Raw genomic sequence first — 72,089 nt, 5'->3', positions numbered from 1 at the left:
AGGACTGATTTCAAGGTTTTACTGCTAACCTACAAAGCATTACATGGGCTTGCTCCTACCTATCTTTCCGATTTGGTCCTGCCGTACATACCTACACGTACGCTACGGTCACAAGACGCAGGCCTCGTAATTGTCCCTAGAATTTCTAAGCAAACAGCTGGAGGCAGGGCTTTCTCCTATAGAGCTCCATTTTTATGGAATGGTCTGCCTACCCATGTGAAAGACGCAGACTCGGTCTTGACCTTTAAGTCTTTACTGAAGACTCATCTCTTCAGTGGGTCATATGATTGAGTGTAGTCTGGCCCAGGAGTGTGAAGGTGAACGGAAAGGCTCTGGAGCAACGAACCGCCCTTGCTGTCTCTGCCTGGCCGGTTCCCCTCTCTCCACTGGGATTCTCTGCCTCTAACCCTATTACAGGGGATGAGTCACTGGCCTACTGGTGCTCTTTCATGCCGTCCCTAGGGGGGGGGTGCGTCACTTGAGTGGGTTGAGTCACTGACGTGATCTTCCTGTCTGTGTTGGCGCCCCCCCCCTTGGGTTGTGCCGTGGCGGAGATCTTTGTGGGCTATACTCGGCCTTGTCTCAGGATGGTATGTTGGTGTTTGAAGATATCCCTCTAATGGTGTGGGGGCTGTGCTTTGGCAAAGTGGGTGGGGTTATATCCTTCCTGTTTGGCCCTGTCCGGGGGTATCGTTGGATGGGGCCACAGTGTCTCCTGACCCCTCCTGTCTCAGACTCCAGTATTTATGCTGCAGTAGTTTATGTGTCGGGGGGCTAGGGTCAGTTTGTTATATCTGGAGTACTTCTCCTGTCTTATCTGGTATCCTGTGTGAATTTAAGTATGCTCTCTCTAATTCTCTCTTTCTCTCTTTCTTTCTCTCTCTCGGAGGACCTGAGCCCTAGGACCATGCCTCAGGACTACCTGGCATGATGACTCCTTGCTGTCCCCAGTCCACCTGGCCGTGCTGCTGCTCCAGTTTCAACTGTTCTGCCTGCGGCTATGGAACCCTGACCTGTTCACCGGACGTGCTACCTGTCCCAGACCTGCTGTTTTCAACTCTCTAGAGACAGCAGGAGCGGTAGAGATACTCTTAATGATCGGCTATGAAAAGCCAAAAGCCAATGACATTTACTCCTGAGGTGCTGACTTGCTGCACCCTCGACAACTACTGTGATTATTATTATTTGACCATGCTGGTCATTTATGAACATTTGAACATCTTGGCCATGTTCTGTTATAATCTCCACCCGGCACAGCCAGAAGAGGACTGGCCACCCCTCATAGCCTGGTTCCTCTCTAGGTTTCTTCCTAGGTTTTGGCCTTTCTAGGGAGTTTTTCCTAGCCACCGTGCTTCTACACCTGCATTGCTTGCCGTTTGGGGTTTTAGGCTGGGTTTCTGTACAGCACTTTGAGATATCAGCTGTTGTAAGAAGGGCTATATAAATAAATTTGATTTGATTTGTTATGTTACGGGCGTATTTCACCCACATGAGATGCTGGCTCCAGGTGGTGGAGTTGGTGGAGACGAGGCAACGAAGAGCCGTCTCCAGGTCCTGAATGGCTCGCTCCAACTGGCCGTTAGATTTGGGGTGAAAACCAGAGGACAGGCTGGCCGACGACTCAATGAGGGTGCAGAACGTCTTCCAGAAGCGGGATGAGAATTGAGGACCATGACCAGAGACCATGTCGAACGAAAGTCCAAGGACCCGGAAGATGTGCTGCACCATGAGCTCAGCCGTCTCCTTGTCTGAGGAGTGGTGTTGCTATCTGACGGAGGAAGAACAGTAACAAAGTCCAGGGATATATGGGACCTGTGGCGGTGAGGAGCAAGGAGTGGTTGTAGAAGGCCAGCCGTAGCTTGCCTCTGAGTCTTATTTTGTGCACACACAGTGCAGACGGCGACGAATGCGGCAACATCAGGAACCATGGAAGGCCACCAAAAGCGTTGTCGGATGAAAGCCAGGGTCCGACCGGAGCCTGGATGGCAGGTCCATCTCGAGGAATGTGCCCATTCTCTGGTCCTGAGAGAATGGGCAGACTCTGGGACAAACATTCGGTTAGCCAGAGCCCCCCCTGCGCCTTACGGACCAGGCTCTCTACCCCAGAGTGCAGCCGGTAGACAGGATGCAGGGTGGATGGTCTCAGGGTCAGACGGAGTAGCAGCGGGGATATACAAATGTGAGAGTGCATCAGGCTTCACATTCTTGGACGCCGGGCGGTAGGGGAGAGTGAAATTGAACCGGGTGAATAACAAGGCCCAACAAGCCTGCCTAAAGTTGAGGCGTTTTGCGATGTGTAGATATTCCAGGTTCTTATGGTCAGTCCACACTAAGAATTGGTGTTCCACCCCCTCCAACCAGTGCCTCCTCTCCTCCAACGCCATCTTGATGATGAAGTGTTCTCGATTTCCCACATCATAGTTCCCCTCAGCAGGGGTAAGACAATGGGAGTGAAAAGCTCAGGGGTGCAGCTTTGGGTCCTGGGCAGAAAGCTGGGACAGGGCGGCCCCCACTCCGACATCCGAGGCGTCGACCTCCACCACAAACTGAGGGGACGGGTCTGGATGGATTAAGATGGGGGCTGTAGTGAATCGATTTACACCAAGACAGTCGTGAAGCGGGTACGACAAAACCTATTCCCCCTCAGGAGACTGAAAAGATTTGCGTCCTCAGATCCGCTGCACCATCGAGGGCATCCTGACGGGTTGCATCACTGCCTGGTATGGCAACTGCCCGGGCTCCGACTGCAAGGCACTACAGAGGGTGGTGCATTCGGCCCAGTACCTCACCGGGGCCAAGCTTCCTGCCATCCAGGACCTCTATACCAGGCGGTGTCAGAGGAAGGCCCTAAAAATCGTCAAAGACTCCAGCCACCCTAGTCATAGACTGTTCTCCCTGCTACCGCACGGCAAGCGGTTTCGGAGCGCCAAGTCTAGGTCCAAGAGGCTTCTAAACAGCTTCTACCCCGCACGGCAAGCGGTTTCAGAGCGCCAAGTCTAGGTCCAAGAGGCTTCTAAACAGCTTCTACCCCAAAGCCATAAGACTCCTGAACATCTAATCAAATGGCTACCCAGACTATTTGCCCCCCCACGCTGCTACTACTCTCTGTTATTATCTATGCATAGCCAATAACAACCCTACCTGCATGTACATAATTATCTCAATTACCTCGACACCGGTGCCCCCGCACATTGACACATTGACTCTGTACTGGTACCCCCTGTATACAGCCCCGCTATTGTTATTTACTGCTGCTCTTTAATTATTTGTTTTTCTTATCTCTTACTTTTTTTAAACTTTTTTAAAGGTATTTTCTTAAAACTGCATCGTTGGTTAAGGGCTTGTAAGTAAGCATTTCACTGTAAGGTTGACACCTGCTGTATTCGGGGGATGTGACAAATACATTTTGATTTAAATTGATGTTTGAGGTCAGAGAACGCCCGGTCAGCTGCTGGAGACCACGTGAATGGAACCTTGGGAGAGGTGAGTGCTGAGAGGGGGGAGGCCAGTGTTGTGATGTGACTGTCATTAATCTGATGACTGTTATTATATTTTATCAACTAACTATGTTTAATTGTTACTCGATTAAATTAATCATGTAACAATTAACTCATTAGGTATTTGGGGCACCACGGGAAACAATGGGATCTCCCGACTTAAACTCTAAAGATATATAGATATCTCTTACATCAATAACAGTCACTTATTAATCATTATTACCTCATATCAGTCTCATTCTGAACGTCGCATACTCCTTGATATCTGCAACCACCCTAACCTTATTGATGAATCATCAATACACAAATTGGCTTAATTATTTATTTACTAACTATCAACATAATAACACAGAAAACATAAACGTTGTAGGTTATTGGTTACTAACGTAATACAACTTATTTTACCAGGTAAGTTGACTGAGAACCCGTTCTCATTTACAGCAACGACCTGGGGAATAGTTACAGGATAGAGGAGGGGGATGAATGAGCCAATTGTAAGCTGGGGATGATTAGGTGACAAATGATCGTATGATGGACAGCTTGGGAATTTAGCCAGGATACCGGGGTAAACACCCCTACTCTTACGATAAGTGCCATGGGATCTTTAATGACCTCAGAGAGTCAGGACACCCATTTAACGTCCCATCCGAAAGACAGCACCCTAGACAGGGAATTCTTTAGACCAGAGGAAAGAGTGCCTCCTACTGGCCCTCCAACACCACTTCCAGCAGCATCTGGTCTCCCATCCAGGGACTGACCAGGACCAACAATGCTTAGCTTCAGAAGCAAGCCAGCAGTGGGATGCAGGGTGGTATGCTGCTGGCTTACAACGAAACCAGGTCCCTAGTGGACTAACGAAAGCATGACCGTTTGATTATAAAAGATGGAGGGATGGAAATAGAGGTAGTGGGAGAGACAAAGATAGTCAACTATCGTTGTTACATTTGAAAGCTACGCTCACGGAAATATGAATACTTAGAACCCTAACCACCGCTCATTCGGATTAGAAATGCAATATATATTTCCACGTAGCTGTCTTTCTCTTGAACTCGATGGGTCCTATGGTGAAGTTGTCGAGGAATGTAAGACTCTGATTTGTCTACCAGAGTTCACAATGTCCTTTGTAGAGATTCTCTGGTAGTGGAGTGGTTGTTAGACAGATACTTCAGATGTACCAATGGTTGTCTGAGAGGGATCTGTTCCTCCCCTCGTGTCTCTGTTCAAATGTCCTAGACTACTTTACATGCCAGTTGCAGACTGGTAAATGCTACGGTCTAGTGAGTTTCTTCTTCTTGTGAGAGAGTTTCAGAGTTTCACCATTTCAAACATATGGACTAACGTCTCACGTTTTCTGGTCTGTAGAGTTTAAACCATTTGTCACATTCAGCTCGCGCTGTACGTTGGCTGGTCTCGTAGTGGTCTCAAGGTTGATTATTCAGGTTCAGGCTCCCGACCACGTTACACGCCAGCAGCAACCCGGTATGTTTTGGTCTCGTTGTGGGGGTTATCTCCTCATCTAGTGTTGGTTTTCAGAAGTTCCAACCATTTCGTAACGTTCAGCTCACGCGTGTCTTTTTAAGCACTCTGGCGAAAGGAGGCATTCCGTCATTCTTACACAAACTCTGAGCTCACTTAGGCATGGCTACTGACTGTGCATATGTGCATATGTGCATATGTGAAAAACAATTATCTCATTAGAATACTAATATCACATTTCTATCTTTTCAAAAATACTCTCATACTTAATAATTTATTTTACACAACATTTAGATGTAAACTTAACAGATAGGAATTCTAACTTACAGTATGTGTGTTATACAGTTTTTAATGACATCACAAAAGCATAAACAATGTGACAGGATTATTCTTTAGATCCCCAGGACCATTTTTAACATTCCTATCTTATGAATATTTTTCCAAAGTCCATTATCTTGGAGAAAAAGGTTTTGGCAGCAAAAGTCTTTCTGTAACAAATATATTTCAGTCTTCCCATAATAGAGAGCCAGAGGGAGTTTCTGTAAACTCCCTCTGTTAAGTCATAAAACCGTCCCAACTCCCCCCTCTCCTCTCCTGTGGGAGAGAGAGGGGGGGGGGTCTGGCTATCTGTCAGGCTTTGCCAGCTGATCTGGCACCTTTGATCCTCACCAAGGAGAGAGAGTCAAGACACCAGGGTGCTCTAAAAGTTTGCAAAACCAGGAAACGTTGCAGCTGCATTCTGGATGTGGGTTGAGGCCAATCACCCTGACTGGATCCATTTGTATATGTCTTGCAGCGAGGACGTATCCTAGGAAGGAGATGGTGGAGAGATGGAATTCACACTTCTCTGCTTTAACAAAAAGCTGGTTCTCCAGGAGACGCTGAAGGACCTGTCAAACGTGGAGGACGTGCTCTCGAGCTGAACGGGAAAAGACAAGGATGTTGTCAAGGTAGACAAACAGAAACCGGTTCAGCATGTCCCGGAGCACATCTTTGACCAGGGCCTGGAACACAAAGGGAGCATTGGTCAGTCCGAATGGCATAACCAAGTACTCGTAGTGCCCGCTAACAGTGTTAACCTCTACTTCATCACAATCCCTGATCCGGGAGGATCCTCATCAGTAAAAAAGCTGACTAACATAGCCTAGCATAGCGCCACAAGTAAATACTAGCATATAAATATCATGAAATCACAAGTCCAATACAGCAAATGAAAGATACACATCTTGTGAATCCAGCCATCATTTCCAATTTTTAAAATGTTTTACAGCGAAAACACAATATGTATTTCTATTAGCTAACCACAATAGCAAAAGACTCAACCGCATATTTTCACCATTTTTTTACCGCATAGGTAGCTATCACAAAACCGACCAAATAGAGATATAATTAGTCACTAACCAAGAAACAACTTCATCAGATGACAGTCTTATAACATGTTATACAATAAATCTATGTTTTGTTCGAAAATGTGCATATTTGAGGTATAAATCATAGTTTTACATTGCAGCTACAATCACAAATAGCACCGAAGCAGCAAGAATAATTACAGAGAGCAACGTGAAATACCTAAATACTCATCATAAAACATTTATGAAAAATACATGGTGTACAGCAAATGAAAGATAAACATCTTGTGAATCCAGCCAATATTTCAGATTTTTTAAGTGTTTTACAGCGAAAACACAATATAGCATTATATTAGCTTACCACAATAGCCAAACACACAACCGCATTCATTCACCGCAAAGGTAGCGATCGCAAAAAAACAGCAAAAGATCTAAAATTAATCACTAACCTTGACCAACTTCATCAGATGACAGTCCTATAACATCAGGTTATACAATACACTTATGTTTTGTTCGAAAATGTGCATATTTTGAGCTGAAAACCGTGGTTATACATTGTGAAAATGTAGCAACTTTTTCCCAGAATCTCCGGATATATTTCTGACAGTCACCTAATCTGACCAAATAACTCATCATAAACTTTACTAAAAAATACATGTTGGACAGCAAATGAAAGATACACTAGTTCTTAATGCAATCGCCGTGTTAGATTTTTTAAAATAACTTTACCATAACAAACAGTTTACGTTATAGCGAGACAGCGCCCGCAAAAAGGAAGGAAAATACGACTAAACATTTTCCACAGAAATACGAAATAACATCATAAATGGTTCTTACTTTTGCTGAGCTTCCATCAGAATCTTGTACAAGGAGTCCTTTGTCCAGAATAAATCGTTGTTTGGTTTTAGAATGTCCTCTTCTCCTGTCGAATTAGCAACCTTAGCTAGCCAAGTGGCGCGAAGATGTCCATCTTCACCTAACGCAGAGAACGGAAAACTCCAAAACTCCCGATAAACGTTGAATAATCTGATAAAACTATATTGAAAAAACATACTTTACGATGATATTATCACATGTATCAAATAAAATCAAAGCCGGAGATATTAGCCGTCTATACCGAACGCTTTTCAGAAGCCAATGCTGATGTCCTTCCCGCGCCTTCGAAGACAATGAAATTTTGGTCACGTCATTCCAAGAGCTCTTGTTCGACCTCAGATCAAGCTAGACACCCCATTCCACCTCCCACTGCCTGTTGACATCTAGTGGAAGGCGTATGAAGTGCATGTATATCCATAGATTTCAAGCAAATTAATAGGAAGGCCCTGGAACAGAGCCTCGATTTCAGATTTTTCACTTCCTGTCTGGAAGTTTGCTGCAAAATGAGTTCTGTTTTACTCACAGATATAATTCAAACGGTTTTAGAAACTTGAGAGTGTTTTCTATCCAAAAGTAATAATAATATGCATATTGTACGATCTAGAATAGAGTACGAGGCAGTTTAATTTGGGCACGATTTTTTACAAAGTGAAAACAGCGCCCCCATATTGACAAGATTAAAGGCTGTCTTCCACTCGTTTCCTTCCCGTATCCGAACCAGATGGTAGGCATTACAAAGGTCCAACTTTGAGAAGATGGTTGCTCCCTGAAGAGGTTTGAAAGCCGAGGAGATGAGTGGTAGAGGGTAACGTTTTTTAATTAATGCCTGGTAGTCGATACACGGGCACAGGGTTTTGTCCTTCTTCTCCACAAAGAAGAACCCTGCTCCGGCTGAAGAGGCAGATGGACGAACACTCCCTGCAGCAAGAAAGTCCTCAATGTACTCCTCCATAGCCTCGGTTTCCGGACCCGACAGGGAGTAAAGCTGCTCCTGAGGTGATGCAGTGCCCGGTGGTCACCACCTGCAGAACCACTCCTTTATTGGGGGTGTCTTGCTAATTGCCTATAATTTCCACCTTTTGTCTATTCCATTTGCACAACAGCATGTGAAATTTATTGTCAATCAGTGTTGCTTCCTAAGTGGACAGTTTGATTTCACAGAAGTGTGATTGACTTGGAGTTACATTGTGTTGTTTAAGTGTTCCCTTTATTTTTTTGAGCAGTGTATATAGAATAATTTTATGTTGGTCATAACTGATTCATAGCAAACACATAACAAGTGTGGAATGGATGTAGGTTTGTGTGATTCTGTGAGTGTTGAATGTATACCGCCACGGTTTTGTGATGTGTGATTGATTTGTGTGTGACTGTATAAATGTAAGATTGTTGAATAGATGTTGGATTCTGTGATGATGACTGGCAAACAAATCAAACAGTCAACAGTGTGACTGTAAATGTAGGGTTGTGTGGTGATGACTGCAGTACCTGGCTACTAACATCAAGGCGGTGACCCGTTCCTGTAGGTTCATGCTCTACAACATTAGCAGAGTACGACCCTGCCTCACACAGGAAGCGGCGCAGGTCCTAATCCAGGCACTTGTCATCTCCCGTCTGGATTACTGCAACTCGCTGTTGGCTGGGCTCCCTGCCTGTGCCATTAAACCCCTACAACTCATCCAGAACGCCGCAGCCCGTCTGGTGTTCAACCTTCCCAAGTTCTCTCACGTCACCCCGCTCCTCCGCTCTCTCCACTGGCTTCCAGTTGAAGCTCGCATCCGCTACAAGACCATGGTGCTTGCCTACGGAGCTGTGAGGGGAACGGCACCTCCGTACCTTCAGGCTCTGATCAGGCCCTACACCCAAACAAGGGCACTGCGTTCATCCACCTCTGGCCTGCTCGCCTCCCTACCTCTGAGGAAGTACAGTTCCCGCTCAGCCCAGTCAAAACTGTTCGCTGCTCTGGCACCCCAATGGTGGAACAAACTCCCTCACGACGCCAGGTCAGCGGAGTCAATCACCACCTTCCGGAGACACCTGAAACCCCACCTCTTTAAGGAATACCTAGGATAGGATAAAGTAATCCCTCTAACCCCCCCCCCCCTTAAAAGAGTTAGATGCACTATTGTAAAGTGGTTGTTCCACTGGATATCATAAGGTGAATGCACCAATTTGTAAGTCGCTCTGGATAAGAGCGTCTGCTAAATGACTTAAATGTAAATGTAAATGGTTGACACGGACCTCCATGATGCGGATGTGCTTCCTCTGATGAAGAGGTCTCTTCAGGCTGCGGATCCTACCACCCATCTCCTTCTTCCTCTGCAACAGCTTGGTCTGCATCTCCTTCATCTCCATAGGGAAGAGGGGATCAATAAAGTTGAATTGAGTTGAACTCTATTGATTCTATGCATTGTCCAGCCCAAGAATTAGGCCTACATGTACTTATGTTTTTAAACATCTTTGAGATTATATGTATTATGCAAAGCGCTATATAAATAAATATCAAATCAAATTGTATTTGTCACATGCGCCGAATACAACAGGTGTAGACCTTACAGTGAGATGCTTACTCACAAGCCCTTAACCAACAATGCAGTTTTAAGAAAATACCTAAAAAAAAAGTTTTATCAGCCATAAAAATAACAAATGATTAAAGAGCAGCAGTAAATAACACTAGCGGGGCTATCGGTAGAGTCAATGTGCAGGGGCACCGGTGTTGAGGTAATTGAGGTAATATGTACATGTAGGTAAAGTTATTCAAGTGACTATGCATAGATGATGGGGGGGGGGGGGGGCAATGGTATAGAGGTCCTGGATGGCAGGAAGCTTGGCCCCGGTGATGTACTGGGCCGTACGCACTACCCTCTGTAGTGCCTTGCGGTCAGAGGCAGAGCAGATGCCATACCAGGCAGTGATGCAACTTGTCAGGATGCTCTCGATGGTGCAGCTGTATAACTTTTTGAGGATCTGGGGACCCTTGCCAAAACTTTTGAGTCTCCTGAGCGGGAATAGGTTTTGTCGTGCCCTCTTCACGACTGTCTTGGTGTGCCAATGGTGCAGTCTTAGGGTCAATGCAGAGGGAAAGACATAGCGCGGGCCTTGTTGAAGACCTCCCGGAGGTCCAGGTACTCTGCGGGAATGGTGGAGAGATTCAAGGCTTCTCCCAAGTCTGCAAGAAGACGTCCCGAGGCAGGTTGTGCCGACTTAAGACACTGTGCATGGCAGAACGCAGTCCAACCCACGATAGAACCAGTAGCCCAGTCGATCAGAGGATTGTGCTTCTGGCTGTGAATATCCCAAAACCGGGGTGGTATGGAGAGGGGTACGAGTAATGGGAGATTGGAAAATCCCCCAAAATGCTCACCAGAGTACTCGTACCTACACGTGAGCCTGGTCTTTTTAATGGACAGGTAGAAATAAAATGTTGTGTAGTCCCGCAATACAGACAGCTCCTAGTGCTCAACCTGTGTAAACGTTCATCCGGAGACAATCTAGCCCTTCCCAGTAGCTTGGGTTCTGGAGGAGGCGAGTCGACCACCCTCTGTGATTCCTGTGGGCACTCGGGTGACCTCGGATTCTCTCGGGAAGGTAGACATCAGGAACTTCCGGGATTCCTTGATATGTGAGGGGTGAGCAGTGAACGAGCGAGTGTGACCGGGAACAGACCTCCTCTCCCTCCTACGTTCCCGTAGCCGCCCATCGATCCATACGGTCAAGGCGATGAGGGAGTCGAGGTCCATGGGAAGCTCCCGGGCTGCGAGCTCATCGAATCCGTGAAGGAACGTGTTGAAAGCGGCTTCTGGGTGTCTGGCACTCTCAGCCGCCAACGTGCGAAAATCCACTGCTTAGTCTGCCACACTACGGGAGTCTTGACATAGTTGGAGCAGCTTACGAGCAGCCTCTCTCCCGGACAAAGGAGAGTCGAACACTTTTCGTACCTCTGCCACTAACTCCTCGAGACTGAGGCAAACGGTGGACTGTTGCTCCCACAGCACCGTATCCCAGGCATGTGCACTCCCGGACATCAGCATTATGCGGTACGCTATCTTCGAGTGGTATGAGGGGAATGAAGAAGGCTGCATCTCGAAGATGAGGGAGCACTGGGAGAGAAACGCCCGGCAGGTTCCAGAATCTCCAGCGTAGCTCTCCGGAGGAGGTAAGCGAGGTTCTTGGGACACCGGGGTAGGCTGGGAAGAAGCGCCGCTTGTTTGGCGGGGTGGCTGAGAGTCTGGGGGATTACTGTTGTGGCTTGCTGCCTAGTAGGGAATCCACGGGAATTGCTCAAGCAATGTATTGAATGCATGGTCATGGCGTTCTGCCAGGGTATGGAGTCCCTCCCTAAGGCTTTGCAGTAATTCCTCGTCTTCCAATGATGGCTCCTTGGGAGGAGACAGCGTTGTGGAGCTGGTCCAAGTCTGCTGAGCCAGTTCGTACTATCAAGTCTCAGGCTAAGACCCAGATGCAGACACAGGAGGCGGAAAGTACGAGGCTCAGAGTTTATTAAAGTACAAGGGGCAGGCAAAAGGTAAGTCAAGCCACGCAAAGAGTCATCGTTTTTTCTTAAGTCCGCAATCTGGATCCCTGCACATTGAAGATCTTGATCACTTTTCTAGCCTCTTTGTACTAAAACCTAATTATGACAAATATACCATATTACGTATTGGATCGTTAAAAAACACAGTGTTTACACTACCTTGTAGTTTACCAATAAAATGGGCGGATGGTGAAGTAGACATACTTCCAAATCAAATCAGACTTTATTTGTCACATGTGCAGAATACAACAAGTGTAGACCTTACCTTGAAATACTTACTTGCAAGCCCTTAACCAACAGTGCAGTTCAAGAAGAGTTAATAAAATATTTACCAAATAAACTAAAGTAAAAAATAATAAGAAGTAACACAATAAAATAACAATAACAAGGCTATATACAGGGGGTACCGGTACCGAGTCAGTGTGCGGGGTACAGGTTAGTTAAGGTAATTTGTACATGTAGGTAGGGGTGAAGTGACTACGCATAGATAATAAACAGCGAGTAGCAGCAGTGCACAAAACAAATGGAGGGGGGTGTAAATGTAAATAGGTGGCCATTTGATTAATTGTTCAGCAGTCTTATGGCTTGGGGGTAGAAGCTGTTAAGGAGCCTTTTGGTCCTAGACTTGGCGCTCCGGTACCATTTGCCGTGCGGTAGCAGAAAAAACAGTCTATGACTTGGGTGACTGGAGTCTCTGACAGTTTTATGGGCTTTCCTCTGTCACCGCCTATTATATAGGTCCTGGAAGGCAGGAAGCTTGGTCCCAGTGATGTACTGGGCTGTACGCACTACCCTCTGTAGCACCTTACGGTCAGATGCCGAGCAGTTGCTATACCAGGCGGTGATGCAACCGGTTAGGATGCTCTCGATGGTGCAGCTGTATAACTTTTTGAGGATCTGGGGACCCTTGCCAAATCTTTTCAGTCTCCTGAGGGGGAAAAGGTTTTGTCGTGCTCTCTTTACGAATGTCTTGGTTGGTGTGTTTGGACCATGATAGTTCGTTGGTGATGTAGACACCAAGGAACTTTAAACTCTCGACCCGCTCCACTACAGCCCTGTCGATGTTAATGAGGGCTTGTTCGGCCCGCAGTTTCCTGTAGTCCACGATCAGCTCCTTTGTCTTGCTCACATTGAGGGAGAGGTTGTTGTCCTGGCACCACACTGCCAGTTCTCTGACCTCCTTGTAGGCTGTCTTGTCGTTGTTGGTGATCAGTCCTACCACTGTTGTGTCGTCAGCAATCTTAATGATGGTGTTGGAGTCGTGTTTGGCCATGCAGTCGTGGGTGAACAGGGAGTACAGGAGGGGACTAAGTACACACCCCTGAGGGGCCAATGCTTGGTATTCACATCTCAAAAAATATAAATGAACTTACCACAATCAATTTCAAAAGAAAGTTAGCAAAAATAGATAAGATACTGCAACCATGGAGAGGTAAATACTTGTCTATTTATGGAAGAATCGCATTGATTAACTATTTGATCCTATTACAGTTTATTTACTTTCTAATGGCACTGCCTACTCAAGACGACTCGTTTTTTAAATCATATGAGCAAAAAATATATATGGAATGCTAAGCCAGACAAAATTAAACGTGTCTATTTATATAATGAATATGAGTTTGGGGGGTAAAAATGATTAAATATTAAAGCTTTAAACCTCTCACTAAAAGCTTCACTCATACATAAAGTATACTTAAACCCGAAATGGCTCTCCAGTAGATTATTAATAAAGGCTCATCCTTTGTTAAAAAATTGCCTTTTTGCCTTTATACGGGGTCGTGTCTTTGGCATCATTAAAACTGAAGACTTATCTTTATCAAAAATTCACTGTAATTATTATTACGTGATTAAACTAACTTAATCATGTAACTGTAATTAACTAGGAAGTCGGGGCACCAAGGAAAATATTCAGATTACAAAGTTATAATTTTCCTAATATAACTTTCAGATATTTTAATATCTGATCACTTAGTCTTCTGATTAATGAATTATTATTTACCTCACTTTAGTCTCATTCCAAAACGTCGTAAATTGTTGGTTATCTGCACGAACCCAGTCTTCACTATGAGTCATCCATACATCAATTGTCTTAAAATCATTTCTTTACTAACTAAGTAATTCACAGAAATGCATCACACAAACAAACAAAATAGATATGTTTACAAAGAAATGATAGGGGGATGTGCCCTAGTGGGCTAAACCGGTATGGCGGCTTGATAATTATAAACCGGTATGGCGGAGTGATAATTATAACAATTGAAATGCTAATCCTTTGCACATGAACGCTCACTCATTCGGGAACAATTGCAATCAATATATATATTTACGCTCAGTGTGTCGTCGGGATCTCTGTTGAAAAGTTCATTTCTGTTGGAGAGTCTGTCCTCCCTCTCTCTCTCTCTCTGTCGTGGTTAGAATGGATAGTTCAGAGTGACATTCATTCATGTCGTTATAGAATAGATGTTTCGGCAGTTGTCGGTCTTCGCGTTCAAGGATACCGAATTCCTAGCTGCAGACTAGCAATTATTATCAAAGACTTGTTCTTATTCTGTCGGTATCGGTAGTCTAAGAGTTTAACCACGTGGTATGGTTAAAAGATTCAGCCATCTACTCCAACCTTGGCCCTCTCGTGGTAAGCTGGTCTGCAACCTTTAGCCATCTCGTAATTGAGGTAAGCTCGGTCTTCTCTCAAACCTTGGCCCTCTCGTTATCGAGGTAAGCTGGTCTGGTGATAGAAAACCCGGGTGGGGGTTTTATTCGGAAGAGCAGAAAATGGCCTGTCCCATGGCGCCAGACCATAACTGTGCTCATGGGCGGTCCTCTGATTTAGTTAAACTCCAAAGGGAATTGGAGTTTCCTTCATTAAACAGTCCAAAATCACATTACACAATTTCACAAACAGTATCATCCTCACTCATTCATCTTATACAACAATTAGATGTAAGCCTCATAGCTTAGGCTATTGTATAAACAGCGTTATGGTAATGTGGCCTTATTGTTTCTAATGAGTTTCACAAAATTGTACCAAACGGACCCGTTCGGAGCTGGATTCTTCACCGATCTTTTATACATTCTCCAGAACATAAATATTGTTCGGACCTCAAGTTCTGTGAGGTGGAAGAAATTCCTTTGTTCTCTCTATGAAAACTCACTCTCTCTATATACTGTGGCCATGAGGAGATAATCTCCTCCAGGAATTTATAACCTCTCTGACCACAGCAGCAAGGGTGTAGGAGACAGGGAGGTAGGGGGATGGTGCATAGAAAAGGGCTGGTGCAGAGGGAGGGGGAGTAGTGCTCGCTGTATCCAAAGAGGGCAACGTCATGACAACAGATTACGACTTCTCATTTCCGACCAATTGAAAAATAAATGTTGTTTAACCTCTAACGAGCCTCTACCCCGGGTCCGGGATCACCCCCCACCCCCCCACACACTGATTAGCATAGCTAGCATAGCTTCACAAGTAGATAGTAGCATCTAAATATCATTAAATCACAAGTCCAAGACACCAGATGAAAGATACAGATCTTGTGAATAAAGCCACCGTTTCAGATTTTTAAAATGTTTTACAGGGAAGACAAAATATGTAAATCTATTAGCTAAACACGTTAGCAAAATACACAATTTCTTTGTCCACCATTTTTTCTCTCCACCAGTAGCTATCACCAATTCGGCTAAACTAAGATATTGATAGCCAATAACCAATAAAAAAACTCATCAGATGACAGTCTGATAACATATTTATGGTATAGGATAGGTTTTGTTAGAAAAAAGTGCATATTTCAGGTAGAAATCACAGTTTACAATTGCACCGACCATCACAACACGACTAGAATTACTATAGAGAGCAACGTGTATGACCAATTTACTCTTAATAAAACATTTCATAAGAATAGACAAAGCATATCAATGGAAAGACCCAGATCTTGTGATTCCAGACAATATTTCAGATTTTCTAAGCGTTTTACAGCGAAAACACAATAAATCGATAAGTTAGCATACCACATGTGAAAACGTTACCAGAGCATCGATTCAAGCCAAAGAGAGCTATAACGTAATCGTCGCCAAAATATATTAATTTTTTCACTAACCTTCTCAGAATTCTTCCGATGACACTCCTGTAACATCATTTTACAACATACATATACAGTTTGTTCGAAAATGTGCATATTTAGCCATACAAAACCGTGGTTACACAATGAAAATACTAGGAAATCAAGCCTCAAAATGTTTGACGTCATCTTTCAGAGTGATCTAGTTTATTCGAAAGCTAATCATATACTTGACTAAAAAATACAGGGTTGACAGGAATCGAAAGACAAATTAGTTCTTAATGCAATCGCTGATTTACATTTTTTAAATTATCCTTACTTTTCAATACAGGTTGCGCCAAGCGAAGCTATAGCAAACAAGATGGCGACATAAACGTTTAACATTTATCGACAGAAACACGATTTATCATCATAAATTGTTCTTACTGTGAGCTGTTCTTCCATCAGAATCTTGGGCAAAGAATCCTTTCTTGGGTCTAATTGTCTTTTGGTCGAAAGCTGTCCTCTTGCCATGTGGAAATGCCCACTGCGTTCGGCATGAACTGTAAACGTGCCCAGCTGTTCAAAGTGCGTCAGAAATAAATGGGTCAAAATCGCACTAAACGGATATAAATTGCTATAAAACGGTTTAAATTAACTACCTTATGATGTTTTTAACACCTCTAACGAGTAAAAACATGACCAGAGAAATATTACTGGCTAAACAAACGCTTGGAAGGAGGCGAGTCCGACGTCCTCCGTGCGCAAGAGGCAGGCAGCAAAGGGATGCTACTTCCGGTATTTGCTCTTTTATGCAGCCCCTGATTGCGCAATCGATACCATTCAAAGCGTCATCACGTACTGACATCCAGGGGAAGACGTAAGCAGTGTCCGTATCCTCATAGCAATAACAGTGGCCTTTAAACTGACTCCAGATCAGGGGCCAAAATGTGTGAAATCTGACTCCATGTCAGGGAAATTGCTGTAGAATTTGTTCTGTTCCACTCAGAGACAAAATTCCAACGCCTATAGAAACTGGAGACTGTTTTCTATCCAATAATAGTAATAATATGCATATTGTACGAGCAAGAATTTAGTAGGAAGCCGTTTAATCTGTAATGCAATTATGCTAATGAGAAAACAGCACCCCCTGTAGTCGCAAGAAGTTAACCTCTTGGCGCACGGATCCCTTTCGCGGGATAATTTTCATCAACAACCGCTGAATTGCAGAGCGCCAAATTCAAAGAAATTGCAAAAAATATTTATATTCATAAAATCACAAGTGCAATATAGAAAAACACAGCTTAGCTTGTTGTTAATCCACCTGTCGTGTCAGATTTTGAAAATATGCTTTACAGCGAAAGCAATCCAAACGTTTGTGTGAGTTTATCGATCACTAGACAAAACATTACGAACAGCTAGCAGCAATGTAGATTGGTCACGAAAGTCAGAAAAGCAATAAAATGAATCGCTTACCTTTGATGATCTTCGGATGTTTGCACTCACGAGACTCCCAGTTACACAATAAATGTTCCTTTTGTTCGATAAAGATGATTTTTATATCCAAAAACCTCCATTTGGTTTGCGCGTTATGTTCAGTAATCCACAGGCTCGTGCCGGTCATGAAGGGCAGATGAAAATTCCAAATAGTATCCGTAAAGTTCGTAGGAACATGTCAAAGTTTTTTATAATCAATCCTCAGGTTGTTTTTAACATAAATAATCGATAATATTTCAACCGGAGGGTAAACTATGCAATACAAGACAGAAATAAAATGTTGAGCTACCACTTTCGCGCGCAAGAACTAATCAAGGACACTGATGCGATTTGATAAATCTCGCTCATTTTTCAGAATAAAAGCTTGAAACTATGTCTAAAGACTGTTCACACCCTGAGGAAGCCATAGAAAAAGGAAGCTGGTTGATATCCCTTTAAATGAAGGAAAGGTAGGCAATGGAACAGGGATTTTTCAAAATAAGAGGCACTTCAGGGTTGGATTTCCTCAGGTTTTGTCCTGCAAAATCAGTTCTGTTATTCTCACAGACAATATTTTGACAGTTTTGGAAACTTTAGAGTGTTTTCTATCCTAATCTGTCAATTATATGCGTATTCTAGCATATAATTGGGTGGGACGCTAACGTCCCACCAAGCCAACATCCGCTGAAACTGCAGAGAGCTAACATTCTAAATACACCATTCGTTATATTAAACATTCTTGTAAATACATGTATCTTACATCATTTAAAAAACGAACGTCTTATTAATCCAGCCGCTGTGTCAGATTTCAAAAAGGCTTTACTGCGAAAGCAAACCATGCGATTTTCTGAGGACGGCGCCTCGCAAACACAAGTATTACTAGAATTTTCCAACCAAGCATTAGCGTCATGAAAGTCAGAAATAACAATAAAATAAATCGCTTACCTTTGAAGATCTTCCTCTGGTGGCAATGCCAAGTGTCCTACCTACACAGTGAATGTTCGTTTTGTTTGATAAAATACATTTTATAGCCTAACACGAAACATTTGTAAACCACTTGCGTCGTGATTTCCGTCTCATTCAACTTTGGACGAAGCGTTCGTGGTAATTACACACACTAAACAAACGTTTATCCAGTCATGGTTAGTTTCATTGCAATCCTCTGGTTGTTACTAACACAACCATACTTGATGGTTCTTTTCCCGGGACGTATTGACCAAAACAAACCGATTTGAAGACACCAATCAATGACCTCATTGCGCACCAATGGTAGGACCGGTCTATCGTTGATTGACTGTATTTTGGCCCAATGACCACTGATCATCTTGAAATCTATCTTGGAAGATAGCCAATGAGCTGAGGTAAACGGCAATATGTAATGGGTATACGTTCGAAGACCAGCCTTTGTCGTAAACTCTGGCGTAAAAGAGGTTCATTCGCCATTGCAAATCCTACTTGACGGAGCCACGAGTGTTATGCATAGCAGTACATAGTCAATAGCATTTTCAACAAGTTTATATATTTAAATTATGGTGAATAAATCAGGAAAAGCTAAAACAAAGTCTAGGTATACAGATTTAACCCAAATTATAGAGGAAATTGATAGAGACAGCGAGACCGAGTTGCTTCAGGAAGATTAATCTTTCAGCGAAGCTAGTTTTGACTCCCAGGCGGAAGACATGTTTCTGCACGGCGAGGATGCCATGCTGGATTGGTGAGTTCTAATGCTAATGTCATTGTTTGAAATAAATAATATCAAATATTATTCATTTGAGATTTTTGTTGTTGATTTTCTTATTTTATTTGCAATATATAAAAATATAATCTGTAATGAAATGTGTAAAGTACACATTGGCTATACTGTGTGTGTGTGTGTGTGTGTGTGTGTGTGTGTGTGTGTGTGTGTGTGTGTGTGTGTGTGTGTGTGTGTGTGTGTGTGTGTGTGTGTGTGATATATTTTTTTAATTTATTTTACATAAACATGGAATGGAACAGCACTTCACCATAGTGATTATGTTCCCTTTACTCTATATATATGTTTATTTTACGTGTTGATACAGGGCTCATACGTGAAAGTATTGAGCCCTGTATCACTGTAAAAGATTTTTAAAATCTTTCACAGTGGCAGTGATTCTGATTATGAGCCGCCAATGTCTAGGTGTCCATCTCCCTCTGAAGCTGGTTCATCCAGCCGGACCCCCGCTGTCTCCGGCTCCACACCTACCCGGCCATCTAGAGGTGTGAAGTCAGTGACAAAGAAGCGGAGGTGGGGAAGAGAGAAACCTGCAGACAGAGGGCCAGAGGGTCGTTGGCACTCTGTGTTAGAAGATGATGTGGAACCAAATCCACCAGTTTTTAGACCCAAAAGGCAGCCAGGACCTCAACTAGACATGACTGCAAAGTACAGCCCCCTTCAACTTTTTCAACTGTTTTTCACCTCGTCAGTTGTTGATTCCCTGGTGTCGAACACCAATAAGTACGGGGCTAAGAAGCAGGCAGGAAAGAAAGAGGCATGGAAGACCATTTCCATGTCAGACCTTTTCTGCTACTTTTCAATGGTCATTTACATGGGGCTGGTGAAGTTGAAAACTCTAAGGGACTACTGGAAATCGTCAGCTCTCTATCAACTGCCTTTCCCCATGACTGTCATGTCTTGTAAAATGTTTCTGACTATCTCACGGGCGCTTCACATCAGTGACCCAGAAGTTGATGGGGAGAATGACAAGAAGAGAGGCACACCAAGGTTTGATAGGCTCTGCAAAATCAAACCTCTCTACCCCAACATCGTTGAGGCCTGCAATACCTATTTTCAGCCTGCCCAGAACCTGTCCATCGATGAGAGGATGGTAGCCTCAAAGGCCAGAATCAGCCTCAAACAATACATGCATAACAAACCAACCAAATGGGGTTACAAAGTGTTTGTTTTGGCTGATTCTGTGTGTGCCTACACTTGCAATTTTTTTGTTTATGAGGGGAAAAACAGTTTTGCTACCGGTAATGGACTGAGTTATGATTCCATTATGGAGTTATTGGATTTTCAACTGCTGGGGAAGGGCTACAAACTGTTTGTGGACAACTTCTACACAAGCACTAGCCTGTTTGCAGACCTTAGGAAGCGGGATGTGTGGGCTTGTGGCACCATTCGGACCAACAGAGTGGGCTTTCCAAAAACAAAGGTGAACGACAAGCCTAAGCGGGCTGAGCAGGGTACCATGCGATGGATTCGTGAAGATGGCCTGCTCTTTGTAAAGTGGATGGATACCAGAGAGGTGGTCATGTGCACAACTATCCACAAGTCCTTCAGTGGCGATCACGTCGTCAGGCGTGTGAAGGACGGAGCCGGGGCATGGACCACAAAACATTTCGCCATTCCAGCTGCCGTGAAGGACTACAACAAGGGCATGGGAGGTGTGGACCTGTCAGATGCGCTGATAGGATACTACAATGTTCTCCACAAGACCATGAAATGGTACAAGACATTTTTCTATCATTTCATTGACATTGCTGTGGTGAATTCCTTCATCCTCCAGAAGGAAATGGCCAAGAGCTGTGGACAGCCCCCCATCTCACAGCTAGCCTTCAGGGAGCTGCTCATCCAGGAGCTTGCTATTATTATATGTATTAATGATATTATGAATAGAAACGGATTTGCAACTATCGAAAATATGTCAATATCTGCTCAATCCAAACTTACAACCAACTGATTGCAGCAATACCACAAAATTGGAGGAGGCAAGCGGAAAAGGGAGAAGATAGGGAACATGTTTTCCTGCCACATATTAAAGATACAAATTGGCTGAAAGGAATTGGCAAATATACCAGTTTCATTTGAGGACAAAAATGTTGACAGCTGCGCTGGGAAGAGATTTTCGATGTACCGATTCCATGGCACATGGTTTATGAACTGGTATAAAAAAACAACACTTGATTCAATACATATAGTTTTTCTATTTAAATTATTGTATACAATTCTTGCCACCAACAGAATGCTATATATATGGGGCATACAACCAATTCAGCTCTGTAGATTTTGCTGCGGAGACAGAATCAACAGATCATTTATTCTGGTATTGCCCCTATGTAGCTTGTTTCTAGTCACAGGTTCAGGAAAGGTTAAAAAAAATCACAACATACGCTTAAAATTAACCTTACAAATAGCAATATTGGGCGATTTGGAAAGCCATAGTCAGTCAATAAATAATATAATACTGGTAGGAAAGGTTTTCATCTTTAATCAAATCAAATTGAAATCAAATTTTATTGGTCACATACACATGGTTAACAGATGTTAATGCGAGTGTAGCGAAATGCTTGTGCTTCTAGTCCGCAGTAATATCTAACAAGTAATCTAACAAATTCACAACGACTACCTTATACACACAATGTAAGGGGATGGAATAAGAATTTGTACATATAAATATATGGATGCGTAGGAAAGATGCATAGGAAAGATGCAATAGATGGTATAAAATACAGTATATACATATGAGATGAGTAATGTAGGATGTGTAAACATTTTTAAAGTGGCATTATTTAAAGTGACTAGTGATACCATTATTAAATCCATTAATTAAAGTGGCCAGTGATTTGAGTCTGTATGTTGTCAGCAGCCTCTCTATGTTAGTGATTGCTGTTTAACAGTCTGATGGCATTGAGAAAGAAGCTGTTTTTCAGTCTCTCAGTCCCAGCTTTGATGCACCTGTACTGACCTCGCCTTCTGGATGATAGCGGGGTGAACAGGCAGTGGCTCGGGTGGTTGTTGTCCTTGATGATCTTTTTGGCCTTCCTGTGACATCGAGTGCTTGTGTCCTGGAGGGCAGGTAGTTTGCCCCCGGTGATACGTTGTGCAGACCGCACTACCCTCTGGTTGAGGGCGGTGCAGTTGCCGTACCAGGCGGTTATACATCCCGACAGGATGCTCTCGATTGTGCATCTGTAGAAGTTTGTGAGGGTTTTGGTGACAAGCCACATTTCTTCAGCCTCCTGAGGTTGAGTAGGCACTGTTGTGCCTTCTTCACCACGCTGTCTGTGTGGTTGGACCATTTCAGTTTGTCCATGATGTGTACGCCGAGGAACTTAAAACTTTCCACCTTCTCCTCTACTGTCCCGTCAATGTGGATAGGGGGGTGCTCCCTCTGCTATTTCCTGAAGTCCACGACCATCTCCTTTGTTTTGTTGATGTTGAGTGAGAGGTTATTTTCCTGACACCACACTCCGAGGGCCCTCACCTCCTCCCTGTAGGCTGTTTCGTTGTTGTTGGTAATCAAGCCTACCACTGTAGTGTTGTCTGCAAACTTGATGATTGAGTTTGGGTGAACAGGGAGTACAGGAGAGGGCTGAGAATGCACCCTTGTGGGGCCCCAGTGTTGAGGATCAGCAGGTGGGGATGTTGTTTTCTACCTTCACCACCTGGGGGTGGCCCGTCAGAAAGTCCAGGACCCAGTTGCACAGGGCGGGGTCGAGACCCAGGGTCTCAAGCTTAATGACGAGTTTGAAGGGTACTATGGTGTTGAATGCTGTAGTCAATGAACAGCATTCTTACATAGGGATTCCTCTTATCCAGTTGGGATAGGGCAGTGTGCAGTGTGATGGCAATTGCATCGTCTGTGGACCTATTGGGCCGGTAAGCAAATTGGAGTGGTCTTTGACTAGTCTCTCAAAGCACTTCATGATGACAGAAGTGAGTGCTACGGGGCGATAGTCATTTAGTTCAGTTACCTTAGCTTTCTTGGAAACAGGAACAATGGTGGCCATCTTGAAGCATGTGGGGACAGCAGACTGGGATAGGAATTGATTGAATATGTCCGTAAACACACCAGCCAGCTGGTAAGCGCATGCTCTGAGGACGCGGCCAGGGATGCCGTCTGGGCCGGTAGCCTTGCGAGGGTATAAATTGTCTTTGAGCGAGACTTCGATGTTCGCGACAGGGCTGGTTTTCTTTTTGTAATCTGTGATTGTCTGTAGACCCTGCCACATACGTCTCGTGTTTGAGCCGTTGAATTGTGACTCTAATTTGTCTCTATACTGACGCTTTGCTTGTTTGATTGCCTTGCGGAGGGAATAGCTACACTTTTTGTATCCGGTCATGTTTCCAGTCGCCTTGCCATGATTAAATGCGGTGGTTCGCGCTTTCAGTTTTGCACGAGTGCTGCCATCAATCCACGGTTTCTGGTTAGGGAAGGTTTTAATAGTCACAGTGGGTGCAACATCTCCAATGCACTTCCTAATAAACTCACTCACCGAGTCAATGTATACGTCGATGTTATTGTCTGAGGCTACCCGGAAAACATATCCCAGTCCACGTGATCGAAGCAATCTTGAAGCATGGAATCCGATTGGTCAGACCAGCATTGGATAGACCTAAGCAGGGTTTTTGTTTCTGCCTATAGAAGGGGAGCAACAAGATGGAGTCATGGTCAGATTTGCCGAAGGGAGGGCGGGGGAGGGCCTTGTATGCATAGCGGAAGTTGGAGTAGCAGTGGTCCAATGTTTTGCTCGAGCGGGTGCAACAATCAATGTACTGGTAGAATTTGGGTAACCTTGTTCTCAAATTAGTCATGGTATCTGCTTGGGGGGGAATATACACGGCTGTGACTATAACCGAAGAGAATTACAACTACAAGTCCATTCCGAATACCTCTTCTCCGCCTGCGGTGTTTTGTATCAGCCTCTGGAATCAATTCAATTGCCCTGGGTACGAACAAAGGATCCAATTCGGGAAAGTCGTATTCCCGGTCGTAATGCTGGTGAGTTACCACAGCTCTGATATCCAAAACTTATTTCCGGCTGTACGTAATAACACAAAAAAATCCTGGGCTAATAATGTAAGAAATAACACACACAAAAAAAATACTACAAAGTTGCTTAGGAGCTAGAAGCAGAGCTGCCCTATCTGTCAGCGCCATCTTGCTTGTGGCAACAGTTGGGGAAGGCCATTTCCTGTTTCAGTTTGAGAATGCCACCGTGCACAAAGCAAAGTCCATACAGAAATGGTTTGTTGAGGTTGGTGTGGAATAACTTGACAGAGCCCTGACCTCAACCCCATCGAAACACCTTCGGGATGAATTGGAACGCCTACAGCGAGCCAGGCCTAATTGCCTAACATCAGTGCCTGACCTAACTAATTCTCTAGTGTCTGAATGGAATCAAGTCCCCGAAGCAATGTTCCAACATCTATTGGAAAGCCGTCCCAGAAGAGTAGGGTTGTTATAGCACCAAAGGGGGACCAACTCCATATTAATACCCATGATTTTGGAATGAGATGTTCGACGAACAGGTGTCCACATTCTCATATATGGCCATATATTACTTACTAATTAAATTGGTCTTAATTTAAGGTTAGAGTTAGTCATAATGTTAGCAGTGTGGTTAAGTTTAGGGATAAGTTTAGGTTTCAAATAAAATGTATGAGTAACTTTCATGAAGAATAAAAGTTCATTAAAAAAAAAAACTGTTTTAAGATTAGTTATAGTGAAACACGTCAATTCTGGTCTTAATTTTGACAGTTCGTTGCAAAAGTGATATACACTGAGTGTACAAAACATTAGGAACACCTTCCTAATATTGAGTTGCACCCCCTTTTGCCTTAAGAACAGCCTACATTTGTCGGGGGATGGACTCTTCAAGGTGTCAAAAACGTTCCACAGGGATGCTGGTCCATGTTGACTCCAAAGCTTCTCACAGTTGTGTCAAGTTGGCTGGATGTCCTTTGGGTGGTGGACCATTCTTGATACACACGGGAAACTGTTGAGTGTCTTGCCCATTCACCTTCTGAATGGCACACATACACAATTAATGTCTCAAATGTCTCAAGGCTTAAAAATCCTTCTTTAACCTGTTTCCTTTCCTCTAAACCAGTGGTTCCCAAACTTTTTATAGTCCGTACCCCTTCAAACATTCAACCTCCAGCTGTGTAACCCCTCTACCACCAGGGTCAGTGCACTTTCAAATGTTGTTTTTTGCCCCCATTGTAAGCCTGCCACATACACACATTATACAATACATTTATTGAACATAAGAATGAGTGTGAGTTTTATTTTTTTATTTATTTATTTATTTAAATTTGATCCCCTTTTCTCCCCAATTTTCGTGGTATCCAATCGCTAGTAATTACTATCTTGTCTCATCGCTACAACTCCCGTACGGGCTCGGGAGAGACGAAGGTCGAAAGCCATGCGTCCTCCGAAGCACAATCCAACCAAGCCGCACTGCTTCTTAACACAGCGCGCCTCCAACCCGGAAGCCAGCCGCACCAATGTGTCGGAGGAAACACCGTGCACCCGCCCCCCTCGGTTAGCGCGCACTGCGCCCGGCCCGCCACAGGAGTCGCTGGAGCGCGATGAGACAAGGATATCCCTACCGGCCAAACCCTCCCTAACCCGGACGACGCTATGCCAATTGTGCGTCGCCCCACGGACCTCCCGGTACCACCCGGGAGGCCCATGAGTGTGAGTTTTTGTCACAACCCGGCTCGTGGGAAGTGACAAAGAGCTCTTATAGGACCAGGGCACAAATAATAATATAATAATAATCAATAATTTTGCTCTTTATTTAACCATCTTACATATAAAACCTTATTTGTTCATCAAAAATGGTGAATATCTCACCGCAGGTTAATGAGAAGGGTGTGCTTGAAAATATGCACATACCTCTGCAATGTTGGATTGTATTGGAGAGAGTCTCAGTCTTAAATCATTTTCAACACACAGTCTGTGCCTGCATTTAGTTTTCATGCTAGTGAGGGCCGAGAATCCACTCTCACATAAGAACATGGTTGCAAAGGGCATCAGTGTCTTAACAGCGTGATTTGCCAATGCAGGATACTCTGAGCGCAGCCCAATCCAGAAATCTGGCAATGGCTTCTGATTAAATTCAATTTTCACAGAAGCGCTTGTTACAATTTTGATGAGGCTCTCTTGTTCAGATATCGGTAAGTGGATTTGAGGCAGGGCATGAAAGGTATAATGAATCCAGTTGTTCGTGTCATCCGTTTCGGAAAGTACTTGTGTAATTGCGCACCCAACTCACTCAGGTGCTTCGCTATATCATATTTGACATTGTCCATAAGCTTGAGTTAATTTGCACACAAACAATCATACACTGATGGAAAGACCTGTGTGTTGTCCTTGTTAATGCAGACAGAGAAGTGCTTCAACTTCTTAATCATAGCCTCAATTTTGTCCCACACATTGAATATAGTTACGGAGAGTCCCTGTAATCCTAGATTCAGGTCATTCAGGCAAGGAAAAACATCACCCAGGTAGGTCAGTCGTGTGAGAAACTCGTCATCATGCAAGCGGTCAGACAAGTGAAAATTATAGTCAGTAAAGAACACTTTAAGCTCGTCTTTCAATTAAAAAAAACGTGTCAATACTTTGCCCCTTGATAACCAGTGCTTCTGTATGTTGTAAAAGCGTTACATGGTCTCTGCCCATATCATTGCATAGTGCAGAAAATACACGAGAGTTCAGGGACCTTGCTTTAACAAAGTAACCATTTTCACTGTAGTGTCCAAAACGTCTTTCAAGCTGTCAGGCATTCCCTTGGCAGCAAGAGCCTCTCGGTGGATGCTGCAGTGTACCAAGTGGCGACGGGAGCAACTGCTTGCACGCTACATTACCACTCCACTATGTCTCTCTGTCATGGCTTTTGCGCCATCAGTACAGATACCAACATGAGCAGCAGCTACGTTTGGCTCCATACGGACTGCCAGTGGTATTCCCGTGAGAGAGTAACGGTTAATGTGATTGGATGTTAATTATTTGACTAGGTTACCTGTATTTGACATTGTGTTGTTATTTCGCTGAATACTAGATTAATTATAGACAGTGAAACGAGGCTACTCAGACGAGAAAAAAAACTCACCCAAATGTATAGCCCCATTGGAAATAGAAATGGACTGTTTGAAAATGTGAAGAAAAGTACATTTGGCGTACCCCCGACGGCATTGCGTGTATCCCTGGGGGAACGCGTACCCGTTTGGGAATACCTGCTCTACACTGATTGAAGTGGATTTAACAGGTGACATCAATAAGGGATCATAGCTTTCACCTGGGTAGTTTATGTATGTCATGGAAAGAGCAGGTGTTCTCAGTGTATTTTGGTCTTTTAGTAGTAAATCTAGCTCTTTTTGCCCCTAGCGGTTCAACACTACCATTGAAAAGGTGCCTCTATGTCACCTCAAGGGAGGGGTTCGGTATTACCTTCTAGATGTGCTAAGCGGTAACACCACAATGCCTTATCACAGAGTTTCTAAACCCAGAGGCGCAACATCACAAGACTTCTGGGAATATTTGTGACACAGACCAGACCGGGGTTTGGGGTTTGAGAAGTCAATGGGAGAAGTGAAAAATGCATCCCTAAATGTTAATTTTCTCGAAATCTAAAGGCACAACCTAGATTTGAAGCGAACGTCTTAAGTAGTTGAACATGTTATTACTCCAATCTCGTGAAAGTGACAAACTGACACATTTTCATTTAACTAAAAAACAACTTTGCAGTGCATTCGGAAAGTATTCAGACCCGTTTAATTTTTCCACATTTTGTTACGTTACAGCCGTATTCTAAAATTGATTAAATAGATTTTTTTCCTCATCAATCTACACACAATTTCCCATAATGACTAAGCAAAAACAGGTTTGTAGAATTTTTTGCTAATTTATAAAAAATAAAAAAAATATCACATTTACTTAAGTATTCAGACCCTTTACTCAAGACTTTGTTGAAACTCCTTTGACAGCGATAACAGCCTCAAGTCTTCTTGGGTATGACGCTACAAGCTTGGCATACCTGTATTTGGGGAGTTTCTCCCATTCTTCTCCGCAGATCCTTTCAAGCTCTGTCAGGTTGGATGGGGAGCGTCGCTGCACAGCTATTTTCAGGTCTCTCCATAGATGTTCGATCGGGTTCAAGTCAAGGCTCTGGCTGGGCCACTCAAGGACATTCAGAGATTTGTCCCGAAGCCACTGCTGTGTTGTCCTGGCTGTGTGCTTAGTGTCGTTGTCCTGTTGGAAGGTGAACCTTCACCCCAGTCTGAGGTCCTGAGCACTCTGGAGCAGGTTTTCATCAAGGAAAACTTTGCTCCGTTCATCTTTCCCTCGATCCTGACTAGTCTCTCAGTCCCAGCCTCTGAAAAACATCCCCACAGCATGATGCTGCCACCACCATGCTTCACCGCAGGGATGGTGCCAAGTTTCCCCCAGAAGTGACGCTTGGCATTCAGGCCAAAGAGTTAAATCTTGGTTTCATCAGACCAGAGATTCTTGCTTCTCGTGGTCTGAGAGTCTTTAGGTGCCTTTTGGCAAACTCCAAGCGGGCTGTTATGTGCCTTTTACTGAGGAGTGGCTTCCGTCTGGCCACTCTACCATAAAGGCCTGATTAGTGCTGCAGAGATGGTTGTCCTTCTGGAAAGTTCTCCCATCTCCACAGAGGAACTCTGGAGTTCTGTCAGAGTGACCATCGGGTTCTTGGTCACCTCCCTGACCAAGGCCTTCTCCCCCAACTGCTCAGTTTGGCCGGGCGGCCAGCTCTAGGAAGAGTCTTGGCGGTTCCAAACTTCTTCCATTTAAGAATGATGGAGGCCACTGTGTTCTTGGGGACCTTCAATGCTGCAGACATTTTTTGGTACCCTACTCCAGATCTGTGCCTTGGCACAATCCTGTCTTGGAGCTCTACAGACAATTCCTTCTACCTCATGCCCTGGTTTTTGCTCTGACAATCACTTTCAACTGTGGGACCTTATATAGACAGGTGTATGCCTTTTCAAATCATGTCCAATCAATTGAATTTACCACAGGTGGACTCCAATCAAGTTGTAGAAACATTTCAAGGATGATCAATGGAAACAGAATGCACCTGAGTTTAATTTCAAGTCTCATAGCCAATGGTCTGAATACTTATGTAAATAAGTATTATTATTTGTTTTATATATAAATGTGTAAACATTTCTAAAACCCAGTTTTCACTTTGTCATTATGAGGCATTGTGTTTATTTTGATGAGGGGGGAAAGTATTTAATCCATTTTAGCATAAGGCTGTAACATAACAAAATGTGGAAAAGGTCAAGCGGTCTGAATACTTTCCGAATGCACTGTATATCAAAGGAGTGCCTTTGATTTGACGGCCTGTATTTGCGCAGTTCGGCTCAAGACGACCATTAGACCTGATGACGTGTTCCTACGCATGACCTTAGCTAGCTGATTTCTATTGGAGTAGGAGTTTTAGCCTATCTTCATACTGTACTGTCATTGGCCTTACCTGAGATAGAACAATGAGACAGATATTTCAGCGGATTTATAAATGTGAAGCATCCCGTTGGCGATGATGGTGATGAGAGGAAGCCAGTGGCTGGCAAGTGGGAGAAGATGGAGTGAGATGGATTTTGGCCAACATTCTGCACATTTTCTCATCAATGGAACAATTGATCTCCATACAGTTTTCTGTTTCCAAAACTAAAAATTTCTAAGAAACAGAGTGGACTGCGTTTTGTAGACTTCACCCGTTGCCAAATGTTCAAAAAATTGTGTGTTTAGAGGAGTGAAAGTGTGAATTGAGTTATTGCACAGCGCACTTTACAGAGTAGGTGTTCCCTAACGGAAATATGCTAATAAATGCTAGAACGCGCCAATAGGATCTCACTTGCTTGTGCTTGGCTCTGCCCACCTTCCTGCTTGTTCTGCCTACTATGAATAATTTGCTCCATTTGGAAAGACATGATCTTTGTCCTTTCTATCCACCTAATTTTCTAACGTTGCTATAGGAACAGCCAAACAACAGAAGTGATGGATTCTACTTCCGCTTTATTTCTATACATGCCATGACTTGTTCAACTACAAATATTTGTTTTTTGAGGATACCAGAAAGACCTTTTTTAATTTTTTACTATAACACATTTTGATTATGTAATAATTAATTTTAACAACAAATTCCAAATGCAAGCTTCATAAGTAAATTATCAATTTCAAGCAATTTTTACACCAAAAGACCAGTACTAGGACTATGCAAGTAATTGTTGATTGAAGCGCCATTGCTGGTGAGTTTGAAAAGTTATCAGTTAATAGTCTTGATCACCAACATTTTTGGGGAGCTAGATATTTATTTATGGCAATCCTCTCTCCCTGCAATTTGACTATTGCCCTGCACCCGATGCTATAGATGTACAGCAAATTTGCAATCTGTTTGCAAGTGCTTTCTGGTCACAAATCTTTCAATACGCGCGTTGGCCTTTGCGCGCAAATGCTGTTGACTGGTCATTGGTCAACAATCAAGACAATCAACTTTTTGGATCTGAAGCACAGATGAGATGTTTTCGAGACAAAGGTATATAGATAAAATACAAATGGTAGGCTATATGTAGCCTATTAAAATATCTAAGAAAAACATTAATTTTCACACATGCGACCCCACAAAATAACCACTACGCTAGCTCACCTGACCTGGGTTGATTGACAGTTTACTGGTCCAATCAGAGGGCCAAGTGTGCGTTTCACTAGCCAATCTGTTGCACGTTTTTTTGCAAGTCGATTCTGCAGCTAGTGTCTGGCTGCGTGGAGAGTAATCATGGAGACTGTTCCACAAAATGAGTGACAATGTTACAAAACCTAGCCAGATCATTTAAAGTCATCAGTCGTAAGTTAAAGTCGAGTCTCAAGTTTTGAGGCTCCAATTTCAAGTCAAGTCTCAAGTTATTTAATTTTCTATCAAGTTAAGTCTTCATGAATATGCATAGCCATCTTTTTTTATTTAACTAGGCAAGTCAGTTAAGAACGAATTCTTATTTACAATGACGGCCTATCCTGGCCAAAAACCTCGAGACAACTCCTATATTAAAAGTGTTTTTTCTCAAAGTTACCTGGATAGACAGTATATCCGTACACGAATAACAACTGAGGCATTACGAAACTTCTATTTGATCAATAACCCATTTTTTGGTTGACCACTCTCATTGACCTCCATACAAAAAGTCCTTCCTTTGCAAAACAAGGAAAAAACGTCACCTGCTGGAAGGAGACAGATTTCCCGCTGAGTTGGGCTTCTCTCTTCCTCTTTGTCCACACTTCTGCCATTCAGTGCTTTCAGAGTGTTCATTGTCATAGTGACAACTGCAAATAATACTTAAATGTAGGCTACATGTAGGCCTCATGAAAAATAATATAATAACTAATATTTAAAGGTAGCAATTAAACAACAAACGCTGTTTAGTCTGTGCATCTATTACAACATGTCATTGTCTCCTTGCTCAAGTGGTTTACAAGTGATTTCCATTTTTTTAATGGTTGTCAATTCCTATGGGTATTTGTTTTCACTGTGCTCATCTTTCTGTCTGTCCTGTGCAACTATTTGCAATGCATCAGTGCAATAATGTGATCATAACCGGCCAAAAGTGATAACACCAATGCACTTTTTCTCCACAACATTACCGGACATGCATTTTCTATGCTTCTTTCCTCGAATAGGCTATTAGGCCTAGTCTAAAAAAAATGGTTGCCTGTTGTGCACGTGAAAAACCGGGAAGAGAGAGGCTAGTGATGTGTAGCAGAAGTAAGAAGCTAAATATTAGCGCGATATTACGCCATTCATTAGCTAAATATTATCGCTGTAGGCTAAATATTTACCTGTCAACGTTTATAGATTATGTAGTTCGTTCCTCCAGGGTGCGCTTTGTGATCCCCGGGCACGCAAAGCTCCACTATTGATTAGGCCTACATTTTTAGACAAGAAAATGATTATCCCTCAGCTACAACAACGCAGTGCAATGAGGAATGTATTATTGTTATCAAGTGAGGTCACCATTATTGTTCATAGGCTGTAAACTGTAGTGATGTAGGATAATTTGAACAGGGGTGCAACTTTCTATTTATTTTTTGTCCTCCCTCTCCCCAGTTTTATCATTGTACTGTGATACAAAATGTGGTATCCGGGGGCGAGGGGTTCGTGCTGATTGTACGGAGATTGTGCAGCAGTGTGGAAGAGGGAGGTTACTAGGTGTGAGAAGTGTGCAGAAGGGCATGAGACAAAATAATGTGTAGCATTGGGGAAAGAAGTGGTATGTGTTAATTGTAGGGGTGCTCATGGGGCTGGGGATCGGAAATGTAGTGCAGAAGTTGTCATATGCTGAGACAGTGAAGAAAGTAGAGGAAGATGGGTCAAGGGGGAGGGATCCTGAGAGGAATGGTGTGAGTAGTAGATCTGTACCAGTACAGAGATAAACCAGCAAGTGATATATGTTTCAGTAAGATTAGACGTACTGCAGGGAAGGAACATAAGTCGCAAAAATGTTTGATTGTGATGGCAGCTGCAGAGAGGTATTTGGGTGTGTGAGACTTTACGTCAGAAGAGTAGCAGGGTGTGTTAAGTGGTGGTGTCCCATCCTTTCAAGTTGTTGGCCTGAGGTAGTACTGAATAGATGTAAATAGTGGAGTAGGGTGATGTTTATTTATTATTATATATATATTTTGTGAGTGTAGTGTTAAATGGTAGGGTATTTGTTTATTTATTTTTCAAGCAAAGTATAAGGGAGCTATACTCCAGTCTAGTAGGTGGCGGTAATGCAAAATGTATTGGATGCCTATAGCCGTTAAACCTCATCGAATACGAATATTTAGAATCGGTGTGTTTTAGGACCATGCGGACACCTCAGAGCCATCGGGTAGGCTGTTTGGTGGTTTCAGCTGGCTGGATACAGGGCACTCTGAATCATGAGCCCCACTGTCTGCACAGACTTGAAACATGGACAAATATTTTACATTTCTTACAGTGGTTTGCGGACAAACGAACTTAAAGTGTATCTTACATAACCAAGTTTCACATGCGTAGGTAGTTTCTCTAAAACAAAAAACAACAGGACAGACTTATTTTTCTCCATTCACCCAGCGGGTCAGACACCAGGAATTGTCTTCAGGTAGGCTACTCAACCTGAACATCCGTCTTCACCTTTGAGATGACTCCTTTTACGGGTGCTCTACTCCTAAATGCAAAGCACGAAACTTCAGACTACACTTTTCCCAGCTCATCGGCAACTTCACAATTTGACAACTCAAATGGGTCTCCTACATATGCATGCTTACTCAACCAACGCATCCCAACACAAAACAATTATCATCACGTATCCTCCACTCCAGTTTTAGGCAGCTTTCTTTTTGATCCAGTTTTCGACACTACTGTTATCCATTCAGGACATTCATCTAAACCAACTTTGCTCGACGCACTGCTTAATTCGAACTCATCATCTACTTCCACCATCTCTCCCCCGGAAAATGTTGCTATTGCTGCGTACAAAACAAACTGGGAACTTGGAAAGATACAAGGTCAAATCATGACGTCAGCGATCTTCAGGTCGGAGCTCTAGAAAGAGGCCCGATTCAGTTAAGAACAAACTCGTATTTACAATGACGGTCAAAACCTGACGACGCTGAGCCAATTGTGCGCCGCCCTATGGGACTCTCAATCATGGCCGGATGTGATACCGCCTGGATCCGATCCAAGGACTGCAGTTACGCCTCTGTAACAGTATAACTTTAGACCGTCCCCTCGCCCCGACACGGGCGCGAACCAGGGACCTTCTGCACACATCAACAACAGTCACCCACGAAGCGTCGTTACCCATCGCTCCACAAAAGCCGCGGCCCTTGCAGAGCAAGGTGCAACACTACTTCTAGGTTTCAGAGCAAGTGACGTAACTGATTGAAACGCTAGTAGCGCGTACCCGCTAACTAGCTAGCCATTTCACATCCGTTACACTCACCCCCCTTTCAACCTCCTCCTTTTCCGCAGCAACCAGTGATCCGGGTCAACAGCATCAATCGTAACAGTATAACTTTATGGCGTCCCCTCGCCCCGACCCGGGCGCGAACCAGGGACCCTCTGCACACATCAACAACGGTCGCCCACGAAGCATCGTTACCCATCGCTCCACAAAGGCCGCGGCCCTTGCAGAGCAAGGTGCAACACTACTTCTAGGTTTCAGAGCAAGTGACGTAACTGATTGAAACGCTAGTAGCGCGTACCCGCTAACTAGCTAGCCATTTCACATCCGTTACACCTCTTGCACTGAAATTAAGTGCCTTAGACCGCTGCTCCACCCGGGAGTTTCCCATTCACCTCGTTTTTTTTCGAGTTCCAAATTGTTTGTACTTCTGTTTTTAAAGAGGATGAGTCTGAGTCGGTTAGTTTTACACAACTAATTGTACATTTTTAGTTATAAAACGAAGAAAAATATATTGATGATGGGTGTACGGTTCCTTCAAGCGTGTGCTTGCTGTGACTCACGCTGATATTGGCTATTAGATAGCTACTTCCCACGCCATTGCTGGACAGTTGTCACAGATTAACATATTGTAATGACCTGACTAGATCATAAAGGAGCAATTGTCCAGACAGGGGATTGAGTTTACGAATTAACGGTTTATTAACCCAACTTTACACAGGCTACTGATTGGCCTTAGCCCATGCCAAATACATGAAAGATAACCCAAAAGCCAACCGTGACCTTCTCTTGTGAAGGCCAGACATCCCACTTCTGACACCAATGTAATGAAACAGCAGGTCTCGAACCCTCGACCTTCTAGCCCTAGGTCCGGCGCACTATCGACTGTGCCGCAAAAGAATGCTCGAACGGCAGAGTCGATCCGCGCTTATAAACCCAGGGTCGTTACAATATTTTGGTATTACTTGTCAAGCGGGGAGCAAAGGGCACTTTGTTGCCGTTCATGCCCTCCCCATTGAGTGGTAGACTGTATGTATGTATCGATGTGTAGGCTGCTATCCTACTTGAAATAAAGTAATGTGAGGGAAAAAATTGCCACGTAACTACAATCGCCGACACGACCATGATATACAGTACGAAACACTTCAAGTCGGCAGGCACAACAACAGAGGTAATGGTCGTTTACTATCGACCAATAGTGAAGCCCAATCAGTCAAGCGAAACGGTCTTGAGTGGCAAGAAACATACCCAATTAGCTGATTCACTTTACATACACCCATTCTTTTCGACACACCCACTCGCCATTGGGCTGCAGTTACCCATACTTGAACTAGCGCGAGCCAACCAACACTAAATGAAAATGGAGGACTGAACGTGGACCGTGCAAGAACCTAACATATCGTCGAGGTTTACAAGTGGGTCGAATTGTACGTTATTTATCGAAACGATACTTGGTTAGCATTCTTTGTAAATTACTAGCTATGTTTCAATAATGTTTGTTTGAAAGTATTGGATAGCTAACTAGTTGAAAGCTAGCGTCAGCTAGCTAGGCGAAGCGCATGGTTGTGGCCTAGCTTGTTCGCTAATGTTACGCGTTTTGCAATGACGTCAGTTACGGGTGATACAACACGCTAATTAGTTAACTATATGTTCGTAAATGATTTAGCTTTAAACGAGGCATTGTTTGTGTGTGCATTAATAACGCATGTTGTCTTGTGGCACGAGTTAATGTTGAGGTCACTGGTGATAGTTAGCTAATCCTAGCAAATGTCTAAGGGTAACGTTAGGTTAATTTAGGTTGTGATTCTGACTAGTTGCTCTATCCAACACGAGTCTCGTCGTTAGCTAACATGGTAGCATGCCGTTTGATTTACCCACCGTGACCTAGCTATAGTAGCTCGCAATCTATCGTGTCGGACTTCTCAGTGCACGCAGACTCCTTGCGACGTATTGGCGTTTCTTCCGTGTGGCAGCCACATTACGACTGTCAGGATTCTGTGCGGCCTGAAGAACTATCCGGCATCTAGTTAGCACAGTCGGTGTGAAATGACGTTAGGTATTTGTTTCAATATCAATTCCCTACGCTTTGGAATAACATTGTAGCTAACCTAACGTTAACTAACTAACCATGTTGCATTGACCACCCCTCCCCCACACGACAACTGGGGTGGTTCTGGGAGTGTTTCCCCCCCTTTCTCACGTGGCTGTGTGCGGTGACCATAGTCAGGGAACAATCCGTGGTGAACCTCTCATTCTCTCATCCCAGCATCGTAGTTCTTAAATAGTTTGTTGACTCTTCAAATTCACACATTTAAAATTCCATCTATTCTGTGTGTTATTTTTTATGACGATGTTTCCAAATGATATGGAGGGTAGGAATTATATATAGGCCTGAAGTTACCACTCTGCCTTTTGTTTGCGCTCCATCTATTGGTGAGTTGTAATAATGTGGTGGGTCAGTTTGCATTGCGTTTGCAAACCATCAATGTGGTGCTTTGGAGCACAAGATATCGTTTCTATTCAGAGATGAGCAGTGAATAGGAAAACGATCAGACCAATGAATGGGTTATTGAATGTTCGGTGAAAGTAAATGTCAATGTTTCCCTGGATGTGTGTTTGTCTGTCATTGAAACATGAATCAGGGTACCCATTTAAAACTGAAGAACTGTTGTGTATTAGGCTACTTCTATAGAACCAAAGCCATCCCAAGAGCTGTACTAATGTAATCAAGTGGATTTTGACTTGATGTTTTTGGTGTGAAGTGTTTATTTGGTGTGAACAGAGTTCAGTAGGATTTTACAATTTAGTTCACGGTGTCATTGTGCACATTATGGTGCAATGTGTCTTAATGTACTAATTCGCAAAATAAAAAATATGACCTACTACTAGACCTTGTATTCCAAACAACCCCAACAAAAGCTGCAGAAATGGTCTCCATTTCTTGCTATATTTGTATATCCCCAATCTCCCTTTTTCATTGATTTTATCATGCTGCATTGATTTATTTGTCACTCTTGCTGTAGAAGGATAGTACCCATGTTTTGGGCATGGATTTTTACAAACATGCTCTTCTCACCACAATTCTACAATTACAACATAGTTGGTTCTATTTATTCTCAGACATGTTTTCAAGTTTGTGGTGTTGTCAGTGGAATTCAGGCCAGACTGCTCTTCTGAAAGTTGTACATGTATAGCGAGCTTGCTTTGATCGTGGGCAACATGTTCCACTTTGTTGATCGAATAGGTAAAAAAAAAATGTTCTGGCAAGTTACTTTAGATACACTACTAGGAATGTTTTATTGAGCTGTGGATTGTCACTTTAGCTCATTGTTTATCATGCTACAGAGGTATTGCTCAGGTGCTCAAAATAATAATTGAAATGCTACTGTTAGCTGTTTTCAGTTCAACTGCTCTGATTTTTAGGCAGGCCAGAATTGTATTATTTTTGGGCAACATTTGTCACATACTGCATTCTGTTACTCAGGGGAAAGAGCAGGCCTTGTTTGTAACATGTAGGTCTACTTGTGTTTTGTGTGATTTGATAGTGTAAACTACAACATGGGATTTAGGTTAGTTGGGATTGGAACACATTTTTTGTTACTCTGAATTAAGTTAGGTGGGGCTGATAATGATTACCTAGCCTCTTGAGTACTCCCAAAATCTTTTCTGACAAGTTGACCTTACATTGAACATAATTTACAGTTGCAACTATTATTTTGCAACCCTTTTATTTAAATTTATCTGATTTGAAGTGAACTATCATGAGACTAAAGGCAGTCAATCTGATAAAGGCAAATTGTCATTGATGACATACTGTTTCGGCAGCTTCTTGAATTTGTAATCGGTGACCTATGATCTGAAGTCCCAGACATTGAACAAAGTTAAGAGTTGTCTGGGTGCCAATATGTCGTGATGTATTGTGCTTTTCAAGGCTGCATACTGTTGCAATTTCCATACCCTCAAATACTTAACAGTTTTATTCTGATTTATCTACAGGTCCAAGATCCCACTATCAGGCCTGTGATGATTACTGATCAGAACCTGCTGTGTGCGGAATCTGAAATCATCAGATAAGCCCTCGATCAGTGTCCCACCACTACAGATCAGCAGGTTGGCTCATTTTTTATTCTGTGAAAGGACAAATGCCATGTACTCATTTGACTTTTGTAAACAGTATTTGTAGTGTAGAGGTTTCAACAGACTTTTCCAAGTAGTGGTGTTCTATTTTGTTCTTGTAAGAATTGTATGACATTGGAGTATTTTGCCTAATTAGTGAACTTCCTCAGATTTTCTGAGCTTCCAATATCATTTCCAATAGTAAATATTTTGTTAGTGAGTTAAGATGTATCAATGAGCAGCAAAGTGCCAAAATATGGCTTTGCAAAACCTGTGCATTTACAAATATTGTTCTGTGGAGGGGTTTTAGAATATTCATAACTTTGTTACATGAAAATGCTCCTGCTGTGGTTTGGTCATCTGGGGTGGGCAAACTACGGGCCATATCCTGTCCACCAGCTGATTTGAAATGTGTCCTGCGAGGGATTTTTATTTTATTTTTTAAATAGAAATTGTAATGGACCCATTTCTAAAGAACTGCCCCGCAAATTGATTTTGACGAACAAATCAATAAAAAAAAATCTAAATGTAAAAAATCTTTGTGTCAAAATCCAGATGTGGCCCTCGAGCCAAAATGTATTGCCCACCCTGATCTAGCCTAACAACTGTAGTGTTATCATAACTACAGCATCCAGCCTGCCTGCTGTAGCTAGTTTGTGGAAAGGAAGAAAATTGGTATGAAAGGACTGCACTCGCTGACACAAACAAATCAGGGATTTTTTTGGGAAAGGGTTGTCTATGGATATAAAGAAAGTAGTTGAACATGACAGTGGTGCTCCAACCCCCCCTCCCCAAAACAACCACGCACTTCAGTTAAATGGAGTTGAAGAGTAGCTGTCTCACAGTTCGTCTTTTGTGCTCTTCTCTTAATTGTAGATATTCTGTTTGAAAGTAGTGAGTGACTCCATCTATGGAGGAGAATGTGAGTCCTGAGCTCTCTCTAGCTCCTGAGCCAGAGCAGAGCCAGGACCCTATGGATAGCAGCTCTCAAGGTACCTTGGACTAGCTTCTTTTCCCCTTTTCAGTGAGGGGGGGGGGGGGGCGCATCATGATTGTCTCACTTTAATAGACACAGCACTGCTGGATCCTCTGCAAATCTTTTGTAGGTTAATTAGGGTATAGGGTCAGGGTTGCTAGAAGGGATTTCACTATTCACTATTTCACTATCAGCACAAGGGATTTCACTATTCCCTTATACGCTTTGAATACCTAATTAGCTTTCTAGTCTTTTGATTGGCGAAATCTGCTACTTGACGTAAATGTATTGTCCCTTAATGTGTCATTTACATCAACAGCTATTCTAGAGGACTATAAAGCCGTGAAGGAGGACGGAGAAGATAAAGAAGACCAAGAGCATGGTAACAATGATACTGAGGAAAAGCTAGAGAACACAGAGCAATCTGCTAAGACCACAAACGAGTTCAAGAAAACCTGGGGATTCCGACGGACCACCATAGCCAAGAGAGAAATGCCCGGAGACACTGCTGCTGAGAGCCAGGATGGCCAAGTAGGGCCTGTGCGTCGCAGTGGGAGGCAGGCAAAACGCACTGACAAGCTGGAAGAGTTCCTGCTCACCACCAAGAGAGCGCGCACAGTAGGGAGGAGGAGTGCACCTGGCAGCATAGAGGCTGGGGATCCTCCCTCCCAGACCCCTACAGATGCAGAGACGGCCTCCGAGGCCAGTTTTGACGGCAACGCAGAGGCCAAGTCTGTGGACGATAAGCCAGATTCTCCAGTGAGGAAGACGAGGAGCAGGAAGAAGACAACTCGGAAGGCTAAAGGCCGTGGCAGAAGTAGAGTTGGCTCTGTCAGTGATGATGGAAGCTCTGACAATGAGAAGTGTAGTGGCGATGCACTCAAAGAGCTCCAGGAGGAGGAGAAGGGTAGTGGAGATGCACCCAAAGAGCTCCAGGAAGAGGAGGGTAGCGGAGATGCACCCAAAGAGCTCCACGAAGAGGAGGGTAGCGGAGATGCACCCAAAGAGCTCCACGAAGAGGAGGGTAGCGGAGATGCACCCAAAGAGCTCCAGGAAGAGGAGGGTAGCGGAGATGCACCCAAAGAGCTCCAGGAAGAGGAGGGTAGCGGAGATGCACCCAAAGAGCTCCAGGAAGAGGAGGGTAGCGGAGATGCACCCAAAGAGCTCCACGAAGAGGAGGGTAGTGGAGATGCACCCAAAGAGCTCCACGAAGAGGAGGGTAGCGGAGATGCACCCAAAGAGCTCCACGAAGAGGAGGGTAGCGGAGATGCACCCGAAGAGCCACAGCCCGAGGAGAAGGAGCAGCAGGACAAGAAGACAACCAGCCCTGAGGAGGAAGAGAAGGATGACACAGTGCAGCCAGAGCAGGACTCTGTGAAGAATGAAAAAGAGGAGGAAGAGCAGGAGGAGAAAGAAAAAAGGGGGAGCGTGGAGAAGCCCAGGTCCAGGAGTCCTGCTAAGGCAGCTAGTAGGGGAACCACCCCCAACAAGAGAGACACTAAGTCCAGAGGAGGGATAAAGCCCCGCAATGACCAGGAGGAAGATGAATCCCCATCGTCATCCTCATCATCCAGTGACTCCGGCGATGATGAAGGATACGACCCTAATGCACTGTATTGCATCTGTCGACAGAAACACAACAAACGGTATGCATTTGGATGTCATTCAATTGGAAATCCAGTGCATCTAGTTCTTACAAATGCTCTGTCTGATCCTTCATGGATTACAGAATGTGGTCAAATTAACCTCCGTTGCCCACCTACAAGGGGATGAGTGGTTAGTGATTACTTGGCCAGAGTGATGTGCTTGACTTGTATTCTATGCTTTAGCAGCGACTTTGTTCCACATTGTTAACCCACTTTCTCTGACTACTTGTTTTTGCATATCTGTCTCTGTGCTCTGCTAAGTGTTCTGTGTGCACCCAGGTTCATGATCTGCTGCGACCGCTGTGAGGAGTGGTTCCATGGAGACTGTGTGGGCATCACTGAGGCTCGTGGACGTCTGATGGAGAGGAACGGGGAGGACTACGTCTGCCCCAACTGCACCACCAAGAAGAGCCAGACGGCCAAGCCCAATGGCAAACCCAAAGCAGCTGCCCCCGGTGCCCTCAAGGCCGAGCAGAGCCCCTCTGTGGCGGATCCCTCACCTACAGCCTCAGCTGGGACGGAAGAAAAGGGTGACGACTTGGGGATCAAAGGGAGGATAGAGAAGACCACCAACCCCAGTGGGAAAAAGAAGATCAAGATCTTTCAGGCGGTAGGTTTCTGTTACTTTTCTCACAACCCCAGTGGATGAACTCAACAAATGACCTATTCCGGTTTATAATGTCATGTCCATAAAAGCTTACTTAAAGATGTCTGAGAGCACCATATTAGGGATGGGCGTGAGTACTCGATTCAAGGTCTGGATTTGATTACTAATAATTGAGTACAAGCACTCAAAATGTATACGCACAGATGTAGAGAATGTCAAGTGTAGTGAAAATAGGTTGTTTCGTTTTTACTTGTGTATCAGAACAACCAGTAATTGGAACAACCAATGGCGTACCGCAAACTGTATTTCCATCAGCCCCTTAACCTGTCTAGGTTAGCGGAACCCCTCGCCAACAGCCAATGAAATTGCAGGGCGCCAAATACAAATCATCAGAAATCTCATAAATCAAATTTCTCAAACATACAAGTATTAGGCACCATTTTAAAGATAAAATTCTCGTTAATCCAGCCAAAGTGTCTGATTTCAAAAATGCTTTACAGCGAAAGCTCCACAAACGATTGTTAGGTCACCACCAAGTCACAGAAAAACCCAGCCATTTTTCCTGCTGAAGAGGAGTCACAAAAAGCACAAATAGAGATAAAATTAATCACTAACCTTTGATCTTCATCAGTTGACACTCATAGGACTTCATGTTACACAATACATGTATGTTTTGTTTGGTAAAGTTCATATTTATATCCAAAAATCTAATTTTACATTGGCGTGTTACAATCAGTAGTTCCAAAGCAGTGAATTTGCATTGAGCCACGTGAATTTACAGAAATACTCATTATAAATGTTGATGAAAATACACGTGTTAAACATGGAAATATAGATACACTTCTCCTTAATGCAACACCTGTGTTAGATTTCAAAAAAACTTTACAGAAAAAGCATAATCTGAGTACGGCGCTCAGAGCCCAAAACAGCCAAAAGAAATATCCACCATGTTGCGCCATCAACATTAGTCTGAAATAGCATTATAAATATTCACTTACCTTTGATGATCTTCATCAGAATGCACTCCCAGGAATCACAGTTCGACAAATGTTTGATTTGGTCCATCAATTATGTCCAAAGGGCTTCTTTTGTTAGGGCGTTTGGTAAACAAATCCAAATGCGCGTTCAGGTCCAGTCGGACGAAAAGTTCAAAAAGTTATATTACAGGTCGTAGAAACTTGTCAAACTAAGGATAGAATCAATCTTTAGGATGTTTTCATCATAAATGTTCAATAATGTTCCAACCGGAGAATTCCATTGTCCGTAGAAAAGCAATGGAACGAGAGCTACCTCATGTGAAATGCGTGTGACTGAGAACGAGGCTGCTGGCAGACCCCTTAGTCAAACAGCTCCCATCCAGCCCCCCTTCACTCTAGAAGCCTGAAACAACGTTCTAAAGACGGTTGACATCTAGTGGAAGCCTTAGGAAGTGCAACATAACCCATATCCCACTGTGAATTCGATAGGGACTGAGTTAAAAACTACAACCCTCAGATTTCCCACTTCCTGTTTGGATTTTTTCTCTGGTTTTTGCCTGCCATATGAGTTCTGTTATACTCAGACATCATTCAAACAGTTTTAGAAACTTCAGTGTTTTCTATCCAATACGAATAATAATATGCATATATTAGCATCTGGGACTGAGTAGGAGGCAGTTCACTCTGGGCACGCTATTCATCCAAAAGTGAAAATGCTGCCCCCTATCCCAAAGAAGTTAAATAATGAAGTATACGAACAGACTTTCTTTGAAATGACCATCCCTACTCCTTATGACAATTTGTATATTGTAATCCCTGACACTTTTGCCTGTACAGGAATCTGTCTGTGGCATTGTCAATGTTACACTGTGCACCTGTGTGACCTGTTTGAATTTCAACAGGCGGCGGAGGAGTCTAAGCTGCCCAAATGCATCGGGCCAGGCTGTGAGAAGACCGCTCTGAAGGACTCTGTCTACTGCGGCAGCGAGTGCATCCTGAGACACGCCGCCGCAGCCATGGCAGCCAAGTCAATTTCTGAACCCAAGCAGAAAGAGCAAGACAAGGCTAAGGGACAGAAAAAAACACCTGGTGCCAGGGCAACGACCAAGGTAAACAAAGGGTTCATAAGATAACAAAGATGTTTATATTTTCACCTCTTGTTCTGGAGAGTTGAGAAACCTTTCACTGAGCTTATTGGAACCAGTGCTCTGGTTATTAATACAATGAGTGGAGCATAAATTAAGCGCAATATGTATTCCAATGTTTTGAAATAAGTTTTCTAAATCTGCCCCAAAATTGTACACCAATTTCTTATATGAAATTCTTATATTTCTTTCTGTGAAATTGTGACTCATTACCAATGACTAACAAGGCCATACACCATACCCTATAATTTTTCCCCTGCTTTCTGGGGAAGGGTATAAAACAATTTCTAGATTGTTGAACGTTTCCAAGAGTAGTGGTCTCCATCGTTGGGAAATGGGAAAAATCTGGAACTACCCAGACTGCCTAGAGTTGGCCGTCCAACCAAACTGTGCAACCAGGCAAGAAGGACCTTGGTCAAGGAGGTGACCAAGAACCCAATGAACACTGACATGGAGTGCCTTGGCTGAGATGGGATAACCTGGCAGAAGGACAACAGTCTCTGGTGAAGTGCTGCAATCTGGGCTCTATGGGTTAGTGGCCAGACGGAAGCCACTCCTGAGAAATAGGCACATGACTACATGCCTGGAGTTTGGAAAAAGGCATGAGAAAGACTTGTAACGTAAGGCAAACGAGTCTGGTGTGATGAGACACATTTTACTCTGAATGCAAAGGGCTATATCTGGAGAGGGGCAGGCACAGCTCATCACCTGTCTAACACAATCCCTACTGTGAAGTATGGTGGTGGCAGTTTAGTTACAGTTCATATAAGGAAATCGGTCAATTCAAATAAACTCACTAGGCCCTAATCTATGGATTTCACATGACCTGGGAATACGGATATGCATTGGTTGGTCACATGCAGTGCATTTGGAAAGTATTCAGACCCCTTGACTTTATCCACATTTTGTTACTTTACAGTTTTATTCTAAAATGGATAAAATAGTTTTTTCCCCCATCGATTTACACACAATACCCCCACAATGACGAAGCAGGTATTAGAAATTTTAGCAAATGTATTACAAATAAACTGCTCACATTTACACCGGTATTCAGACCCTTTACTCAGTACTTTGTTGAAGAACCGTTGACAGCAATTACACCCTCGTGTCTTCGTTACAAGCTTGGCACACCTGTATTTGGGGAGTTTCTCCCATTCTCTGCAGATCATCTCAAGCTCTGTCAGGTTGGATGGGGAGCGTCGGTTCCCAGCTATTTTCAGGTCTCTCCAGAGATGTTCGATCGGGTTCAAGTCTGGGTTCTGGCTGGGCCATCAAAGGACATTCAGAGACTTGTCCCGAAGCCACTCCTGCTCCGTTCATCTTTGCATCGGTCCTGACTAGTCTCCCAGTCCTTGCTGCTGAAAAACAGGACTTTCATCTTGCCACTCAACCATAAAGGCCCTGACCAAGGCCCTTCTCCCCCGATTGCGCCGTTTGGATGGGCGGCCAGCTCTAGGAAGGGTCTTGGCGGTTCCAAATGATAGAGGCCGCGGTGTTCTTGGGGACCTTCAATGCTGCAGAAATGTTTTGGTACCCTTCCCTAGATCTGTGCATCATCGACACAATCCTGTCTCGGAGCTCTACGGACAGTTCATTCGACCTCGTGGCTTGGTTTTAGCTCTGACATGCACTGTCAACTGTGGGACCTTTATTTAGACAGGTGTGTGCCTTTCCAAATGATGTCCCATCATTTGAATTTACCGCAGGTGGACTCCAATCAAGGATAATCAATGGAAACAGGATGCACCTGAGCTCAATTTTGAGTATAATAGCAAAGGGTCTGAATACTTATGTAAATAAGTTCTGTTAATTCATTTCTGTTTAATTTTTTTTTATAAATGTGCAAACATTTCTAAACATGGTTTCGCTTTGTCATGATGGGCTAGTGTGTGTGGATTGAGGAAACATTTATTTAATCCAGTTAAGTATAAGGCTGTAATGTAACAATGTGGATAGGTCTAGGAGTCCAAATACTTTCTGAATGCACTGTGCCTGAAGAAAAAGGGCCGTGGATCAGAACCTGTCAGTATCTGGTGTGACCACCATTTTTGTCATGTAACCCGACACATCTCCTTTGCATAGAGTTGATCAGGCTGCTGATTGTGTTCTGTGGAATGTTTTCCCACTCTTCAATGGCTGTGCGAAGTTGCTGGTAATTGGTGTCAACTTGAACACGCTGTCGTACATGTCAATCCAGAGCATCCCAAACATGCTCAATGGGTGACATCTCTAGTGCGTATGCAGGCCATGGAAGAACTGGGACATTTTCAGCTTCCAGGAATTGTGTACAGATCCTTGGGGACTGTGCATTATCATGCTGTGAGGTGATGGCAGCAGAGGAATGGCATGACAATGGGTCTCAGGATCTCGTCACGGTATCTTGCATTCAAATTGCCACCGATAAAATGCAATTGTTCGTTGTCTGTAGCTTATGCCTGCCCATACCATAAACCCACCGCCACCATGGGGCACTCTTTACGGGGTCTTCCATCATCCCGGTAAAGTTGAAACCGGGATTCGTCCTTGAAGAGCACACTTCTCCAGCATACCGGTGAGAATTTGCACTCTGAAGTCAGATCAAAACCCTGGTGAGGACGACGAGCACACAGATGAGCTTCCCTGAGATGATTTCTGGCAGATATTCTTCGTTTGTGCAAACCTATAGTTTCATCAGCTTTCCGGCTGGCTAGTCTCTGACCATCCCGCAGGTGAAGAAGCCGGATGTGGAGGTCCTGGGCTGGCATGGTTACACGTGGTCTGCTGTTGTGAGGCCGGTTGGACGTACTACCAAAGTCTAAACACAATAACGTTTGAGGCGGCTTATGGTAGAGAAATTGCATTTAAATTCTCTGCCAACAGCTCTGGTGGACATTCCTGCAGTCAGCATGCCAATTGCACGCTCCCAAAACTTGAGACATCTGTGGCGTTGTGTTCTGTGACAGAACTGCACATTTAGGCGTGGCCTTTTTTGTCTCCAGTACAAGGTGCACCTATGTAACAATCATGCTGATATGCCACACCTGTCAGGTGGATGGATTATCTTGGCAAAGGAGATATTTTCACTAATAGGGATGTAAACAAATTTGTCCACAATTTGAGAGAAGTAAAAAAAAAAAAAATTGTGCGAATGGGACATTTCTAGGATCTTTTGTTTTAGCTGATGGGACCAACAGTTTAGATATTTTTGTTCAGTATACATCCTGCATTACACAACACGTTTTGCTATGGAACCTTTCCTGTGCCCTGTTATTGATTGTTGATTGAATGTCTGTTCATGCAGAAGAGTTCCACCTCCGGAAGGAAGACCAGCAAGAAGTCCACAGAGGAGGAGGAGTCTGACAGTGAGGATGACAAGAAGGATGGTGATGAAGAGCAGAATGCAGAGCATCAGCCACCACCACCCACCATGTCGTCCTGGTCCAGCGACCATAATTACAATGCAGTAACGCCAGAAAAGACTACACCCATAGCACCACCAACAGTGTTAAACAAAACGTGTATGTATCTCTTTGAAGGTCTTAATAATCCACTTTTAAACATTTTGTTGTCTCACACTATAGGGGTTGTCAAGTGAGCCATCTGAATGTATTTGCATCGCTCTATTACGGGTTCTTAGAAACAAAACCACATTATTTCCCCATTGATAAATGTAGTTGCTGTCATGGCAACGTAATGCCTAAGATCAGTGGTGTCACATTTATTTCATGGAGGGCCTAGCTTTAGTTCATCAATCAAGTACAAGGGAGGAGCGAAAACCCGCAGACACCAGGCCTCCGTGGAATGAGATTGACACACGTGCCTTAGATTAATGACCCAGATCTTTGGGGAAAGCACTAATGAGAATGGGTCCCCAAATGTATGTGGAGTTTGAAAGTGTGTTACACGGTCATGGTTACTTAGTCAGGTATACAGAGTTGCTGAGTGGGTAAGTACACATTGCTATGAATGGATACAAACATGACTATTTTTAGGATTTATTTCTAAAGCTGTGTTTTTAAAAACGGTAACCATGAACAAAGCCATGATTGGGGATAATTTATGATAAATGAATCAACGGTTACTTACTGTATGCAGTGCGAATGTGTGTTGTCACCCGTGTGTGTGTTGGCACTCGTGTGGTGCGTGTGAAAATCTCCATGTGCTCCTCCAAACTGCTGTTCATCTAGAGACAGTCCCTCTCGAGCAGGTAGGTCTCAGCGTTTGTTTTTTTATTCCTGGATTTATACAGGGAACTATACAGAAATACAGCTCACACTGCTGATGAATTGAGCTATAAGTATTCGGTGCAACCAAGGAAGTATTCACGATTAGCTTTGTGAATGGTGTGCTGTTTCTTTATTGAATGTCATGCATCCAAACTCCTTCTGGGGCACTGGCGATAAAATAAAAGGTGTTAAGACAGATTTTTTTGGATGCCTTGATTGATTATATGAGGGGTCTCGGATTACTTAGGATGTCCTGACCAGTTGCTCTCGGACAGCATGTGCCACAGATCTACACGCCACGAGAGGAAGTGAAAGTCTGAAGCGGATTGACTCGGACAGCTGGAACAGGAAATATATTACTTCTACTGAGACAAGACCTGCTGAAGACACTGCACAGAAGTCTTCAGCACAGAAGTCTTAGATGACTAGGAGAAGTGGAACACCAGAGTCGTCATCAACTAAACATAAAGAGCAGGGTGGCAGACCATTATTACCTAAGTTCTACCACACTTCTGTTTTACTGATATGAAATTACTGAGACATTTAGGGACAATTTAGTATTTTTTGCTATGAACTCTGCTTTGTTTCAAAGCTTTACCCAGGTTTCAAATTTTATGGGGAGTAATTAGACGCAATGGGATGCAAGTATTTTAAATGTGTGTATTGCATTGGTAGTTCGTGACTTCAGGAATCCGCTTAGCCATGTAATTACAGCTGCCTGTTCTTCAGATGTATGGGGGGGGATGCCGTATGTTATTCACTCATGACCTGCTTGCATGTCTATATACTCAGATCTCCAATATATTATTTTGTGCACATACATTCTGATTGATAGTTTGCCAAGTGTTTTTGTGAGCAAATCAGTCACATTGAAATTCCTATTGCTGCCCGTTTGAAATCTGTATATGAACATATTGGTGATTTTAAAAGAATGCAAGTGATAATTGTTGTACAGGTAAGAACAGGTTTAGTAGTTAGGGCTGGAGGTGAATGATGTGTGCCTTTGGCTCAATGAGCAATTGTGTAATTGGATATGGCAGTAGCATTTTCTGCTGATGGCACTCACATGCATTTGCCGTTTTTAATGTACAGACAGATTTCTCATACTTTGGTAATGAGCAACACCGATGTGGCAAAATATCTGCTTTAACAAAGCTATGACTAATATCGATATCCACATTTTTACATATCAAGTCATACAAAAGCAATTGGTACTAGTATACTTGTCACGCACAACCAGTGCCTCTGGGGAAAGATGTTGCATTGATCTTGAATTGTTCAGCTTAATATTCCTTGACAAATATTTTGTCTTTATTGAACGCTCATTAGATGTGTGTACAGCTGAAGGTAGACGGTATTGTTAGAAGAACCCTGTGCTGGCCTCACAGCAATATGAATTTTCAGTGGTGAAAATATCAGATTTGGTGTGGGATGTATGAAGATATGTAGAAGGAGGTGAACGTTCAGACATTCTTTGCCCAAACATGGTAAGTTCCAAGTTAAGTTGAACTATTGGTTGTTTTCTGGCCATTTGATACAGTGGGTCAACTAGTGGGATCTTCAAAGACCAGACAAAGGGAGATTCACATCTTAATAGAATCTAATTGTAGTTTTGTGGAGATCCCTGTACCCAGTGACTTTCCAGACATTTATTTTTTTAGGGCTTAATATCTGATGGGTTGTTGATTGGGGTCTAGTTCTGTAGCTCAGGAACAGATGTAAAATGGTATGCAGGAACTATTCATACTGTGTTGCTTTTTTGTTGTTGCTCATTTAGTACACAGTCAGGCCTAGGAGCTTTTAGTACGTCGGTCTCTTCTGATAACACTGAAGTGGTGTCTCGCCTACATTCTTCATGAAGAGGATCACCACCATTTGAACTAATGTTGAGAAGATTGGAATTGCAGCACCCCAAAAATGGGTCCTTTTATACAAATTCATTTTACATCATTTTTAGCCAGAGAATAAAAGAGATTTCCAAATTCTGTTTTATATTTATTTAACCCATTTTATGTGCATGCTTATGGTTGGCTTTCGCCGTGTGTGGGAAGATGTATTTTAAACAGGTTTATTTTGTGTTTGTCAAGGTATTTATCATTAGATCCAACAAAGGGAGGAGGACCCATCTTCAATATTTTGTGTTCTTTGTATGCATTCTGGTCATGTCTGGTAGTCTGTCATTAAGTGAATCTAAGATCACATTACATATGCCATCATTGTAAATAAGAATGTGTTCTTAACTGATTTGCTATTTAAATGTTTTACCTTTTCCCCCCTGAATTCAATTTACCTGTCATGTTTTCATGATGGGTCATAAACTGTTTCTACTTGTGTTTAATGCAAATTGTTTTACGCTCCACAGCTCCTGTAGAGAAGGAGAGTGAAGAGGACCAGAGTGAGAAGGAATCAACCCCTTCTGAGAAGAAGTCACCTGCTTCTACAGCGCCGCTCAAAGGAAGAAAGAAGTCCCCCGGACCCAAATTATTAAAGACATACACCAGACGCAATAAACCAGCAACTCCAGGCAGCCGTGCTAAGGCACCAAAGAAACAACCACCCCCCCCTCCTAACAAAACCAAATCCAAGAAACCACCTCCACCGCCTGCTGTCTTGACCCCTTCTGCCCCTGGTTCTTTAGATGCACCACGACATCACGTCACAGGAGCCCTGAGGGTTGGCAAGTCCAGCTTTACCATCCCTAAGAAGCAGGCCCAGCCCCAGCAAAGGGACTCCTCGGGTCGTAGTCCGTCCAGAGTCGCATCCTCAGCCCCTTCCACCCGACACCATGAGCCAGGCGCTTCTGCACCTTCCATGATGTGCCCGACAGCTCCGCCCAACAACCAGATGAGACAGAACATACGCCGCTCACTCACAGACATCCTCTACAAGAGGTGAGTATCCCAGAAGTTAGACCTAGACTGATCCACGTTTCTAGAGAATGGCTTACATTGTCTCTTGAACTTCATGCAAGGTCATTCATCTGATTTATGGTTTTAATGTAGATTATTTTTGAGAATACTAATAAGTTGTTGTAGGCCAATGGAAAATACAGTTGAAGTTGGAAGTTTACATACACTTAGGTTGGAGTCATTAAAACACATTTTTCAACCACTCCACAAATTTCTTGTTAACAAACTATAGTTTTGGCAAGTCGGTTGGGACATCTACTTGGTGCGTGACACAAGTAATTTTTCCAACAATTGTTTACAGACAGATTGTTTCACTTATTCACTGTATCACAATTCCAGTGGGTCAAAAGTTTACATCACTAAGTTGACTGTGCCTTTAAATAGCTTGGAAAATTCCAGAAAATGATGGCATGGCTTTAGAAGCTTCTGATCGGCTAATTGACATCATTTGAGTCAATTGGAGGTGTACCTGTGGATGTATTTAATGGCCTACTTTCAAACTCAGTGCATCTTTGCTTGACATCATGGAAAAGTCTAAAGAAATCAGCCAAGACCTCAGAAAAACAATTGTAGACCTCCACCAGTCTGGTTCATCCTTGGGAGAAATTTCCAAACGCCTGAAGGTACCACATTCATTTGTACAAACAATAGTACGCAAGTATAAACACCATGGGACCACGCAGCCGTCATACCGCTCAGGAAGGAGACGTGTTCTGTCTCCTAGAGATGAACGTACTTTGGTGCGAAAAGTGCAAATCAATCCCAGAACAGCAGCAAAGGACCTTGTGAAGATGCTGGAGGAAACGGGCACAAAGGTATCTATATCCACAGTAAAACGAGTCCTATATCGACATAACCTGAAAGGCCGCTCAGCAAGGAAGAAGCCACTGCTCCAAAACCGCCATAAAAAAGCCAGACTACGATTTGCAACTGCACATGGGGACAAAGGTTGTACTTTTTGGAGGAATGTCCTCTGGTCTGATGAAACACAAAAAGAACTGTTTGGTCATAATGACCATCGTTATGTTTGGAGGGAAAAGGGGGAGGCTTGCAAGCCGAAAAACACCATCCCAACCGTGAAGCACGGGGGTGGCATCATCATGTTGTGGTGGGTGCTTTGCTGCAGGAGGGACTGGTGCACTTCACAAAATAGATAGCATCATGAGGTAGGAAAATTGTGGATATATTGAAGCAACATCTCAAGACATCAGTCAGAAAGTTAAAGCTTTGTCACAAATGGGTCTTCCAAATGGACAATGACCCTATGCATACTTCCAAAGTTGTGGCAAAATGGCTAAAGGACAACAAAGTCAAGGTATTGGGAGTGGCCATCACAAAGCCCTGACCTCAATCCTATAGAAAATTTGTGGGCAGAACTGAAAAAGCGTGTGCGAGCAAGGAGGCCTACAAACCTGACTCAGTTACACCAGCTCTGTCAGGAGGAATGGGCAAAAATTCACCCAACTTATTGTGGAAAGCTTGTGGAAGGATACCTGAAACGTTTGACCCAAGTTAAACAATTTAAAGGCAATGCTACCCAATACTAATTGAGTGTATGTAAACTTCTGACCCACTGGGAATGTGATGAAAGAAATAAAAGCTGAAATATATCACTCTACTATTCTGACATTTCACGTTCTTAAAATTAAAGTGGTGATCCTAACTGACCTAAGACAGGGAATTTTTAGTTGGATTAAATGTCAGGAATTGTGAAACTGAGTGTAAATGTATTTGGCTAATGTGTATGTAAACTTCTTACTTCAACTGCACATGTTCCCCACATCTTTACAACTACGTTGTCTAGAATGTATAGCTCTAAAATGTGTATGTGACCAATGCGATTTGATTTATTGTCCGACCAGGGTGAGTGACAGTGATGATTTGAACATGTCTGAGAACGAGGTGGGAAAACTGGCGGTCAGCATTGAGAAGGAGATGTTCAACCTGTGCCTTTGCACGGACAGCAAGTACAAGAACAAGTACAGATCCCTCATGTTTAACCTGAAAGACCCCAAAAACAAGGTGAGTCCACAGGTGTCTGCAGAAGTGACTAGTCAAGCGATAAGTTGTGTAGGCTAAACCAAATATGGTAAATGTTGGAACGCCATGTACATGTAAATGCCAAAACAACGTAAATACCAACATAAAGTCTCTTAATAGGGCGTTGGGCCACCGTGAGCCAGAACAGCTTCAATGTGCATAGATTCTACAAGCATCTGGAACTCTATTGGTGGGATGCGAAAATTCCTTTTGGTGTTTTGTTGTTGTTGGTGGAGAACGCTCTCTCAGGCACCACTCCAGAGTCTCCTATAAGTGTTCAATTGGGTTGAGATCTGGTAATTGAGATGGCATATGGTTTACATCGTTTTCATGCTCATCAAACCATTGTGATCACTCGTGCCCTGTGGATGGGGGCATTGTCATCCTGTGGTGGTGTAACCATGGTAGCCAAAATAACTGGGCCTGCCCAACATTTATACATGACTCTAAGCATGATGGGACATTTAATTGCTTAGGAATTGCTCAGGAACCATAACTGTGGAAGCACCTGCTTTCAATATATCCCTCAATCACTCAATTGTTTCCTTTTATTTTGGCAGTAACCTGTACATTTGAATTAGTATTTCTATATTATAGTATTGCGTTGTTGGTATGTGGGTGAATTGATCGTGAGTCATGAATTCAATTTAAATGATATTACTGAAATGTTTTATGTTCACAAGCCATATGTGCCAGGTGAGTAAATGGTATGTTGTGCTTGTCTCAGGGCCTGTTCTACCGCGTGGTCTGGGGAGAGGTCAGTCCCTTCAGGCTGGTGAGGCTGAGTGCAGATGAGCTGCTCTCCAAAGAGATCTCAGAGTGGAGGAAGCCTGACACCACTGAGGTAAGAAGGAACTCCTCTGTTGACCTATTAGAGATCATGATAATGAAACCAATAATTCTATAGACAGAGCAGTACTAGGAATGGTATTTATTGTGCAACTAAATATCACTACTAAAGAGACCATATAATTAGCCTAATTTTCGTATATTGCTAGACACTATATTCGTTCAATAAGGCCTACATCCAAGTTGATGACCTCTGTTGTATCTCATAGGCTCCCAGTGCTAGATCCCAGACAGGGCAGTCCAAATCGGGCCGTAGGCTTGATTCTGGCCCCCTTGATGTGGACATGGAGGACGCTCCTCCAATGTCTGATGGAGATGTATGTAACTCTGGCACCTCTCCATCTCCTCGCATGGCTTTTTCTGCAGTAAGTGGTGGCTTTCTCACCCTTTCTTTCACTTCCGCTTGTCTTTCATCTTCATTTTCCTTGCATAAGACAAGAACCATGTTGTCCTGGGTGTTAACATGTGGGTAACATATTGTGGTTTTACAGTTTAATTATCTTGCCAACCTGTCCCATACCTCTTTAAACTGTCCCTTTGTCCTACTGAAGCTCACTGCCACCCGCCCCGTGCATCACTCAAATCACGTTTCACACCCACTGTGCATCAATGTAGCTATCGTTTTAGAGATGATCTAATGATTCATGTGATCAGAATATTTCCTCCATTCAGGACCTCATCAGATTTGGCTATGGTTTGATGTGCTATTTGAGATTCCATTGTCAGTTTGTAGTGTTGACTGTCTTTCTGTTTTCGTTTTACAATGTGTTCAGGAACTAGAGGAAGCTAGCTCCGCTCCCTCTTCTGGCTCTGTTCAGGTGGGGGTGAAAAGTGGCAGTTCCCTGCCAGACATCTTCAGCATGATGCGGGACACCACAGCCGAACACAGGGCCCACCTCTTTGACCTCAACTGCAAAATCTGCACAGGTAAAAAATAAATGATGCAAGAAACGGTGGCATAAAAACTTTGAGCGTACTTGGAATTCCCCTCACATATGTCCCTCATATCTTCATTCTTATTACTCCATGCTTAACTTTGATTAGTGGATTTGATGGTTTAGGAGGTTTAAGTAACATCTGTCTCCCCTCTTCCAGGCCAGAAGTCTGCAGATGATGAACCAGCAGCCAAGAAGGCCAAACTCTCCAAGAAGCCTGAAATGAGGCAAGAGGTGAGGCGCTTGTCCAGGTCCTCCTCAGGTGAAGGTGCCCCGGTCTCTTATCCTGGCAGTGAGACGCCAGTCCCTGAGCCCCTGCCCTACCAGGAGGACACAAGCATCCATTTTCCTCCGCCCCAGACCCCTGTCACCGCACCAGCCGTCTCCTCTGTCAGCATCACCCGCAGAGATCCCCGCATGGCAAGACACAGCTCTGGAGTGACGGTCACCCACTCTGCCCCAGACACATCCATGGTAGCACCCATCTCAACAGATACCTATTCAAGACCCATTCCAACAGAGTCCTATTCAAGACCTTTCCCAGCAGATACTTATTCAAGACCAGCCGTTTCAGTAGAGCCCGCTCCGGTTGCAGTGATGGAGGTGGTGCCCAAGGGGCCTCTGCCCATGCCCCCGGCTCCTCCACCTTCCATCCCCAGGCCCATCATGCAGAAAGCTGCCTCGTCAGAGCCTCCTCCAGAGGGCGAGACCGCCATCTTCCTCCATGGCCAGGAGATGATGTGGAAAGGATTAGTCAACATGCACACCGTGGCCAAGTTTGTCACTAAGGCATACCTGGTCTCAGGATCCTTTGAGCACCTGAAAGAGGTTGGTTATTAATTTGTTAGAAAAGATTACATCACTGGTAGTTGCAGTTTTTTTTAACGTGAGCTAAGAAAAACCACAACGAAGACAACATAACTGCTAAGATAACTGTTATATTTGATCATAGTGAAAGTCTCACTACATTTTTGCCAGAATACATGTATTACTTACAGTGCCTTCAGAAAGTATTCACACCCCTTGACTTTTCAACATTTTGTTGTTACAGCCTCAATTTAAAATGGATTAAATTGAGATTGTGTGTCACTGGCCTACACACAGTACCCCATAATGTCATAGTGGAATTATGTTTTTAGACATTTTTACAAATTAATTAAAAATGAAGAGCTGAAATGTTTTGAGTAAGTATTCAACCCCTTTGTTATTTGAAGTCTAAGTTCAGGAGTCACATAAATTGCATGGACTCACTCTGTATGCAATAATAGTGTTTAACTAGATTTTTGAATGACTACCTCATCTCTGTATCACACACATACAATTATCTGTAAGGTCCCTCAGCGGAGCAGTGGAATTTCAACCACATAGACCAGGGAGGTTTTCCAATGCCTCGCAAAGAAGGGCACCTATTGGTAGATGGGTCAATTTTTTATAAAAAGCTGACATTGAATACCCCCTTTTGAACATGGGTGAAGTTACTAATTACACTTAATACACCCAGTCACTACAAAGATACAGGCATCCTTCCTAACTCAGTTGCCGGAGAGGAAGGAAACCGCTCAGGGATTTCACCGTGAGGCCAATGGTGACTTTAATGGCTGTGGTAGGAGAAAACTGAAAATGGATTAAAAAAATATTTAACTTGGCAAGTCAGTTAAGAACAAATTATTATTTACAATGACGGCCTAGGAACAGTGGGTTAACTGCCTTGTTCAGGGGCAGAATGACAGATTTTTACCTTGTCAGCTCGGGGATTTTATCTAGCAACCTTTCGGTTACTGGCCCAACGCTCTAACCACTAGGCTACCTGCCGCCCCAATAAGGCACTGAAGTAAAACTGCAAGAAATGTGACAAAGAAATTCACTTTATTTCCTGAATACAACGCATTATGGTTGGGGCAAGTCCAACACATCACTGAGTACCACCCTTCATATTTTCAACCATGGTGGTGGCAGCATCATGTTATGGGTATGCTTGTCATTGTCAAGGACTAGGGAGTTTTTTTAGAATAAAAAGAAACAGAATGGCGCTAAGCACAGGCAAATCCTAGAGGAAAACCTGGTTCAGTTTGCTTTCCAACAGACACTAGGTGACAAATTCACCTTTCAGCAGGACAGTAACTTTGAACACAAGGCCAAATATACACTGTTGCTTACCAAGATGTCAGTGAATGTTCCTGAGTGGCCTAGTTACAGTTTTGTCTTAAATCGTCTTAAATCTATGGCAAGACTTGAAAATGGCTGTCTAGCAATGATCAACAATCAACTTGACAGCTTGATGAATTTTGCAAAGAATTATTAGCTCATATTGTACAATCCAGGTGTGCAAAGCTCATAGACTTATTTTCAATAAATTAGCTACAATTTCTACGCATGTTTTCACTTTGGCATATGGGGTATTGTGTGTAGATGAAAATAAAGATTTAATAAATTTTGAATTCAGGCTGTAATAACAAAATGTGGAATAAGTCTAGGGTTATGAATACTTTCCGAAGGCACTGTACTTGTTTGAATTGTTTGTGAATATATGGTAATGTCATCCGAATTTAACACAAAGGTGACATTGTTAATCCTGTACAGGATCTGCCTGACACCATCCACATTGGAGGCCGAATCTCTCCCAGCACTGTGTGGGACTATGTTGGAAAACTGAAGACATCTCTGTCCAAGGTAAAGCTTCCACCACAATCTAATAATGTGAGGTATTTATACACAACCTACTTCCTGGTTGAGGATCCTAAAGTCACACCCCTCTCTTTCTTTTTGCCTCATCTCCAGGAGCTGTGTCTAATCCGGTTCCATCCAGCCACAGAGGAAGAAGAGGTTGCCTACGTCTCTCTCTTCTCTTATTTCAGCAGTAGGAAGCGTTTTGGAGTGGTCGCCAACAACAACCGCCGCATCAAAGACCTGTACCTCATCCCCCTGAGCTCCAAGGACCCCCTGCCCTCCAAACTGTTACCTTTTGATGGGCCAGGTAAGCATCTGCAGGGAGACGCACAGAGGCCTCCGATAACCCTAACACCCAAACACTGGATTGAATATGATGTGCCAAAGTCTCTATACCTCAAGACAATTAAGTTAGGCATAATGTCAGTCAATAGTTTTGTTCAGGATTTTGTTCATTTACTTAGTTTTCCTCTGTGTGAAAGGAGAGCTTGTTTCATGAAGTTGGTTTATGATATACATTGTAGGGGGCGAGCATGTATTTCTGCTGTTGCCTTCCTCCATAAACATCCCTCTGTACTTGTTCTATGCCCCCAGTGTGTACTCTGTGTGTATATTACCTTGTATCACACGTCTGTCTTAAATAAAGGATGTTGTGCATCACAGGTTGGTGCGGCCTTAGACGTCAGTCTCAGCCTGTTGTTTTTAAGGCTCAGCTTTTATTCTGTAGATACTCGTGTGAAATGTTTGGGTAATGATGGTGTTTCTGAAAATGACAACTGCCACAATGTTACATTTAAATTACTCCTCACTGCAACTTGGTGTACTGTGTTAGTGGATCTACCTGCATCTCCAGTACCCACACATCATAACTGAATGGGCAGCACCTGACCTACACCTAGTCCATCCCATACCACCAACAATGCCTGGAAAGCCATGGTAAGTTATTATGAGAGGTCCAGCTTGGAGAGCCTTGGACAGATGGTTCTACTCATGTTGGGGTTTTAAAGAAGATGGACAAGAGAAGAATCTATGGATCTCAAACACTCACTGAATTGAAGAAACAAACACTTAACCATCCATATAATTAGTTGTCAGCAGAGGTTGGATAAGTAGTCATAATTAAAAACGTTGCATATAAGTTCAGTGGAATGCACTGTACAACACATATTGTCTGTTTTTATATAGAATAGTAAAGAATATGGAAATGTCCACTAATATTGACATGTCATTAGCATGCATTCTCATGAAGTCACAATCTAGCAAGATGAGAAGCTTTGTGAAAGTGGCGAATGTTGCGTTTTTCTGTACCTGCAAAGTGTGATGTTAGATCAACAGAAACATGCAGTCTAATGCAGTGCACAGACAGTCACAGTTCTCAAAGTATCATGGGGAGTTTAAGACTGCTCAGCAGTGTGACTAAGCACTCTTAAAGGTTGTCTGTAGCTTACAATTCTTGTTTGTATTCTTTTGACACATGAATATTTTAATTTAATTGTATACTTGAAGCTGATTATACAGGTGGCTTTTTGTTCTCATATTTTTTGTTGTTGGAACAATTCGAAATGGAAAGTGAAGACCGTGGCTTTAAATCAACAGACCTTTTTGTGATCAGTTTTGGTTTGTTGTGATCTGTGTGATTCCCGGTCTCTGTGAAATCCTCTTGTCTGTTGTCGTCCATAGCTTCGGGCGTTTGAAACAAGCTCTCATTTCAGTTTCACTTCAAATAAATTGTATCTCTGGAAATTTTAGTCATTTAGCAGATGAATCTATCGGAGATATACAGTATACAAGTATGTAAGTGGATAAAGGATATGTTCTAGAATGCTTTTTATTCAATTATCACTAATTGTTTTAACTTTGTCTTGTAGGACTTGAACCAGCGCGTCCTAACCTCCTGCTTGGGTTGGTGATTTGCCAGAAGGACAAGAAGCGTGCTGGAGCCTTTTTGGAGACTGAGGAGAAGCGTTCCAAGATCCAAATCAGAGACCTAGATGATACTGGCCTTCCAAAACCAACCACCACCATCAAAGCTGAAGTCAAAGCCGAGAAAGCCTTGCGGTACACCCAGGATCTTCCCTTCAGCACAACCCCCCCAGGTACACCTCCCCCTCTCAGCTCCTCAGAGACCTCCACGTCCATGGCAGCCTTATCAGTGCTGTCCTTCCTGTCCTCTGTCAAAGCCCCTGCTACAGACAAAGAGTCACCTGCCTCAAGCTCTGCTGCATCATCTGCTGCCAATGCCACTCCCCTTCAGACCATCTTGAAGACCTTGTTTGGGAACAAGAGGCAAGACTCTGAGGCCTCCATGTCTCCCTCAGAGCATGGTGCTGTTGACGTCTCAGCCGTGCCTGCTACTCTGCTAGATCCCATTGTTCAGCAATTTGGACAGATTTCTAAGGAGAAGCAGGTGGAGGAAGATGAGGATGACAGACCATACGACCCAGAGGAGGAATATGACCCAGGCATGGGCTATGGAGCACCCCAGAAGTCGGTTAAAGAACCTGAGGTCATCAAGCAGCCAGAGGCTACGGATGTGGATGATGTGGCTTATGACCCGGAGGATGACACCATCTTTGAGGAGGTCAAGACTGAGCTCCCTGGTCAAGCCAAGGCCACCGGGGATCTGACCAAACAGCAGAAAATGGTGGAGGATCTCAACAAACAGATTGAGGAGCAGAAACAGCAGCTGGAGGAGCAGGAGGAATCCATCCACGAAAAAAAGTCAACCACAGGGACATCAGCTGCCTCGTTCTCAGTCACAGACAGTTTGATCTCACAGCCATCTCTACTGGCCAACAGTCGGCTCCTGCAGCTGGGCAAAAAAGTTGAAGAGTTAGTGAAATCTTCTGCTGCTGCTCCTTTGATTAACCAGAGAAGGGACCCAAGGCAGAGTAGGGATCCCAGGAGGCTAACCTCAGACTCAATAGAAAAAGTGGAGATACCTCCTGCCAAAGACACCGCGCCACCACCACAGACTGATGTCCAAGAACCAGAAACACCACTGCCCCAAGAAGAGGTTATAACAGATTCTCTTCCCTTTCTGGAATCAGACGCAACAGAGGTTTCCATTCCCCTGTTAGGTGAGCATGTAGAACCTGCTACGGAGGTCAATTACATGGAGGAACAAACTGTTGAATCTGAGGAAGTCGACCCAACCAAGAGTGACTTGGACAAATACAGTATTTGGCCAAATGCAGACAGCATTTTAAAAACAGGGGAGATCTCTAGTTTTGAGAAGAACCGTCAAGAGCCTACCTCCTCTGGCTACTTCAACATGTCCACAAACAACAACTCCTTAGCTTCACCTACAATTAATGTACTGTCTCAGAATGTCACCCAGGATAGCTCCACCCTGGTGGACACTCAATCCTCCCACATGTCACATATGGAAACATCAAGCTACATGGACTATGGAGCTCCTGACATTCTCCCAACAACCACCTTCCCACCCCAGCTTGTACCACCACCAATGCAGGGTCCGCCCCCAATGCTCGGGCCACCACCCATGTCAGTTCCCCCACCCATGCAGAGTATTCCTTCCTTGTCAGGTCCTCTACCTATGCAGAGACCTCCTCCACCCATTCAAGTTCCTCCACCCATGCAAGTGGAGAGCAACCAGTCTCCGTACTCCCAATATGGGCCGCCTCCTGCTGCTTATCCTCCCTATCAGAACCAATGGGGAGGCTCTCAGCAGCAGTATGAGGCCCCCCCTGGTCCTCCACCCCAGACCATGATGCCACCCAGGGGACCCCCTCCATTCCAGCCGATGGGCCCGAGAGCCCCACCTCCCCAGATGTTCAATGCCCCCATGGGCTCCATGCCTCCCCAGCACATGGGGCAGCAAGGCCTCCCTCCAGGCCAGTTCATGGAGGGCCATGGCCTGCCCAGACCTAATTTTGACGGGCAAAACGGTTTAGCTCCACCAAGGAACAGTGGACCCCCTCCTCCATTCAACTTCCCTGGACCCAGAGCACCCCATCCACCATTCACAGGGCCTCCCCCAGGCCACTTTGACAACAGAGGACCTCCTCCATCCCACTTCCCTGGGCCCAGAGGTCCACCTTCTCATTTTGGGGATCATGGGTCCCAAGCCCACATGATTGACCCACCAAGAGGCCCTGTAGATCAGTACAACAATGTCAGTGTTGGGTCCTACCAGCAGGGCATGGACCATCACCAGGGTCAGACCCCTCCACACATGTACAAAGACAACCAGGCTCCCCCACAAGGCCCCTCTTACAGAGGACCTCCACACAACCAGTATGAGGGGCGGAGAGGCCCGCCTCCCAGTGGAGATATGGGTGGACAGCGCTTCCATCCACCTAACCAGTTTCGGGGCTCTATAGCACCCTCCCCACCACCACACAGGGGGTCTTATGATGACCAGAGACCCCCTCAGGACCACCGTGGGGCCCCACCACAGCATTTTGGAGGACCTGACCAGTATCACCTTGACAGTCCAGGGGACTTAAGGCCAGTTCGCCACAGTGGGCCTCTGCTCCCGACCCCACCAGAGGGCCCCATACCTCTACCAAACCGCATGGGGGGTCACAGCCCAGAGTCCCACAGGGATGACCACTGGCGACGACACTCGCCTGATATGAGAAGGAGCAGCTCCACCAGAGAGGGCTCAGAACCTAGCGGTGGAGACAGGCCCAGTCGGTTTGAGGGGGGCCACAGAGACCGGGAGCCAATCCCTGGCTCCTCTCGGTTGTCTGAGGAAAGGCAAAGGGACCTGTCTGAGGACCGCAGGAGGGAGCGGGACAGAGAGGGGCCCCATGGAGCCAGGCCATGGGACAGGGGCCAGGGCAAGCCCTGGAGCCGGGAGAGAGAGTGGGACAGAGGCAGGGAGAGAGACAGGGGAGAGAGAGAACGAAGCCGGGAGAGGGAGCGCAGCAGAGGGAGGGAGGGAGAGCGACATGGGGAACCAGAGGGTGACAAACGCAGGGCGCCGGAGGGTGACAAACGCAGGGCGCCGGAGGGTGACAAACGCAGGGCGCCGGAGGGTGACAAACGCAGGGCGCCGGAGGGTGACAGACGCAGGGCGCCGGAGGGGGACAGACGCAGGGCGCCGGAGGGGGACAGACACAGGGCGCCGGAGGGGGACAGACACAGGGCGCCGGAGGGGGACAGACACAGGGCGCCGGAGGGGGACAGACACAGGGCGCCGGAGGGGGACAAGAGAAGGGACAGGGAGAGAGACCGAGACAGGGGCAGGGAGAAAGAGCCTGACAGGAGAAACTACGACCGAGACAGACCCAGGATCAGAGACCGGGAGAGAGACCGCGACAGGAGAAGGTCCAGGAGCAGAGACCGGGACAGAGGCAAGGAAAGAGAGCCTGACAGGAGAGACAACGACCGAGACAGAGCACGAGACCGAGATAGAGAGAGGGATAAAGACCGGGACCGGCGCGACAGGAGCAAGAGCAAAGAAAAGAGAGAAGACAAAAAAGAAACAAACAAATCTGATGTCCCAAAGGAGAGCGATAAACCTGCAGAGGTTGAAACTGCTAAAAACACATTGTAATGTCTTACTTTTGAGGACTTTTCACTGTAGTAAATCAATCACCCTGTAACTTTTACTTTCAGCACCATAACTAAATGTAAATAGACATTGGGAATGTGTTTCTACATGACAAATGATTTCATGGTACAATACTCTTGTAGTTCAAAAGGTCTGATTTTTTCCCCCCACTTCATATTTTATGAATGTTATCACATTTGAAACTAATATTGAGGTCATTTAAGTTCATCTGACTATGATACCATGTCATTTACATACAAGTACCTTTCTCCTGTCAAAGTATCTTTTCTAAGAAACACATGAAAGCAACTGATTAACTCCCTGACCTTTAATGTAAATATGAATGTATTTGTGTATATACCGGTATGTTTTTAATCACATTTTTCTAAGTAGAGAAATTATAAGCCATATATCTGGAATGGATAATGTAAGAATTTAGGAAACCTTGATTGCTATAGTCTGAAGTCATTGGACAGTATGTGCTTGTATGTTCAGCAGTTACCACTGAATGGATGTACCTATAGTATTGCTAATTACAGTTGACATTAATTTTGTTTAAACTTGGCCAATTAAACCTTCGTTATGGCAATCTTTGTCATTAATGGGTTCTGTCTTTCCATTACTTCTCAGACTTAAAAAATGTCATGTTCAAAGACTGTAATAAACACCACATAGACTCTGTTTATCTATTATTTTATTAAAATCAAATGTATACAAATCATTAGGCACCCCTGGTGCTACATGGTTAGGCACTAAAGATATTTTCAATATTTTAAGCAGTAGAAAGTATTTTGAAATGCCTTCTGAGGCAAGCATAGTCATTCAAAGCTGAACATTTACCCAAAACTCCATATAACAAATTCCCAAAACTAAAAATATGCTATTACAAAATAAACCACTAATATAATCATTGCTGGTTTGAAAACAGTAATCAATAGTATAACATTGGTATTGTTTTGAAAAATGTGGATAACAACCAACTGATATATTATACATGTAATCAGAAGTAATAAATTGATTCACTAACATTTGTTCATATAAATGGAAATGATTAGAATAGATGGCATATATGTTCCTTTATTAGTGCATGACATGGTTGAATACTCTAATCAATCGTCACCATTACGTCAAACACTGAATATTTCCTTTTGGTATCAATTAACTATCACGGGATGTGCTAATATTGCCCTCTGAAACGTCAGGGCATGGTTCGCTCTCTAAATGCTTACTTGCAGCTCCCTTATTCTCCCCAGCACCATCATCTTTGCTGTCTGTGGTTCCCTCAAAATCTCCACTGTCTCTCTCTGGTTGCTCATCTGTACTCTCATGACCATTGGTGTTAGTCATTCCCTCTGAAACATCATTGCTTGGTTCACTATCTGCTCCCTTATTTTTTCTTTCATCATGATCAACATTAGTCATTCCCTCTGAAACGTTGATACGTTTGGGAAGTTCATGCTCTGTTGGCTTATCTGCAGCTCTCTTTCTCCAATTATTAGTATTTCCCTCTGGATGTTCACTGCTAGGTTGATAATCTGATTGCTTCGGAGAATCGATGGTGGGGTGTTGACTAGGGTTGGGGGTAGTTATAGAGCTACCTCTATCAGAAGCTCCATAACTGGATTGCGCAGTATCGTTTTGCCGATAACTGGCAGTGTTGTCAATGTTAACCTGTTTAAGATCAATTGAGTTTTTATAATCTGGGAATGTCTCTTCCCTAAATATACTCTGGATTGTCTTGGGGCACCACACAAACTCATGTTTGGGCTCATAGTGCGCGTAGGCATACTTAACTAAATTCCTGCGCTCTTGCTTATCAATGACAGCAAAGATGAAGTAGTTGAGGGCACTTTCCTTCACATTGTACAGCTTGTCTTTGACAAGAGTCTGCTCTAGGAAGAAGTGGACCAGTGGGGCCTGGTAGTGGCGGAACCCCAGAGTGCCCAGGCACTTCAGAATGCGGGTGATGCGCAGGTTGTTGTGTGTGTTTCTGCCATGAACAAAAATACAAGGGTACTGTTAACCTCAAAAGCACTGTTATTCTCAGAAGTTTAATTTGAAAACTGAAATCTTAGCTATTATGTATTGCAATCACTGTAAGATAAAAAGTTAAATATCACTATAAAATAACCAAATGAAGAAATTTCTAACCTTTCCAAGTTGTCAAATCTCTCACGCCAGTTATTCGCAAGTTTCACTTCCCCTGTTATGTCATTTGACAGCTCTATGCCGTAGAAGTCCAGCATGAGCTTGTAGGATGCGACCAGCCTCTGCTTTGCTGTGCCATCTTTAAGGAAAGCCTGAGGAGGAAACGGATTGTCATTCAGAACGATTATGAACACATATTTTCATATGTTTCTATGCCCCCAGTCAATAGATAATGTATGACATATGTAAATGCAGTATGCAGAGAACACTTTCCTTGCTCAAAGAAACTACTAGAAGTACCTCAATTTCCTTCTTGGTGAGTTCCTTGGCTTGATAATTCATTCCTGGTTCTTGAAGTGGGAACAACCTAAACAAAATGTTTGTGTATTAAACAAATATTTTAAACAATTTAACTTAGAAATGTAAAGGAAACTGACCATTGGATGTATGAGTGAACTTGTTCCAGTTTTGAATATTTCCTGTGCCATTTATTGTGAAAGTCCTCAATGAAGACACCTAATCAGAACAAAGTTTACAGTTAAACATGTCCATGTCTTGTCAAATTGAAACTGCGCTGAAAGAAACAGTAAAGAGATTACCATCAGGGGAGGAGGGTATTTGTCCACGGTAGAACTGTAAATTAGGCATTTCATCCTGGGGGGGAAAGTAATGCAAATTCAGAAATGAGGATATTTCAGAGAGCTGTATTAAAACAGTACAATAATCTCAGAGGAATTGGCCAGTAAAATTATGACTAAAATCATCCCGCTTTTCCATGTACTACATAAAGAGATGAGGACTTGCTTACTTGTTGCCCGCCAAAGTACAACTTTGATCCTTGCCCCTGTGGAAACAAGAACAAAGGTCTAAAGACTATGTACAAACTATTGACTGATTGATAGTCAGCAGCAGTAACATACTATGATTGAGGTGGATATATTTTATAGCAGAAAGTGTGTAAGATTGTGTGAAGAGAATAATGACTTACTGGATAATCATGCCTGTACTTCTGCATATCCCTTGCTGCACTTCTGAATCTGTTAAACTTGTTTGACTGAAAACACATTCACTCCATGAGATCACAAAATGGCAGATACTGGAAACACCTGATACAATACTGATACGCCCACGTGTCTGAGCTATATAAAGTAAAACAAACTTGGAGGGAAACTTTTACTAGCTGCAAAGGCCGGCTTGTATTCTACTTGGCTACTGACGGGCCTAGCAGACTTTATTAGTCATATCCATTTTATGTATCTGGAAGTTATTAGATCACATAGACAGACGTAATAAAAACATCAGAAGTCTTAAACCCTTGACTAAAGCTTTGCATGGTGGACAGACGCCTCACAAGTCCTCAACTGGCATTAAATAGTACCCACAAAACCACAGTCTCAACGTCAACAGTGAATCCGGGATGCTGGCCTTCTAGGCAGAGTTGCAAAGAAAAAGCCATATCTCAGAATGGCCAATAAAAAGAAAAGATTAAGATGGGCAAAAAAACACAGACCCTGGACAGAGGAACTGTGCCTAGAAGGCTAGCATCCCGGAGTCACTTCTTCACTGTTGACGTTGCGACTGGCGTGTACTATTTAATGAAGCTGCCAGTTGAGGACTTGTGAGGCGTCTGTTTCTCAAACTAGACAATCTAATGTACTTGTCCTCTTGCTCAGTTGTGCACCAGGGCCTCCCACTCCTCTTTCTATTCTGGTTAGAGCCAGTTTGCGCTGTTCTGTGAAGGTAGTAGTGCACAGCGTTGTATGGGATATTCAGTTTCTTGGCAATTTCTCGCATGGAATAGCCTTCATTTCTCAGAACAAGAATAGACGTGCGTTTCAGAAGAAAGTTCTTTGTTTCTGGACATTTTGAGCCTGTAATTGAACCCACAAATGCTGATGCTCCAGATACTCAACTAGTCTAAAGAAGGCCCAATTTATTGCTTCTTCAATCAGAGCAACAGCTTTCAGGTGTGCTAACATAATTGCAAAAGGGTTTTCTAATGATCACTTAGCCTTCCAAAATGATCAACTTGGATTAGCAAACACAACGTGCCATTGGAATACAGATGGTTGCGGATAATGGGCCTCTGTACACCTATGTAGATATTCCATAAAAAATCTATCTGCCGTTTCCAGCTACAATAGTCATTTACAACATTAACAATGTCTACACTGTATTTCTGATAAATGTTATGTTATTTTAATGGACAAAAAAATAGCTTTTCTTTCAAAAACAAGGACTTTTCTTAGTGACCCCAAAAATGTGCACATTATTCTTGAAAAAAAATATTCAAGCCCTGTCATGTTGATCATTGCTAGTCAGCCATTTTTAAGTCTTGCCATTGATTTTGAAGACAATTTAATGCACAACTGTAACTAGGCCACTCAGGAACATTCAATGTCATCTTGGTAAGCATTTCCAGTATATTTGGCCTTGTGTTAAAGGTTATTGTCCTGCTGAAAGATTAATTTGTCTCCCAGTTTCTGTTGGAAAGCAGACTGAACCAGGTTTTCCTCTAGGATTTTGTCTGTGCTTAGCTCTATTACGTTTCTTTTCATCCTAAAACTCCCTAGTCCTAGCCGATGACATGATGCACATGATGCAGCCACCACCATGGTTGAAAATACGAAGAGTGGTACTCAGTGATGTGTTGTGTTGGATTTGCCCCAAACATAAAGCTTTGTATTCTGAACTTAAAGTTTATTTCTCTGGCACATTTTTTTCTTCCAGTTTTACTTTAGTCCCTTATTGCAAACAGGATGCATATTTTGTAATATTTTTATGTACAAGCTTCTTTCTTTTCACTCTGTAATTTACTTTCATTTTTTGGAGTAACTACAATGTTGTTGATCCACCCTCAGTTTTCTCCTATCACAGCCATTAAACTCTAACTGTTTTAAAGTCACCATTGGCCTCAGTGTGAGAGATCCCTGAGCAGTTTCCTTCCTCTCCGGAAACTGAGTTAGGAATGACGCCTGTGTCTTTGTAGTGGCTGGGTGTATTGATACACCATCCAAAGTGTAATTAATAACTTCACCATGCTCAAAGCACTATTCAATGTCTGCTTCTTTTTTTGTTTACCCATCTACCAATATGTGCCTCTCTTTGAAAGGCACTGGAAAACCTCCCTGGTTGTTGTGATCCAATCTGTGTTTGAAATCCACTGCTCGGCTGAGGGACATTACAGATAATTGTATGTGTGGGGTACAGAGATTAACTTGTCATTAAAAAATCATGTTAAACACTATTATTGCACGCATAATGAGTCCATGCAACTTATGTGACTTGTTAAGCAAATGTTGACTCCTGAACTTATTTAGGCTTGGTATAACAAAGGGATTAAATACTTATTGACACAAGAGATTTCAGCTCTTCATTTTTAATTAATTTCTAAACATTTCTAAAAACATAATTCCACTTTGACATTAAGGGGTATTGTGTGTAGGCCAGTGACACAATCTAAATGTAATCTATTTTAACTTCAGGCTGTAACGCAACAAAATGTGGAAAAAGTTAAGGGGCGTGAATACTTTCTGAAGGCACTGTATGAGAGAGCAAATGTATGAGCCATTGAAGCAAGCATTTTATATAATACATATCTATCTGAAAATTCTGAAAGATTATGTTATAGATTGGGGAATTTTGTTTTAAATTGAAATGTTTTGGGGGGAAATGAAATATGCCAGTTGTATTTTATGGTGCCAATAAGAGACATTTGATGATGAGCTACAGTATTCTGAAACTCATCTGTTGAGAGACCTCACCAAAAACGTTATCAGGGCCCAAGGGCCTGCATAGTGCATACGTACATGTTTGGTCCTTCTTTTACTTGTTTCTTCGTTTGGATGATCCTCCCATGTCGAGTCGTACATGCAGGAGTATTCATCGGTGTCTTCAATATCAAATGACCTGAGAACCGGAACCTCCACTTCTCCACTGGGAATGGATTCAGGCTCCACTACTACACTTACTAGAGACTTTTGACTCTCCACTTCATCTCTGGGAAGGGAATCAGAAGGCTCCACTACTACACTTACTAGAGACTTTTGACTCTCCACTTCATCTCTGGGAAGGGAATCAGAAGGCTCCACTACTACACTTACTTGAGACTCTTGACTCTCCACTTCATCTCTGGGAAGGGAATTCGGACTAGGATAAATTGGCATGATAAATCTCCAGATGCGTTCCAGCCAAGGCCAACAATTTGGTATGAACGACTTCCAGCGCAGGCCCATGTAGGCGAGAACTGGAACCAGTAATAAAGTGCGTTTGTGCCTAAACCGTTCAATCCCGGGAAACATCCTAGACATGTGTCGTCTCAATTTAGCACTTTTAGCGCTGCTCGCAGACCTGTTCCTATTATCATTAGAAGCCCACTAACTCCGGAGCGGCGCACAAGATAATGATGTAGGACTACGCCGTAGTCTATACAAAATGTTCCAAGGTAACAAATATTAATTTTATGATTAACTAAATGACGAGAGCCACCACGATATCTTGCATTCGGATTCGAATAATATGTTCACATTTTCACTTTCGTTTCTTCCTGTCACTGGTTTCTATACTCACCGTAAATCGAAACACTGGCGCAACATCGCGAGACTTCCGGGAACGCTTGCGAAACAGACCAAGCAGACCGGGATTTGAATGAGAAGTCAATGAGAGACTCGAAAAATTCTTCCTTAGTTGTTAATTTTCTCGAAATCTAAAGGCCTAACCTAGATTTGAGGTAATGGGTCCGTATAATTTTTGTCCAATTAATATTTCCTACCAGATGACAAGATAAAAAACTAGTAAAAAAATGTAATTCCTCGTTTATTTGATTTGAATCAGAAATCAAACAACGCATAAACGGTTATGTTTTTGGTTTTTATTGTCTAAAGGAAATATTAAATAACGAGAAATTGAATAATTATTTGATTATTCAAATGTTGTGTTTTTAATTAACGGTTCTGATTCGACCCCTGCACCATTCGTTTTGGTCAATGAATAGTCGTGGTTTCTTGACAACACAGAAAATGATAAATGGGTCTTCATGTTTTTGATCTGCGTATGCAATCGAAAAAACAATTAAACGTTATTTAGATATTTTTTTTATGTATCATTCCAATGATTTGATGATTGACAGTCCACTGTAGTGGATCATGTGACATGTCCTGAGTCCCCCAAAAATCTCACTTTTTTTCATTGTTCCGCTCTAATGAGGGACTGATTTAGACTTGCGACACCAGGTGTGTGCAATCAATTATCAGGTACAACAGAAAACCAGCAGGCCCCGGACCTCGTAGGGTAATAGTTAAGTACCCCGCTCTATAACATGCCACCGATCACTACAAGATTCAGTGCCTATGAGAATAGACGACATAACCACATGGGCAGTCAGTCCGATGAAATGTGCCCGTCATGACCAATGGAAAACAGTTTTTAGTTTGGTCTATGTCAGGATCTGGCCATTTGTGATGAGCCTATAAGGTACATCAATAACAAGGTATTATATATTTTTTAAAGAGCTCTGTCAATTGACCTATAGCATATGACACATAATTTGAAACTCGCTGATGCACAACCATGGGTAAAGACCAAGGCCCTGTTTCCCAAAATCATTTTGGTTCATCGTTGGAACCATATGATCCGATCGTTCTTACGATGAACTTAGCCTTAAGATGCTTTTGGAAAATCGAGCCCTAGGCCTCATTTCCCAGGTCCTTCATATAGTGTAAAAATCACCGTTAGAACCATTTTACGATGTATCTTTAGTAGTCGAGGTGTTTCCCATAGTCTTCGTTACTAATGTAGCTCTGAAACCCTTGTAGATCTATGACTGATCCAGACCACTCATAGAGCAGCCAAAGTGCACCATTAGGCTTATTTTCTGCCTTAACTCACAATATATAATTCTAAAACCATTTATAAGAGTTTTGTGTAAATGGGCATGATCATACAATGATACATGTTTTATTTGGGTAATATATTGGATCAAATGTAATATTAAAAAAATTTAGTTGTAACATCCCAAGCTGAATCTTATCCGGTTCAAATTGGGAACACTGGAAACGCCAAACCATTGCCAGATGTCAGCGGAACAACAATAATACAACATATGGCTGTTATTCAGCAGATTGTTGCTCTGCGTTTACGCAGTTGGGAGTTTTCGCCAAATCCTTGGATGGATACATCCTCAGATTTTTTTTAATGGAAAAAAACAACGTGTGCAGTAGAGGTTCAGTTAGGCTACTGTATATAGCTGTGGGCTAAAACCAAACTATCTGAGAGGAGATATTTATTTTATTATTAATTTATTTGTCCGAAACACTGCGCAACAGAAACCAAGGCTAAGTCTCAGATGACTGAGAAAACATGTGTCGCAACAGATTTAGCTAATAGCTCATTTCCATGTGTAATCCCTAAAACATCAAGACACGGGGTGACATCTAGACATGGAAACATTATATACAAAACAGAAACACATCATACAGTTAAACAAAACAACAAAAAACAGATCAGGACGTAACACAGAAGTCTAAACATTGTGATGCAGTGTGCAAATCAAATCAACATTACATGACGAAAATGGTTTGTTTGGAGATTATGGTGTTATTTTCATTCATAAAAACGAGTCTGCGAAATATATAGGCCTAGACTACGTTTCACGTGAAATGTGGGCTATTAAAGGCTCTGCAGTGGCAGAGCTGTTGCAAAGGAAGTTTTCAAGGAAGTGAGATTGTGTTTATACTGGATCTTCCGCCCTTACCTACCGTCAAACAAATCATGTCAATGGGGAGCTATATGGAGCCCCCGCATTGTTACAAAATGTGGGCGGCGCACAATGATGCGGTACAGAGCTCAATTTGGCCTCTGCATGCCTCCAGAGGCTCCGCGATTGCGTCACGCCATCCATACGACGCATCTGACCACATTTTCAGATCAAGCATAAAATTACTTTTAGTGGTGTTTGATTATGACGCAGGCTGCATCGATATCAACACCAGGGAACTGGACAGCTCCCCCAAATAATCGTGAAAAAGCAAACATTGTCCTAACAACAACGCTCTTAGCTGACGCTCTTACAGGTTAACTCAACGTGCTTGCTTGGGAAACTATTAAAAAGTTGAATTGTAAATAACGCATATTCTACGACCATGAAATGCTTAATGCGGCAATCAGCAGTATAGCAACAATAACAAAGCGGACTCCTCACCCTTGGTTTGGTAAAAAGCCGAGTGATGGGTCTGGAAAAATGATACCACTCTCAAATTCTTAGACATAGCTATGGATGCCAGGACCATCCATGATATAAAAATGATGATTTTAACCATGTTTTGAGACTATATATGTTTGTTAATTTTTTTCGTTTTCTAACATTGGAGTAAAACAAGCATATATTTTGGTTTCTGATGGGGTATGACA

The 72,089-nt window shown here is 43.3% G+C and overlaps 2 protein-coding genes across 8 annotated transcripts; one reads left to right on the top strand and one right to left on the bottom strand.

Moving 5' to 3' along the window:
- The first annotated feature begins 32,950 nt into the window (after nucleotides 1-32,950).
- LOC139535597 (death-inducer obliterator 1-like) lies at nucleotides 32,951-63,123 on the top strand. 7 transcript variants are annotated; one of them, XM_071335175.1, is made up of 16 exons: nucleotides 32,951-33,134; nucleotides 37,935-38,048; nucleotides 38,931-39,046; nucleotides 39,350-40,676; nucleotides 40,956-41,286; nucleotides 43,163-43,369; nucleotides 46,686-46,902; nucleotides 49,973-50,501; nucleotides 52,382-52,541; nucleotides 53,287-53,403; nucleotides 53,618-53,773; nucleotides 54,182-54,335; nucleotides 54,504-55,171; nucleotides 56,924-57,013; nucleotides 57,122-57,317; nucleotides 58,879-63,123. In XM_071335175.1, exons 3-16 carry the CDS (start codon nucleotides 38,965-38,967, stop codon nucleotides 62,535-62,537), a joined length of 7,893 nt encoding a protein of 2,630 aa, XP_071191276.1. In that variant the 5' UTR covers nucleotides 32,951-33,134; nucleotides 37,935-38,048; nucleotides 38,931-38,964; the 3' UTR covers nucleotides 62,538-63,123. The 7 variants fall into 7 exon arrangements, with proteins under 7 accessions (XP_071191276.1, XP_071191278.1, XP_071191277.1 ...); XM_071335176.1 differs by lacking the exon at nucleotides 32,951-33,134 and adding an exon at nucleotides 35,217-35,365 and having other exon boundaries at nucleotides 53,618-53,725; XM_071335172.1 differs by lacking the exon at nucleotides 32,951-33,134 and adding an exon at nucleotides 35,217-35,365.
- An 88-nt stretch (nucleotides 63,124-63,211) lies between these two features.
- LOC139535598 (opioid growth factor receptor-like protein 1) lies at nucleotides 63,212-69,258 on the bottom strand. Its single transcript, XM_071335179.1, has 8 exons — nucleotides 68,492-69,258; nucleotides 65,671-65,736; nucleotides 65,491-65,526; nucleotides 65,282-65,336; nucleotides 65,120-65,198; nucleotides 64,983-65,049; nucleotides 64,686-64,834; nucleotides 63,212-64,524 (listed from the first exon to the last, which is right to left on the bottom strand). The coding sequence occupies exons 1-8, from the start codon at nucleotides 68,990-68,992 to the stop codon at nucleotides 63,693-63,695; spliced, it is 1,785 nt and encodes a 594-aa protein (XP_071191280.1). The 5' UTR covers nucleotides 68,993-69,258; the 3' UTR covers nucleotides 63,212-63,692.
- Between the last annotated feature and the right edge of the window lie 2,831 nt (nucleotides 69,259-72,089).

Source organism: Salvelinus alpinus, chromosome 12 (genome assembly GCF_045679555.1).
Source record: "Salvelinus alpinus chromosome 12, SLU_Salpinus.1, whole genome shotgun sequence".
Taxonomy (NCBI): Eukaryota; Metazoa; Chordata; class Actinopteri; order Salmoniformes; family Salmonidae; genus Salvelinus; species Salvelinus alpinus.
The sequence above is the reverse complement of the archived record's forward strand: the minus strand, read 5'-3'. Positions and strand labels throughout refer to the sequence as shown.

Coding starts and splice junctions, on each gene's coding strand:
- LOC139535597 (XM_071335175.1), top strand. CDS start 38,965: ATGGAGGAGAATGTGAGTCCTGAGCTCTCTCTAGCTCCTGAGCCAGAG. Junction 43,370..46,685: donor GTGCCAGGGCAACGACCAAG/GTAAACAAAGGG, acceptor CTGTTCATGCAG/AAGAGTTCCACCTCCGGAAG. Junction 46,903..49,972: donor AACAGTGTTAAACAAAACGT/GTATGTATCTCT, acceptor TACGCTCCACAG/CTCCTGTAGAGAAGGAGAGT.
- LOC139535598 (XM_071335179.1), bottom strand. CDS start 68,992: ATGTCTAGGATGTTTCCCGGGATTGAACGGTTTAGGCACAAACGCACT. Junction 65,737..68,491: donor GTAAAAGAAGGACCAAACAT/GTACGTATGCAC, acceptor ATGTGTTTTCAG/TCAAACAAGTTTAACAGATT. Junction 64,525..64,685: donor AGATTTGACAACTTGGAAAG/GTTAGAAATTTC, acceptor TGTTCATGGCAG/AAACACACACAACAACCTGC.